Genomic DNA, 72,089 nt, shown 5'->3' with positions numbered 1-72,089 from the left:
GTACATATATCTTCATGAGAGGGAGGGACTGAGAGACCAGTCAGTGTAGATACCTCCCTGAGGAGAGGGGCAGAGATACACCTGTCAGTGTACAGATCTGTACGTGAGGGAGAGGGAATGACAGGGAGCAGTCAGTATACAGGTATCTCCCTGAGGGAGTGGGACTGCAAGATACCAGTGAGTGTACAGATATCTTCCTGAGAGGGAGGGACTGAGAGACACAAGGCAGTGCACTGATATGTCCCTGATGGGCAGGGACTGAGAAACCAGTCAGTGTACAGATATCTCCATGAGGAGAGGGGCAGATAGACACCTGTCAGTGTACATATCTGTACGTGAGGGAGAGGGAATGAGAGGCAGCAGTCAGTGTACATATATGTCCCTGAGGGAGAGGGCCTGAGAGACCAACCAGAATACAGATATTTCCTTGAGAGTCAGAGAGACTGAGAGACATCAGTCAGTGTAAAGCTATCTCCCTGAGGTAGAAGAGACTGAATGACACCTGTCAGTTTACAGATATCTGCGTGAGGGAGAGGGAGTGAGAGACACCAGTCAGTGTACAGATGTCAATCTGACGGCATGGGACTGAGAGACACCATATAGTGTACAGACGTCACCCTGAGATGGAGGTATGAGAGACTCCAGTTTGTGTACAGCTAGCTCCATGAGGGAAAAAGACTGAGAGACCAGTCAGTGTACAGATATCTCCCCGAAGGAGAACGACTGAGACACACCAGTCAGTGTACAGATATGTCCGTGAGGGAGAGAAATGCAAAGACACCAGTCTGTATTCACATATTTTTCCTGAGAGATTGGGGAATTTGAGAAACATGTCAGTATTCAGATATCTCCGTGAGGGCGAGGGATTGAGAGACAGCAGTCAGTGTACAGATATCTCCCTGAGGGAGAGGGACTGCAAGAGACCAGTGAGTGTACATATATCTTGCTGAGAGGGAGGGACTGAGAGTCACCAATGAGTATACAGATATCTGCATGAGGGAGAGGGACTGAGAGACACCAGTCAGTGTCCAGATACCTCCCTGTGGGAGAGGGACTGCAAGACACCAGTCAGTGTGCAGATATAACCCTGCGGGGGAGGGACTGAGAAACACCAGGCAGTGTACAGATATGTCCCTGAGGGAGAGGGACTGAGAGACACCAGGCAGTGTACAGATATGTCCCTGAGGGAGAGGGACTGAGAGACGAGCCGGTGTACAGATATCTCCCTTAGCGAGAGGAAATGAGAGGCATCAGTCAGTGTACAGATATCTCCCTGAGCGAGAGGAATGAGAGACACCAGTCTGTGTGCAGATATCTACCTGAGGGGGAGGGACTGAGACACACCGGTCATTGTACACATATCTCCCTGAGAGACAGAGTGACTGAGAGGCATTAGTCAGAGTACAAATATCTCTTTGAGAGATAGAGAGACTGAGAGATATCTGTCAGTGTACATATATGTATTTGATATATTGGGGACTTCCAGACACCAATCAGTGTACAGATATCTCCCTGAGGGAGAGAGGAATGAATGGCACCGGTAAGTGTACAGATATCTCCGTGAGGGAGAGGGACTGAGAGACACCAGCGAGTGTACAGATAACTTCCTAAGAGGGAGGGACTGAGAGACACCAGTCAGTGAATGGATATGTACCTGAGGGAGAGGGAATGAGAGATACCATTCAGTGTACAGATATGTTCCGGAAAGAGAGGGACTGAGAGAAACAAGTCAGTGTATAGATATCTCTCTGAGAGTGAGGGAATGTGGAGCACCACTCAATGTACAATTATTTGTCTGAGGGTGAGGGACTGAGAGACCAGTCATTGTACAGATATCTCCCTGAGGAGAGGGACTAAGAGACAGCAGTCAGTGTACAGATATGGCACTGAGGGAGAGGGACTGAGACACACCAGTCAGTGTACATATATGTCATTTCGATATTGGGGACTTCGAGACACCAGTCAGTATACAGATATCTACCTGAGAGTCATTTAGACTAAGATACATCAGTCAGTGTACCGATATCTCCCAAAGAGAGAGGGACTGAGAGACGCCAGTCAGTGTACAGATATCACACTGAGGGCGAGGGACTGAGAAACTCCAGTCAGTGTACAGAAATCAACCTGAGAGGGAGATACTGAGAGAGCCCAGTGTGTGGACAGATATCTCACTGAGGGAGAGCGACTGAGAGACAACAGTCAGTACACAGATATGTCGCTGAGGGAGAGGGACGGACAGACACCAGTCAGTGTACAGATATCTGCATGAGGGAGAGGGACTGAGAGACACCAGTCAGTGTACAGATATTTCCCCGAGGGACAATGACTGCAAGACACCAGTCAGTGTACAGATATCACACTGAAGGAGAGGAACTGAGTGATACCAGTCTGAGTTCAGATATGTCCCTGAAAGAGAGGGACTGAGAGACACATGTCAGTATCTCGATATCCCCCTGAAGGAGAGGGATTGAAGACACCAGTCAGTGTACAGATTTCACCATGAGATTGAGGGACGGAGGGGCACCACTTATCTGCTGAGGTAGGGGGACCTAGAGACAACAGTCAGTGTACAGATATGTCCCTGAGCGACAGGAACTGAGAGACCAGTCAGTGTATAGATATTTCCCTGTGGATAGGAATTGAGAGACACCTGTCAATGTATAGATATGTCCCTGAGGGAGAGGGACTGAGAGAGACCAGGTAGTGTACAATTATGAACCTGAGGGAGAGGGACTGAGAGACCAGCCAGTGTACAGATATCACCCTCAGATTCAGAGAGATTGAGAGACATCAATCAGTGTACATATATCTCCCTGAACGAGTGGGAATGAGAGACACCAGTCAGTGTACAGATATAACCCTGAGGGCGAGGGATTGAGAAACACCAGTCAGTGTACAGAAATCAACTTGAGAGGGAGGTACTGAGAGACACCAATCTGTGTGCAGATATCTACCTGAGGGAGAGGGACTGAGACATACTGGTCAGTGTACAGATATCTCCCTGAGAGACAGAGAGACTGTGAGGCATTAGTCAGAGTACATATATCTCTTTGAGAGATAGAGAGACTGAGAGATATCAGTCAGAGTACAGATATTTCGTTGAGGGAGAGGGACTGAGAGACAACAGTCAGTGTACAGATATCTCCCTGAGGGAGAGTCGACTGAGAGACACGAATCAGTGTACATATATGTCATTGAGATATTGGGGACATCGAGACACCAGTCAGTTTACCGATATCTCCCTGAGGGAGAGGGGACTGAATTGCACGGTCAGTGTACCGATATCTCCCTGAGGGAGAGAGACCGAGAGACACCAGTCAGTGTACAGATATCTCCCTGAGAGAGAGAGACTGCAAGTCACCAGCGAGTGTACAGATATCTTCCTCAGAGGGAGGGACTGAGAGACACCAGTCAGTGTACAGATATGTATCTGAGGGAGAAGGAATGAGAGATACCAGTCAGTGTACAGATATGTCCCGGAAAGAGAGGGACTGAGAGACACAAGTCAGTATATTGATATCATCCTGGGAGTGAGGGACTGAGGGGCACCACTCAGTGTACAATTATTTCTCTGAGGGAGAGGGACTGAGAGACAACAGTTTGTGTACAGATATCTCCCTGAGGGAGAGGGACTGAGAGACACCAGTCAGTGTACAGATATGTCTCTGAGAGGGAGATACTGAGAGACTCCAGTAAGTGTACAGATATCTATATGAGGGAGAGGGACTGGGAGACACCAATCAGTGTACAGATATCTCCCTGAGGGAGAGGGACTGCAAGACACCAGTGAGTGTACAGATATCTTCCTCAGAGGGAGGGTCTGAGAGACACCGGTCAGTGTACAGATATCACCCTGAGACAGAGGGACTGAGAGATACCATTCAGTGCACAGATATATCCCTGAAAGAGAGGGACTGAGCGACACAATTCAGTATATAGATATCTCCCTGAGGGAAAGGAATAGAGAGACACCAGTCAGTGTACAAATATCACCGTGAGTATGTGGGACGGAGGGGCACCACTCAGTGTACAGTTATCACGCTGAGGGAGAGGGACTGAGAGACAACAGTCAGTGTTCAGATATGTCCCTGAGGGACAGGGACTGAGAGATCAGTCAGTGTGGAGATATCTCCCTGAGGAGAGGGACTGAGAGACACCTGTCAGTGTACAGATATCTCCCTGAGGGAGAGGGACTGAGAGACACCAGTTAGTGTGCAGATATGTCCGTGATGCAGAGCGACTGAGACACCAGCCAGTGTACAGATATCTCCCTGAGACACAGAGAGATTGAGACACACCGATCAGTGTACAGATATGTCGCTGAGGGAGAGGGACTGAGAGACCAGTCAGTGTACAGATATCTCCGAGGGAGAAGGACTGAAATACACCTATCAGTGTACAGATATGTCCGTGAGGGAGAGGGACTGAGAGCCCATTCAGTGTACAGATATCTCCCTGAGATACAGAGAGAATGAAAGACATCAGTCAGAGTACAGATATCTTATTAAGAGAGAGGGACTGAGGGACACCAGTCAGTGTACAGATATCTCCCTGAGGGAGAGTGGACTGAGGGACACCAGTCAGTGTAAAGATATGTCCCTGAGGGAGAGGGACTGATAAACCGGCCAGTGTGCAGAAATCTCCCTGAGAGACAGAGAGACTGAGAGACATAAGTCAGTGTATAGATTACTCCCTGAAGGAGAGGGACTGCAAGACACCAGTGAGTGTACAGATATCTTCCTCAGAGGGAGGGTCTGAGAGACACCAGTCAGTGTACAGATATCACCCTGAGACAGAGGGACTGAGAGATACCATTCAGTGCACAGATATATCCCTGAAAGAGAGGGACTGAGCGACACAATTCAGTATATAGATATCTCCCTGAGGGAAAGGAATAGAGAGACACCAGTCAGTGTACAAATATCACCGTGAGTATGTGGGACGGAGGGGCACCACTCAGTGTACAGTTATCACGCTGAGGGAGAGGGACTGAGAGACAACAGTCAGTGTTCAGATATGTCCCTGAGGGACAGGGACTGAGAGATCAGTCAGTGTGGAGATATCTCCCTGAGGAGAGGGACTGAGAGACACCTGTCAGTGTACAGATATCTCCCTAAGGGAGAGGAACTGAGGGACACCAGTTAGTGTGCAGATATGTCCGTGATGCAGAGCGACTGAGACACCAGCCAGTGTACAGATATCTCCCTGAGACACAGAGAGACTGAGACACACCGATCAGTGTACAGATATGTCGCTGAGGGAGAGGGACTGAGAGACCAGTCAGTGTACAGATATCTCCGAGGGAGAAGGACTGAAATACACCTATCAGTGTACAGATATGTCCGTGAGGGAGAGGGACTGAGAGCCCATTCAGTGTACAGATACCTCCCTGAGATACAGAGAGAATGAAATACATCAGTCAGAGTACAGATATCTCATTAAGAGAGAGGGACTGAGAGACACCAGTCAGTGTACAGATATCTCCCTGAGGGAGAGTGGACTGAGAGACACCAGTCAGTGTAAAGATATGTCCCTGAGGGAGAGGGACTGATAAACCGGCCAGTGTGCAGATATCTCCCTGAGAGACAGAGAGACTGAGAGACATAAGTCAGTGTATAGATATCTCCCTGAAGGAGAGGGACTGAAATACACCAGTCACTGTTCAGCTATCACCCCGAGGGAGAGGGACTGAGAGACACCAGTCAGTGTACAGATATCTCCCTGAGACGGAGGGACTGAGAGTCACCAGTCAGTCTACAGATAACTCCCTGAGGGAGAGGGACTGAGAGACAACAGTCAGTGTACAGTATCTCCCTTTAAATTCCATCAATAAAATCACTGATTTAATGAAGTAAGATATGTAACCATGGTCGGGAAAATAACCTGTCCTCTTTCATGCTGGGATTCAGATTCACTGTTACTACTGTAATTTTCAAAGAGATCTTGTGTTGGACAGTGTGAACTCAGTACCAGAACTTTGAACGATATGATCCAGATTTGAACCTCTGTAGGCATACGTTCAGCTACGTCTCCCTCCCAGCAATGAACTCGTGTTGTATGGTTTCTGCCATATTCGGATGGATGGAGATTTCCGTAATGATTCTGTAAAGACTGAACATATAAAGAGGAATAGTGAAACCCTGACAGGTTTTGCTTACAATGTGAGAACCTGTTGCTGGATTTTGGAAATTCTGATATTATTAGCAACCCTCTATTCAAAAGTCTGTATTTTCAATTCTGCACAGTGAATTCAATCCCGCAGTCCAACCTCATGGAGTGAGATTAAGATGGATTAGTTTTGTCCATTCAGGGTGGTTAATGATTAAATGATGGGAAGTGATGTATTGATCTGAGCAATATGGAGATCGGAAATATGTTTTATATATATTCCAACATAATATACATTGTAAAGAAGATTGTATGAACCTTTTGACTGCATCTAACTGGAATTACTAACGAGCAGAGACAATTACTTTCCTTGGAAACTATCATTAATTCCAGTCATTGAACAGGGTAAATTAATTCGTCTGGTCCGGCACTTTAGATATGGAACAGAAAGTATGTTATAATCTACATATATTAAGCACAAGTAGAAATTAATAACAAAAAATCACTGGCCCAGCATGACCCAATGATTACTTCACATTCAGACACTGTCCCTGAACCATGAAACAGGTCTGCTCATAAGTAAAATTACCTTGTACACCATGACCTACTGATTATTTTTGCATATATGACGTTTGTAGAAATTGATCTTTGGGAGAATTGGATTGTCCCCATTGCCTCTGCTCGATATTTAAATATATTAAATCCTATAATTATTTCAGCGGGAATAAAGACTAATACAGCTGTGAGCAACTGATTTAGTTCACGGGGTTGGGGGTAATATATTAGAATGATAGGAGATTGGATAACGAACAGCAAACAGTGAGCAGGAATAAATGGCTCATTCTATGGTTTGCAACCAGTAACTAGTGGGATGCCGCAGGGATCAGTGCTGGGACCCCAATTATTTACAATCTATATTCATCACTTGGAATAAGGGACTGAGTGTAAAGTTTGCTGACGATACAAAGATGGGAGGAAAAGCAATGTGTGAGGAGGACACAAAAAATCTGCAAAAGAACATAGATAGGCTAAGTGAGTGGGCAGAAATTTGTCAGATGGAGTATAATGTTGGAAACTGTGAGGTCATGCACTTCGGCAGCAAAAATTGAAGAGCAAGTTATTATTTAAATGGAGACAGATTGTACAGCGGGACCTGGGGGTACTTGTGCATGAAACACAAAAGGTTAGTATGGAGGTACAGCAAGTGATCAAGAAGGCCAATGGTATCTTGGCATTTATTGCAAAAGGGATGGAGTATAAAAGCAGGGAAGTCTTGCTACAGCTATACAGGGTATTGGTGCGGCCACACCTGGAACACTGCGTGCAGTTTTGGTTTCCGTATTTACGAAAGGATATACTTGCTTTGGAGGCAGTTCAGAGAAGATTTACTAGGTTAATTCCGGGGATGAGGGAGATTACTTATCAGAAATCTTTAGTAGGTTGGGCCTCTTTTCATTGGCATTCAGAAGGAGAGGTGATTTCATCGAAATGTTTTAGATTATAAGGGGGCTCGCCAAGGCGGATGCAGAGAGGATGTTTCCACTGATGGGGGAGACTAGAACTAGAGGGCATGATCTTAGAATAATGGGTCGCCCATTTAAAACAGAGAAGAGGAGAAATTTCTTCTCTCAGAGGGTTGCAAATCTGTGGAATTCGCTGCCTCAGAGAGCTGTGGAATCTGGGACATTGAATAAATTTCAGACAGAAATAGACATTTTGTTAAACAATAAGGGGATAAGGTGTTACGGAGAGCGGGCAGCGAAGTGGAGCTGAGTCCATGATCAGATCAGCCATGATCTTATTGAATGGCAGAGCAGGATCGAGGGGCCGTATTGCCTATTCCTGCTCCTTCTTCTTATGTTCTTATGTTCTTGTATTAGCACGGATAGAGGATTGGCTAACAACAGAAGAGAGAGAGTTGCGATAAATGGGTAATTTTCAGGTTGGCAAACAGTAACTAGTGGGGTGCCACACGGAGCAATGCTGGGTATTGAACTTTTTCCAATCTATATTAATGACTGGATGAATGAACCGAGTGTAATCTAGCCAAAATACTGATAATACAAAGATCGGTGGAAAAGCAATTTATGTCGATGGTGCAAAGAATCTGCAAAGGGATAAGATAGGCTAATTCGGTGGGCAAACATTTGGAAGATGGAATACAACGTGCGAAAATGTGAGGTTTTTTGTAGGAAATATAAAAAAAAAATTATTATTTATGTGTGGAGCTAGTACAAAATGCTGTAATACAAAATGATCTGCCGGTTCTTGTGCATCAAATTCAAAACGTTAGTATGCATGTAGAGCAAGTAATCAGGAAGGCAAATGGAACGTTGGCCTTAATTTCAAAGGGGATGGAGCATAAAAGTAGGGAATACCTTATCCAACTGTACTGGGCATTGGTAAGACCACACCTCGAGTACTGCATACAGTTTTTGTCTCCTTAAAGAAGGATATACTTGAATTGGAGGCAGTTCAGAAAAGGTGCACAAGGTTGAATCCTGAGAAGAAGTGTTGTCATACAAAGAAAGATTGAGCTGGTTGTGCTTGTACTCTTTGAAGTTTCGAAGAGTGAGAAGTAATCTTATTGAAACGTCTTAGATTCTGAGGGGGCTTGACACGGGCTAGATGCAGAAAGCATGTTTTCCCTCATGGGGGAATCTAGAACTAGGGTACATAGTTTCAGAATAAGTGGTCGCCCATTGAAAACAGAAATGAGGAGGAATTTACTCTCCCACAGGGTCGTGAATCTTTGGAATGATCTACCCCAGAGAGCTGTGACGGCTGGGTCTTTGAATATATTTGATGTGGTGATAGACTGATTGTTTCAATGATAATGGAGTCAAGGTTTATGGGGAGTAGGTGGAGAAGTGGAGTTGAGGCTCGGATCAGATCAGCCGTGAACTTATTGACGGATGGAACGGGCTCGAGAGGTCAAATGGCTTACCCCTGCTCCTAGCTATTATGCTCTTATGTCCATAGGACAATCTTTCATCCCATCAATTACATTAGCATGCATTATACACTTCCAGAAATCTGAGACAGTCTCAGTCAGAGATACAGCATTAATTCAGTTAGTACAGGTTGATCTGATATGCCAGTCCAAGAATTTCACAGAGAATCAGATTGCAATGTCAATGGAGATCATTCGCTCAGACTGAGCTATACATTATATATCTGTCCAAAAATCTCAGAGATTAACGGTATCATATCAATAAGTAATACAGACTGACCTACACATTATATGCCATTTCAAGAATCTCAGAGAGAGTCTGACTGAGATAGAGTACAAGCAAATAAGTACACAAGAAGTTGGAGCAGCAATAGATCATTCTGACCCTCGAGGCTGCGGCAGTATTCAGTGAGATCAAGGCTGATCTTCTATCTCAACACCAATTTTCTGTCCCGTTCCCATATCCCTTGATTCGCTTAATATCCAAACATACATTGATCTCTGTCTTGATATACTCCAAGACTGAGCCTCCACAGGCCTCTGGGGTAACGAGTTCCAAACATTAACCACCATGTGAATGAAGAAGTTTCTGCTAATCTCTATCCTAAATGGCCGACCCCTTATTCGAAGACTGCGACCCCTAGGGTTAGATTCCACTGCCAGAGGAAGCATCCTCTCTGCATCTACCCTGTCAATCCCTGTAAAAATGTGGCGTGTTTCAATGAGATCACCTCTCATTCTTCCAAAAGTGGAGAAAACATAGTTCTCCTCTACTCAATCTGTCCTCAAAGGACAATCCCCCATCCCATCAATTCCAGTAGTACAGACTGAACTACGTGTGTTATACTATTCCAAGAGTCTCAGAGAGAATCAGAAGGAGATACAATATAAGAATATAAGCACATACGAATAGGGAACAGGAAGAGGCTATTCGGCCCCTCGAGCGTGCTCCGCCATTTAATGAGATCACGTCTGATCATTTACCTCAACTCAACTTTCCTGCACGAGCCCCATATTCCTTGATTCCCTTGATGTCCAAAATTCCACCAAAAAATGTCTTGAATATTCTCAAAGACTGATGGGTCAAAAGTGGGCATGGCTGCTTTTGAGGCGGTGTCAACGCCTGAGTGCTCATTTTAGTTTCACTTGTTAGATGCCGTCTGAAACTGCGAAATTGAGTTTTGACACCCGAAGGTGAGAGAGCAGCACTAAAGGTGACGATAAACGCTCATCGTCAGTCACCGACAGGGCGGGAGTTCAGGAGGCCTACTGCATTTTGTGATAGAAGTTTACCGGCATGCGAGCTGGAAAAGCGGGAAGAAAAACAGAACAAACACTTCTCCGACCTAGACCCACACTTCACCATTGGTACAACTAATAAATCAATGCCGAAAGGAAGAATGAAATTAAAACGTAATTTGCTCTTTGCCGGCGTTAACGGGCGGCGTTATCAAGCAAATTACAAAGATTCTCCACCCTCTGAGCATCTGTTTGATTAGCACAGACATAATAATCTCTGTCTTGATATACCCAAAGACTGAGCCACCACAACACTCTAGGGTAGCGAATTCCAAAACTTCACCACCATCTGAGTGAAAAGGTTTCTTCCCTTCTCTGTCATAAATGACCGACCACTTATTCTGAGACTCTGACCCCAGGATCTAGGCGACTCAGCCAGAAGAAACATCTTCCCTGCATCTACCCTTTCAAGCCGTTTGAGAATTGTCTTTGCAACAATAAGATCACCTCTCATTTTTCTAAAATCAAAGAATATAGGTCGATTTTGCTCAATTTCTTCTCATAGGACAATCCTCCATCTCATCAATTACATTAGAACAGACTGAACCACACATGAGGTATGACCAAAATCGCAGACCCAGACGGAGATCCAATATTAATCCAATTAGTACAGGCTGACCTGCACAATATATACCAGTTGAAGACTTTCATAGAGAATCAGACTGCGATGCCAATGCATTTCAATAGCGCAGATTGAACTGTACATTATATACCAGTCCAAAAATCGCAGAGATAAAAATTGGTACATCGAATAAATAAAGGTTGAAATATATCAAAAAGCAATACTTACCTTGCACTCTGCTGGCGCTAAAATAACGGGTTACCAAGCGAAATTCATTCCTGAGATTTCCAAATCCCTCTGCGTACGGAAGTCCAAATAATCACCTCACACTGGCAGTCTATTCGATCAGAATAGGGAGAACTACATTTTAGGTCCCAGTCGAAAATTCTCAGACAATATCTGACTCAGATACCGTATCAATTCCACGAGCACAGATAGAAGTACACATTATATAGCAGTCTAAAATTGCCAGGAAGTGTCAGATTGGTATACAGTATAAATCCTGTATAAATACAGTATAAATAGCTGAGAACTCAATTTTGAAGTGGAAGCAAGTCTTCCTCGATTTCAAGAGAATGCCTTTGTTGATTTTGATGATGATAAATATTTCAGCACGGACAGAACTGCACATTATATACTAGTCCAAAAACGGCAGGAAATGTCAGACTGGCATGCAGTATAAATAGTGTATAAATGCAGTATAAATATCTGAGAATGCAATTTTAGAGTGAAAGCAATCTTCCTCGATTTCGGGGTACTGCTGATATTGAGGATGATGATAATAAATACTACAGCACAGACAGAACTACAAATTATATACCAGTCTAATTGTGTCAGACTGCGCCAGACTGAGATATCGTATCAATTCCATAAGCAACGATAGAACAACACATTATTTAACAGTACAGAATCATAGCAATTACCAGACTGAGATACAGCATCAAGTCCATCGGCTTTGTGTGAATATATTATATACCAGTCCCAACATCGTATATTTCGACGTCCATCTTGACTCTCGCTTCAGCTCATCCGCTGCTGAAGCAATCCTCCATGCCTTCATTACCTCTACACTTGACTATTAAAATACTCTCCTGTTTGGCCTCCCAAATTTTACCCTTGTCAACCCGAGGTGATGCAAAACTCGGCTACCCCTCTGCCAAGTCGCACAAGTCCCGCTCAACCATCATCCCTTTGCCTGCTGGCCTTTAGTGGCTCCCGCTTAAGCAATGCCTCCATTTCAAAATTCTCAGCCTTTTGTTCAAATATCTACATGGCCTCGCCCCTCATTATCTGTATAATCTCCTCCAACCCCATGATGCGCTCCTATGATCCTGCCCTTATTATCCCTGATAATAATCGCTCAACCATTACTGGCCGTCGCTTCTGTTGCCGAAGCACTCCCAAGATCTGCAACACCCTCGCTAAACATCTCCGCCAGTATACCACTCTTTCCTACTTCAATACGCTTCTTTAAACCTATCTCGTCACCTGCTCTCATTTCTCCATAAGCGGCTCGGTGCTAATTCGTTTTAAATTTCACAAAACAGTGAAGCGCCTGAGGACGTTTCACTAAGTTCAAAGCACTACATAATATAATTTGTTGTTGTTGTTACAAGTTGCAACACTGATTTAAAGGTTAACAGTTGTCTGAATCGCCATATGTCCATCATGGATCAGCGCCAAGCGCACTCGTCTCTGATTTAAAAGTTTCAAGCCTGCCAAGCATTTTATACATTTCAATAAGATCAACGCTCATTCTTTTAACATTGAGAACATCAGCACAATCTACATAAATTCTCTCCTTATTGGAAAGCCTTCATCTCTCAGGAATCAATCAGGCGAACCTTGATTGCATCTCTTTAGAAATAGTGGATGCATTGGTGTAGTTTTCCAAACTGTCTATCGAATCTGGATCAGTTCCTATGGACTGGAGGGTAGCTAATGTAACACCACTTTTTAAGAAAACATGGAGAGAGAAAACGGGTAAGTATAGACGGATTAGCCTGATATCAGTAGTGGGGAAAATGTTAGAATCCATTATTATAGATGAATTAGCAGCACATTTGGAAAGCAGTGATAGGATCGGTCCAAGTCAGCATGGATTTATGAAAGGGAAATCATGCTTGACCAATCTTTTAGAATTTTTTGAGGATGTAATTATTAGAGTAGACAGGCGAGAACTCGTGGATGTGGAGTATTTAGACATTCAAAAGGCTTTTGACAAGGTCCCACACAAGAGATTGATGTGAAAAATTAAAGCATATGTTATTGGGGATAATGTATTGACATGAATAGAGAACTGGTTAGCAGACAGGAAGCAGAGTCGGGATAAATGGGTCCTTTTCACAATGGCACGCAGTGCCTAGTGGGGTGCAGCAGGGCTCAGTGCCTGGACCTTAGCTTTTAACAATATACATCAATGATTTAGATGAAGGAATTGAGTGTAATATCTACACGTTTGCAGATCACCCTAAGCTGCGTGGTGGTGTGAGCTGCGAGGATGATTCTAAGAGGCTGCAGGGTGACTTTGGCAGGTAAGGTGAGTGGGCAAATGCTTGGCGGATGCAGAATAATGTGAATAAATGTGAGGTTATCCATTTTGGTGACAAAAACACGAAGGCAAATATTATCTGAATGGCGGCAGATTAGGAAAAGAGGAGGTGCAACGAAACCTGGGTGCCATGGTACATCAGTCACAAAGTTGGCATGCAGGTTCAGCAGGTGGTGAACTAAGCAAGAGGCATTTTGGCATTCATAGCTCGGCGTTTTGAGTATCGGAGCAGAGAGGTCTTACTGGGCTTGTATACAGAATTGATGAGGCCTCATCTAGAATATTGTGTTCAGTTTTCATCTCCTAATCAGAGGAAGGACGTTCTTGCTATGGAGGGAGCACAGCGAACGTTCACCAGACTGATTCCCTGGATGGCAGGCTGACATATGAGGAAAGAATGGATCGACAAGGCCTGTATTCACAGAAGTTTAGAAGGATTTGAGGGGATCTCATAGAAAATATATAAAATTCTGACGGGACTGGATAGGTTATATGTAGGAAGAATGTTCCCGATGTTGGGGAATTCCAGAACCAGGGGACACAGTCAAAGGATAAGGGGTAGGCCATTTAGGAATGAGTTGTGGAGAAACTTTTTCACTCAGAGTTATTAACGGTTGCAATTCTCTGCCGCAGAGAGTTGTTGATGCCAGTTCATTGGATATATTCAAGAGGGAGTTAGATATGGCCCTTGCGGCTAAAGGGATCAATGGCTATGGATAGAAAGTAGGAAAGGGGTACTAATATGAATGATCAGCCATGATCATATTGAATGATGGTGCAGGCTCGAAGGGCCGAATGTCCTTCTCCTGCAACTATGTTCTATGTTTCTATGTTTCCTCTAAAGTGAGGACGTTTCACAAAGTTCAAAGCGCTACATAATACAATTTGTTGTTGTTGTTTCAAGTTGCACCACTGATTTTCCTTACGTAAGGAAAACAAAACTGTACACGATACAAATTCTCCGTTGTTTTATCGCACCAATGATGAAGCGAGAGATAGCCGAAGTGTCCAGGAGCCGAAGTGAATCCGAGATACGTTTGAAATTGTATTAATTTACATTTTTAGAAGAATGTTGCTGGACAGAGTCCCGTATCAGTGAAAGATTCCCTGAAAATGTTGTCGAATAGCATTTATATCAAAAATCTCTTGAACTATTTGCCTATGAATTCAGAGCGGGGCATCGCCTGTAAAATCAGTCTAAACATGCACAGCACAAAACCGCCAAACAGTTTTTTAAACCCGACGACTCCAAAATTAAAAAAATCATGCTCAACTGAGCCATCCAGACACAAGCCATTATCACAAACCGGACAATTGCAATCACCTGACCCAACGCATGTAAGCTGACCCATCACCTGAAATTGATCAATAGGCAATCACTGAATTTAACACATATAAACTTAGAAACATTGAAACATCGAAATTAGGTGCAGGAGTAGGCGATTCGTCCCTTCGAGCATGCACCACCATTCAATATAATCATGCCTGATCATGGAACTTCGATAACCCATTCCTGGTTTCTATCCATACCCCTTGATCCCTTTAGCCGTAAGGGCCACATCTAACTCACTTTTGAATATATCGAATGGATTGTCCTCAACAATTTTGAGATGGAGAATTCCAAAGTTTCACAATTCTCTGAGTGAAGAATGTTCTCCTCATCTCGGTCCTAAATGGCTTACCCCTTATCAATAGACTGTGACCCCTGGTTCTGGACTTCGCCTACATCGGGAACATTCTTCCTGCATCTAACCTGTCCAATCCCGTCAGAATTTTATATATTTCTATGAGGTCCATCTCATTCTTCTAAATTACAGGGAATATAAGCCTAGTCGATCCAATCTTTCTTCCTATGTCAGTCCTGCCTTCTCGGGTATCAGTCTGGTGAACGTTCACTGCACTCCCTCAATAGCAAGAATGTCCTTCCTCAGATTAGGATACCAAAACTGTACACAATATTCAAGGAGTGGCATCACCAAAGCTCTATGCATCTGCAGCAAGACTTCCCTTCTCATACACTCAAATCCTGTCGTTATGAAGGCCAACATACCATTTGCCTTCTTCACCGCCTGCTATACTTGCATGTCAACTTCCAATGACTGATGTACCATGACACCCAGGTCTCGTTGCACCTCCCCTTTTCCTAATCTGTCACCTTTTCAGTTAACATTCTGCCTCCCTGTTTTTGCCTCCAAAGTGGATAATCTGACATTTATACACATTGTTCTGCATCTGCCATGAATTTGCCTACTCACCTAACCTGTCGAAGTCACCCTGCAGCTTCTTAGCATCCTCATCACAGCTCGCAGTGCCACCCAGCTTTTTGTCATCTGCAAACTTGGAGATGTTACATTCAATTCCATCGTCCAAATCATTAATGTATATTATAAATAGCTGGGGTCGCAGCACTGAACTTTGCATTACACCACGAGTCACTGCCTGCCATTCTGAAAAGGCCCCGTTTATTACTGCTCTCTGCTTCCTGTCTGCCAGCCAGTCATCTACCCACGTCAATACATTACCCCCGATACTATGTGCTTTAATTTTGCACAGTAATCTCTTGTGTGGGACCTTGTCAAAAGCTTTTTGAAAGTCCAAATACACAAAATCAACTGGTTCTCCCTTGTCCACTCTACAAGTTACATCCACAAAAAAATCCAGAAGATTTGTCAAGCATGATTTCCCTTTCATAAATCCATGCTGACTTGAACCAATCCTGTCACTGCTTTCCAAATGCGCTGCTATTACGCCTTTAATAATTGATTCCAACATTTTCCCCACTACCGATGTCAGGCTAACCGGTCTATAATTCCCTATTTTACCTCTCCCTTCTTTTATAAAAAGTGGGATTACATTAGCTGCCCTCCAATCCATAGCAACTGACCCACACTCTATAGAATGTTGGAAAATGATCACCAATGCAGCCACTATTTCTAGGGTCACTTCCTTATGTACTCTGGCATGCAGACTATCATGCTCTGGGGATTTACCGGCCTTCAATCCCATCAAATTCCCAAACACAATTTCCTGACTAATAATGATTTGCTTAATCCTCCTTTTCGCTAGACCATCGGTCCTCTGTTATTTCTGGAAGATTATTTATGTCTTCCTTAGTGAACACAGAACCTAAGTATTTGTTCAATTGGTCTGCCATTACTTTGTTCCCCATTATAAATTCGCCCGATTCTGACTGCAAGGTATTTGTCTTCATGAATCGTTTTCACTTCGAATATCTATAGAAGCTTTTGCAGTCAATTTTTATGTTCCCTGCAAGCTTACTCTCACACTATATTCCCCAACTAGACCCCCTCTTAATTAAAGCCTTTGTCCTCTTCTGCTGCTTTCTAAATTTCTCCCAGTCCTCAGACTTGCTGTTTTTTCTGGCCATTTTATATGCCTCTTCCTTGGATTTGACATTATTCCTAATTTCCCTTGTTAGCCACGGTTGAGCCACTTTCCCCTTTTTATTTTTACGCCAGACAGGGATGTACAAATGTCTACAATTGCCTATCCACTGCCAAGCCTTTAAGTATCATTCTCCAGTCTATCCTAGCCAATTCACGTCTCATAACATCGACGGTGCCTTTCTTTAAGTTCAGTACCCTAGTCTTTGAATTAACTGTGTTACTCTCCATCTAAATGAAGCATTCTACCACATTATGCTCGCTCTTCTCCAAGGGGCCTTTCACAACAAAATTACTAATTTATCCTCTCTCGTTACACAAAGCCAGTCTTGGATGGCCTGCTCTCCAGTTGGTTCCTCGACATATTGGTCTAGAAAACCATCCTTTATACACTCCAGGAAATCCTCCTCCACCGTGTTGCTACCAGTTTGCTTAGCCCAAACTATATGCAGATTAAAGTCACCCATGATAACCGCTGTACCTTTAATGCATGCATCGCTAATTTCCTATTTGAAGCCATCCCCAAACTCATTGCCGCTGTTTCTTGGTCTGGACATCAATCCCACTAGCGTTTTCTGCTCTTTGGTGTTCCGTAGCTCTACCCACACAGATTCCACATCATCCATGCTAATATCCTAGTTTGCTGTTGCTTTAAGATCCTCTTCAACCAACTACGCGACCGCACCTCCTTTTCCTTTCTGCCTATCCTTCCTGAATGTTGAATAACCCTGGATGTTGAGTTCCCAGCTTTTATCATCTTGGAGCCATGTCTCCATTATCCCAATTACGTCATATCCGTTAACTATTTCTGCACAGTTAATTCCTCCACCTTTTTACGAAAGCTCTTCACGTTGAGACACGGAGCCTTCAGGCTTGTCCTTTAACAGTCTTTGTCCTTTTAGAATTATGTTGTAATGTGGCCCTTTTTGATTTTTGCCTTTGATTTTTCAGACTTCCACCTTTCCTTTTCTCCTTTCTACCTTTTGCTTCTGCCCCCATTTTACTTCCATCTATCTCCCTCCATAGATTCGCATCCCTCTGCCATAATAGTTTAATCTCTCCCCAAAACATTAGCAAACAGTCAGTTTAGGACATTGGTTCCGGTCCTGCCAATGTGCAGACCGTCCGGTTTGTACTGGTCCCACCTCCCCCAGAACAGGTTCCAATATCCCAGGAATTTGAAAAGCTCCTGCTTGCACCATTCCTCAAGCCACGTATTCATCTTAACTCTCCTTTTTTTTTACTCTGCCTGGCACGTGGCACTGGTAGAAATCCTGAGATTACTAATTTTGAGGTCCTCCTTTTTAATTCAACTCCTAGCTCGCTAAATTCAACTTGTAGGACCTCATCCTGTTTTTTTTTTTTACCTATATCGTTGTTACCTATATGCACCACGACAACTGGCTGTTCAACCTGCCCCTCCAAAATCTCGTGCAGCCGCTCTGAAATATCCTTGACACTTGCAGCAGGGAGACAACATACCACCCTGGAGTCTCGAATGCGGCCGCAGAAACGCCTATCTTTTCCCCTTACAATAGAATCCCCTACCAATATAGCTCTCCCACTCATTGTCCTGCCCTCCTGTGCAGCAGAGCCACCCATGGTGCCATGAACATGGCTGCTACTGCCTTCCACTGATGACTCATCCCCCTCAACAGTACTCAAAGCGGTGTATCTGTTTTGTATGGAGATGAACCCATGGTCCTCCGGCACTATCTTCCTTCTACTGCTCTGGCTCAAAATCACCAATTCCCTATATGCCTGAGTAACCTTTAGCTGTGCTGTGACCCACTCACTAAACGTGCCATTCACGACATCATCAGCATCGCGGATGCTCCAATGTGAGTCCATGTGCAGCTCCAGTGCTGCAAGTGGTCTGTCAGGAGCTGCAACTGGGCACACTTCCTGCATACATAGCAGTGACCCAGCAGCCAAAAACTGAGCAAGACATAGTTATCGAAACCAAAACATGTAAACTGACTGATGACCCAGAAATTCCTCCAGTACCAATTAACTGAACAAAGAACAGTAAATTTACACATCACCCTAAAATGATGTCAACGCACGGTCTAATTCAGTGATCAATAAGTGCTGGCAGTTTTCATTGACAGTTACATTAAGGAAATCTAAAATTCAAAGCATATTAGAGTCTGAATAAAGCGATTGCATGGAATACACAGTTACAGGTAAGGGATAATGGGGTTGAATGCTCAAACAGTTGGGAGAGAAGCGATCATATCATGAGATACCAGTTGATACCATTAGGGACTGTCCTGAAACATCACTGACCAGAGGGTTGAAGGCAAAATGTAGAAACCAACGTTAGTCCTAATATCGTAAAAATCTGGCTGAATGTTCTGTGAGAACTGATGATTTCTGTTGTTCATGGAGAGGCTGCTGATCACTTGACCGGATGCCTGATTCTCACACAAAGGAAACCTGCACTGAGACACTCAGGTTACATTATCCGAATAGTGATAGTCAGCTGGGCTCAGAAGTGTGATAGATTATTACAACTCATGGTTACAATAGAATAGAATATATTTAACCAGAGGTATTGAAGATGAACACCCAAAGCAACGGAATAATTGAAACATTGTCTTTCAATCATCAAATTGCCTGTCTGGAGAACCTAAATAGATTTGGTAATGTGACCTGTTAAATTACGAAAGTCAAACTCAGTAACGAAGATACTAATGCAGCAGATGTTGGTTAGAAGTGCTAATTCAACAAAGAAAATATAAAATTGACTGTTCAAGAAGGCGTGCTGCGAATCTTGACCAAATTCCCCAAGTGTGATTCATGCTGCTTGGAAACGTACAGATAAGGAGGCGGCGAGAGGCTGAGGGGAACCGCTGTCAACACCACTTTCTATCTGGTAGCGTCAGTCTGTGCAACCCGTGGGAGAGAAAATTCAAAGTCACTGGAAAGCTGATTTTAATCAACAGGAATGTTATCACAGCAGACAGACTAAAGTGAAGAAGGGAACACTCTCCAGCAAACAGTCCAGCAGACAGACAATTTGAAGGAGAGCTTGAAGACGGTCAAGATAAACAACAACGAGGAAACTAATGAGTATTGAGCCTCCCTGTCTCCCGAAGAAGATTTGCCAATTTTGAGGTGCGAGTTCCGCCACTAATATAAAGTTTGGTTGAGTCGCTATCTCTCTCCTTGGCTCAGCTTGGAGCGCACTCACCTCTGAGGTTGAAGGTCCAAGCCCCCTATGAATTCCATAATTTACAATCAGGTTGCCTCTCATTCTTTTCAACACGAGAGTATACAGGTCCATTTAACCCGATGTCTCCTTCTCGGACTGCCCTCACATCCAAGAAATCAATCTGATGAAACTTGAGTCACGTCCTCTAAAGAAAGTTTTAAGTTTCCTGACGTATGGAGACCAAAACTGTAAACAGTACAATTTTTTCGTTATTTTCTCCCACCGATTGGTGCTGAATGAATCCACAGCCCGAAGTCCCAGTGAGCCGAACTGACCCCGAGCTGCGGTTGAAATTGTATTAATTTACATCTTTAACATCAAGATGCGGGAGAAAGTCCGGAATCTGTGAGAGATTCCCTGAAACTGTTGTCGAATGTCATTTATATCAAACATCCCTTGAACTACCTGCTATGTATTCCGAGCAGGGATCACCTTTGAAATCAGTCTAAACCTGCAAAGCACAAAACCGCCAAACGGGCGTTTAAACCCCACGACTCTGAAAGTAAGAGAATCATGCTCGACCGAGCCAGACAGGCCCATGCCATGATCACAATCTGACCGATTTCCAAAGTGACCCAGCACACAGAGACTGAACAAGTGACCATTATATAAACCAACATGTAAACTGACCAGTCATCCAGAAATTGGTCCAGGACCAATTAACTTAACCAGAAACCTTAAAGTTATCCATTCCCCTAAAATGGTCCAATCATTAAGTGTTGGGTCGACAGATTAACCTAGTTGCATTACTGATGTCGGAAATTCAAAGTATATTCGGCTCTGAATAAAGCGTTTACATGGAATAAACAGTAAAAGTTGGGCAACAACGGGGCTGAATACTCAATCAGGCGTGCGAGAATCGATCTTAACTGGAGGTACATATTTATGCAATTTGGTACTGCTCAGAAGAAACACTGACCAGACAGTCTGATGGCGAAACTTAGCTACCAAAGTATGTCCTAATATCGATCAAATCTGGCTACATTTTACGTGTGAAGTGGTGTTTTCTGTCCTTCTTGGAGAGGCTGCTGATCACTAGACTGGGTGCCTGATTCTCACACAAAGGAAACCTGCCTTTAGATACTCAAGTTAACTTATCGCATTTGTGCCAGTCAGCTGGGCACAGCAGTATGAGAGTTTAATCTCACCCATGCTTACAATAGAATATCATATGTTTAAACAGAGATATCGAGGATGAACACTCAGAGCAATACATTGAATCAACAATGTCCCATCAATCTTCAAACTCCCTGTCTGGAATACCATTGTTTCCCTATTGGATTTATGAGCAACTATATTGTATTTATGGCTCCCTAGTTTTGGTTTCTCCCACAAATTTAAATATGTTCTTCACATCGACCCTGCTCACCACATTCATAATTTCCCAGCCCTCTTTCAGCTCTCCTCTTAATAACCTGAGCTCCTCCCAGCAGCACCCAATATCCTCAGCTCCTCCACACACCACCCAATATCCTCAGCCCCTCCGCACACCACCCAATATTCTCAGACCCACCCCACCCAATATCCTCAGACCCTCCCCTCCCCACCCAATATCCTCAGACCCTCCCCACCACACCCAATATCCTCAGACCCACCCCACCCCACCCAATATCCTCAGCTGCTCCCCACCCAATATCCTCAGCTCCTCCCCACCCCAATAAATATCCTAAGCTCCTCCACACACCACCCAATATCCTCAGGCACTCCTCACCCCATCCAATATCCTCAGCTTCTCGCTACACCACCCAATATCCTCAGCCCCTCCGCACACCAACGAATATCCTCAGACCCACCCCACCCAATATCCTCAGACCCTCCCCTCCCCACCCAATATCCTCAGACCCTCCCCACCACACCCAATATCCTCAGACCTTCCTCACCCCACCCAATCTCCTCAGCTCCTCCCCACCCCATTAAATATCCTCAGCTCCTCCCTACACCACCCAATATCCTCAGACCCTCCTCACCCCACCCAATATCCTCAGACCCTCCCCACCCCACCTAATATCCTCAGACCCTTCCATCCCCACCCAATATCCTCAGACCCTCCCCACCACACCCAATATCCTCAGACCTTCCTCACACCACCAATATCCTCAGCTCCTCCCCACCCCAATAAATATCCTCAGCTCCTCCCTACACCACCCAATATCCTCACACCCTCCTCACCCCACCCAATATCCTCAGACCCTCCCCACCCCACCCAATATCCTCAGACCCTTCCCTCCCCACCAATATCCTCAGACCCTCCCCACCACACCCAATATCCTCAGACCTTCCTCACCCCACCCAATATCCTCAGACCTTCCTCATCCCAGCCAATATCCTCAGACCCTCCCCACCACACCCAATATCCTCAGACCATCCTCACCCCACCAATATCCTCAGCTCCTCCCCACCCCAATAAATATCCTCAGCTCCTCCCTACACCACGCAATATCCTCACACCCTCCTCACCCCACCCAATATCCTCAGACCCTCCCCACCCCACCCAATATCCTCAGACCCTTCCCTCCCCACCCAGTATCCTCAGACCCTCCCCACCACACCCAATATCCTCAGACCTTCCTCACCCCACCAATATCCTCAGCTCCTCCCCACCCCAATAAATATCCTCAGCTCCTCCCTACACCACCCAATATCCTCACACCCTCCTCACCCCACCCAATATCCTCAGACCCTCCCCACCCCACCCAATATCCTCAGACCCTTCCCTCCCCACCAATATCCTCAGACCCTCCCCACCACACCCAATATCCTCAGACCTTCCTCACCCCACCCAATATCCTCAGACCTTCCTCATCCCACCCAATATCCTCAGACCCTCCCCACCACACTCAATATCCTCAGCCCCTCCCCAGCCCATCCAATATCCTCATCTCCTCCCTACACCACACAATATCCTCAGACCCTCCTCACCCCACCCAATATCCTTAGCTCCTCCATACACCACCAAATATCCTCAGACCCTCCACACCCCACCCAATATCCTCAGCTCCTCCCCACCCCACCCAATATCGTCAGACCCTCCACACCCCAACCAATATCCTCACAACCTCCCCACCCCACCCAATATCCTCAGACCCTCCTCACTCCACCCAATATCTTCAGATCCTCCCCACCCCAACCAATATCCTCAGATCCTCCCCACCCCACCCAATATCCTCAGATCCTCCCCACCCCACCCACTATCCTCAGACCCTCCCCACCCCACCCAATATCCTCAGACCCTCCCCACCCAATATCCTCAGCCCCTCCCCACCCCACTCAATATCAACAAACTCTCCCCACCCAATATCCTCAGCCTCTCCCCACCCCACCCAATATCCTCAGACCCCCCCTACACCACCCAATATCCTCAGACCCTCGCCACCCCACCCAATATCCTCAGACCCTCCCCACCCCACCCAATATCCTCAGACCCTCCCTACACCACTCAATATCCTCAGACCCTCCCCACCCCACCCAATATCCTCAGACCCTCCCCACCCACCCAATATCCTCAGACCCTCCCTACACCACTCAATATCCTCAGACCCTCCCCACACCACCCAATATCCTCAGACCCTCCACACCCCACATATAATCTTCAGCTGCTTTCCACCCAACATAATATATTGAGCTGCTCTCCACGCCACATTATTTCCTCAGCTCCTCCCCACCAAAACATAGTATCGTCCGTGACTCCCACCCAATCTAATATCCTCAGACACTCCCCAGCCCACATATAATCTTCAGCTGCTTTCCACCCAACATAATATATTTAGCTGCTCTCCACGCCACATCATATCCTCAGCTCCTCCCCACCAAAACAAAGTATCGTCCGTGACTCCCATCCCAATCTAATACCTCAGCTCCAACTAACCAATTTTACCTCTGTCCTTTTTTACTGAATGGGTCAGGAACTCATTTTAGCGCGACATTTCACAAGTGGGCAAAGTTTCAAACAACAATATTTACAACAGCTTTTACAACAACGACAGCAGCAGCAAGCACTGAAAAGCAGATATAGAGATATGATATATTGGCACCTCACCAGCGCAAACCGTGAGACAATCATACAAGGTTCGATACAAGTTTAAAATAATGTCCCTGCTTTTGAATTATAATCCTCTGGAACTGAACTACAGTGCGTTCTTTGCACATCGATGTCCTTATTAACCTCTGTTGCTACTTTTAGCGATGTGTTTAACTGTACCCCAAAATCCCTTTGTAAATCTACCCCATTTATTTCACAGTTTCCCAAGTGTAAGTAGAGTCCTTATCCCTCGTGCCAAAATGCACCACCTCACACTTATCTATATTGAATTGTTTTTGTTATTTACATGCCTATTATGCAAGTGTTTTTATGGTAGAAGTAATTAACAGCTTTTACTTCGTCATATAAAGACTATGTTTGTTTAAAAATGTCAATAATGAGAGGTATACAAAGGGGCTGCATAATAATGCATTAATATTTCAGAAACGTGACTCACACATTTGTGCATCGACAAACAATCCAACAGATCAAGGTGAGCGGAAAGGGGCTTATCTATTCGTACAATTTGTATTAATTGTAAAGTGGTCAATTATTAGCCCATCCCCCATGTCATCATAGCAATGGCTGCACAAACATCCCCCTTGCAATAAAGGCCAACATTCCATTTGCCTTCCTGATTACTTACTGCACCTGCATACTAACTTTTTGTGTTTCCTGCACAAAGACTCCTAATATGTTTAAATCAGTTTGCCTCTCATTGTTCTAAACACCAGAAGAAACAGATCCAATTAACTCAATCTCTCCTCAAAGGACAGCCCTCATATCCAAGGAATCAATCTGGTTACCTTGATTGCACCCAATCTAAAGTAAGTTTGAAGTTTCATCAGCTAAGGAAACCAAAAATGTACACAGTACAAATGAGTCGTTGATTTCTCGTACCGATATGTGGTGAGTGGAACACTGCCCGAGGTCCCAGTGAGCTTAAGTGACCGCGAGCTGCGGATGTAATTAAATAAAATGCAATCATTAGCAGCAAGACTCTGGAGTTAATCTCGAATCAGGGAGTAATACCCTGAGACTGTTGCCGAATAGCATTTATATCAAACATCCCTTGACCTATTTGGCCATGAATTCGGAGCTTGGGATTCGCCTGTGAAACAGCCCAAAACAGCATAGCATAAAACCGTCAAACGGGGGTTTTAAAAATTACAAGAATCGCGCTCGACTGAACTAGGCAGGCCCACGCCATTATCACAAACTGAACAATTGCCTATTACCTAACACAACACATGTAAACTGACCCAGCAACCTCAAACTGACCAACGCATCATTATATAAACCAACACATGTAAACTGACTGTGACCCAGAAATTGCTCCAGTACCAATTAACTAACCGAGAAACCTGAAAGTTAACCATCGCCCTAAAATGATGCCAGCACTCGGTCTAATTCAGAGGTAATTAAGTGTTGGCTGGAAATATTAACCTGTTCACATTACCGATGTTGGTAATTCAAAGAATATTCGAGTCTGAATAAAGCGATTGCATGGAATAAAGAGTAAAAGGTAAATAGCAATGGGGCTGAATGCTCAACAGGTATGAGAGAAGCGATCTTACCGTGATATACATGTTGACACAATGAGGGAAAGCCCAGAAGCATCAATGACCAGACAGCTTGATAGCGAAAGGTCGAACCCAACGTTAGTGCGAATATCGATGAAATCTGGATGCATTTTATGTGAGAAGTGGAGAATTCTGTTCTTCTTGAAGTGGCTGCCGATCACTTGACTGATGCCTGATTCGCACACGAAGGGAAACCTGCACTTAGACGCTCAGGTTACTTTATCCCATTAGTGCCAGTCAGGTAGGCATTGCAGTGAGAGAGTTCATTCTCACTCATGTTACAGTGGAACAGAAAATATTTAAATAGAGCTATTACGGAGAAACTCTCAGAGCAAACTAATAAATAAAACAACATCCCTTCAATAGACAAACTCCCTGACTGGATAACACTAGTAGATGCAGATCAGACTACAATAGGTAAACTAAAATGTTTAACTGCGGGAGTCAGGCTCATCAACGAAGATTCGATTGTCTGTATTGGTGGAAAAGTTATCAGAAACTTTTCATCAATAGTAATGTTGAAAAGATGAGGTCAAAGTTTTGCCATGGTCTAAATGAATAGCGGCGCTTGCTCGATTGAATATGTGACGTATTCCGGCTCATAATTCTTATGTCTTTATGTTGTTAATGTCTCAGGGAATAAGATTTTTACCCAAACTCTGTCTTTATTGAGCTGAAAAATTGATGAAGATTTAAACCCATGAGCAAGAGCTGCAGGGAGAGCCCTCTCTGCTGGAACATTGCCAGTAAAGTGTTAGCTACATTTAGAATAGGGTTATAGATTCTCATCTGTGTACCTGTGGCTTAAAGAGGTACCACAAATCGCTGAAGTGGAAATTGCATCGCAACACGTGTGAATAAAAAGCAATGTGAAATTGCAACTGTGCTCAACATGTTATATAAGCTTAATATATCGGATTGTTTGACTATTTTACTGATCGCTGCGATTCTTTTCTATGTGTTAATTTGCAGCAAATTGAACATCACGGATGCAGTGCAATTTTCATTGAGGAGATTTAGCACACAGTGCAGGGTGGGAGATTTATGAATTTAAAATGTTGTGCAGTGCCATTGTTTATCTGCGCTGGTTTTTGAATCCTGCTCGCAGCGGACCTGCTCAGTGTTGGAAACAATGCCTGCAATAGTCTGTATTCTTAAATCCGTGGAAGGATTTTGGATATTTCTATACCGCTTTTCAAGAGACTAATGCATCGGCTGGAAGCCTGGATTGCTGATCTACTAATGGAGAAAACTTTGCTTTCAAGTGTTATTTCAACGAAGGAAAAGTTAAACTGACTGTTCAAGTAGGCGTGCTGGAAATGTTGGCCAAACTCCGAAGTGTGATTTAGGCTGTCTGTAAAGCTACAGAGAAGGAGGCATCGAGACACGGTGGGGAAACGCTGTCAACACGAGTGGCTATCTGGTAGCTTCAGTCTGTGTAACCATGGGGGAGAGCAAATTGAAGTCAATGGATAGTCGGTTCCAGGCAGCCCGATTGGTCTCACAGCAGCCGGTCCAAAGTGACGAAGGGAACACTCTCCAGCAAACAGTCCAGGAGACAGACAAACTGAAGGGGAGCTTGAAGAGAGTCAAGAAAAACATCAAGTAGGACACCAACGAATACTGAGCCTTTCCTTCTCCCGAATCAGAAGAATTGGCAATGCTGAGGTGTGAGTTGCAGCACTCACTTAAAGGTTGGCTGAATCGTCATCTGTCTTCCGTGGCTTAGCTTGCAGCGCACGCACCTCTGAGTTTGAAGCTCCAAGCCCTCTAGGAAATCCATACATAAGAACATAAGAAATAGGAGCAGGAGTCGGCCATTTGGCCCCGCAAGTCCTGCTCTGCCATTCAATAAGATCATGGCTGATCTGCTCATGCGCTCAGCTCTACTTCCCTGACCGCTCCCCATTACACTTTAGACACTTATCGCTCAAAAATAACTCTATCTCCGCCTTAGGTATATTCAATGACCCAGCCTTCACATCTCTCTCGGGCAAGGAATTCCACAGTTTTACAACCATCTAAGAGAATGATTTCTCCTCATCTAGATATTAAATAGGTTGCCCCTTATGTTAAGACTATGTGCCCTATTTTAGCTTTCCCCTATCAGTTGAAATATCTTCTCGGCATCTACCTTGTCGATCTCCACCTTATCTCATAAGTTTCAATCATATCAACTTTAATTCTTCTGAAATTCAATGTGTATAGGCCCAAACTACTCAGCCATCCGCATAAGTCAAACCCCTCATCACTGGAACCAACCTAGTGAACGTTCTTTGAACAGCCTCCAATGCAGATATATCCCTCCATAAACATTGAGATCAAAAGTGTACGCAGTACTCCAGGTGAGGCCTCACCAATACACTGTTACAGATGTAGCAGGAGTTCATTGCATTGATGCTCCATTCCCCTTGCAATTAAGGCCAACATTCCATTTGCCTTCCTGATTAATTGCTGTATCTGCATGTTAACTTGTTGTGCTAAATGCACAAGGACCCCAATATGTTTCAATCAGTTTGGCTCTCATTGTGCTACACATCTGAGTATGCAGATCGAATTAACTCAAACTCTCCACGTAGGACAGCACTAATCTCCAAGGAATCAAGCTGGTGAACCTTGATTGCACCCCGTCAAAAGCAAGTTTTACGTTTCCTGAGCTAAGGAGACGAAAACTGTACACAGTACAAATTGTTCATTGTTTTCTCGCACCGATGGGTCGTGAATGGAAACACAGCCCGAAGTCCCAATGAGCCGAACTGACACCGAGCTGCAGGTGAACTTAAATAAAATTCAATCATTAGCAGCAAGAATCTGGAGAGAAAATCGAATCGGGGAGCAATACCCGGAAACTGTTGTCGAATAGCATTCATATCAAACATCGCTTGAACTATTTGTCCATGAATTCAGAGTTCCAGGTCACCTGTGAAATCAGCCTAAAACTGCAAAGCACAAACCCACCAAATGGGGGTTTAAAATCCACAAATCAAAAATTAAGAGAATCATTCTCGACACAGCCACACAGGCCCAACTCATTATCAAATACTGACCAATTGCCCATCACCTAACCCAACACATGTAAGCTGAGCTATCACCCAGAAACTGACCAATTGACCATAACCGAAACTAACACATCCAAAGTTACCCAGCAGCCAGAAACTGAACAAGTGATCATTATATAACCCAACACTTGTAAACTGACCGATCACACAGAAATTGGTCCAGGACCAATTAACTGAACCAGAAAACTTTAGGCAACCCATTCCCCTAAAATGATGCCTGCGCTCAGTCCAATCATTAAGCGTTTGCTGGAAAAATTATGCTGCAAACCTTCAAACTTTACTGGTCTAAGCAATTCAAGGAATATTCGAGTCTGAATAAAGCAATTACATGGAATAAACAGTAAAAGGTTGAGAACAATGGGGCTGAAACCTCAAACAGGCATGAGAGTATCGAACATAACTGGAGATACATATTTACGCAATTCGGGACTGTCCAAAAAAATCACTGACCAGACAGTTTGATGGCGAAAGGTATGTGCTAACATAGATCAAAGCTGGATGCATTTTTTGTGAGAAGGTGAATTTTGTTCTTCTTGGAAAGACAGCTGATCACTTGACTGGATGCCTGATTCTCACACAAAAGGAAACCAGCACTTAAATGCTAAGGTTACGTTATTGCATTAGTGCCAGTCAGGTGGGCATAGCAGTGTGAGAGTTAATTCTCACTCATGTTACAATAGAACAGAATATATTTAAATGGAGCTATTAAGGAAGAACACTCAGAGCAATCCAATCCATAAAACAACATCCCTTCAATCGTCAAACTCCCTCCCTCGATAGCGCTAGTAGATGCAGATCAGACGATGGCAGGTAAACTGACGTGTTTAGCTGCGTGAGTCAGTATATCCCTGCTTAAATACGCAGACCAAACTATACGCAGTACTCCAGATGTTGCCTCACCAATACCCTATACAGTTACAGCAGGTCTTCCCTGCTTTTATACTCCATTCTTCTTGCAATTAAGGCCAACATTCCATTTGCCTTCTTGATTACTTGCTGTATTTGCATACTAACTGTTTGTGTTTAATACACAAGGACCACCATATATTTCAATCAGTTTGCCTCTCATTGTTCTAAACACCTGAGTATACAGGTCCAATTAACTCAATTTCTCCAGATAGGAGATCCCTCATCTCCAAGGAATCAAGCTGGTGAACCTTGATGGCACCCCCTCTAGAGCAACTTTTAAGTTGACTGAGCAATGGAGATGAAAACTGGAGGCAGTACAAATTCTTCATTATTTTCTCCCAACTATTGGTGCTGAATGGAGACACAGCTAGAAGTCCCAGTGAGCTGAACTGATGACGAGCTGCGGTTGACATTGTATTCATTTACATCATTAGCACCAAGATGCTGGAGAAAGTCGGAATCGGTGAGAGATTCTCTGAAAGTGTGTCGAATAGCATTGAGATCAAACATCCATTGAACTATTTGCCCAATAATTGAGAGCGTGGATCACCTTTGAAATCAGTCTAAACCTGCAAGACACAAAACCGCCAAATGTGCGTTTAAATCCCACGACTCTGAAAGTGAGAGAATCATGCTCGACCGAGCCAGACAGGCCCAAGCCATGAACAGAAACTGACCAATTGCCCATCACCTAATCCAACACATGTAAGCTGACCTATCACCCAGAAACTGACCAATTGACCATAACCGAAACTATCACATCCAAAGTGACCCAACTGCCATAAACTGAACAAGTGATCATTACATAAACCAACATGTAAACTGACCGATCATCCAGAAATTGGTCCAGGACCAATTAGCTGAATCAGAAACCTTAAAGTTACTCATCCCCCTAAAATGATGCCAGCACTCGGTTCAATCATTACGTGTTGGCTGGAAACATTAACCTGGAAACCTTGAAACATTACTGGTGTAAGCAAATCAAAGTATATTCGAGTCTGAATTACGCGATCACATGGAATAAACAGTAAAAGGTGGACAACAATGGGGCTGAATACCCAAACACGTGGGAGAGAAGCGATCATAAATGGAGATATATATTTAGGCAACGTATTACTGTCCAGAAACATCACTGATCAAACATTCTGATAGAGAAAGTTGGAAACCAACGTTATTCCAAAAAGCGATCAAATCTGGATGCAGTTTATGTGAGAACTGCTGATGTTGTCCTTCTTGGAGAGGCTGCTGATCACTAGACTGGATACATGATTCTCACACAAAGGAAACCTGCCTTTAGATGCTCAGGTTACCTTATCCCTGTAGTGCCAGTCAGCTGGGCACAGCAGTATGAGAGTTTCTTCCCAATCATGCTTACAATAGTATATCATATATTTAAACAGAGATATTGAGGATGAACACTCAGAGCAATACATTAATTCAACAATGTCCCGTCAATCATCAAACTCCCTGTCTGTAATATCCGAAGAGATTCGATAAATTGACCTGTTTAATTGCGAGAATCAGGCTTAGTAACGAAGATCCGGTTGTCTATATTGGTGGAAAAGTTCTAAAAACTGTTTATCACCAGTAAAGTTTAGGACTCCAAGTAAATTAAGAACTCGGGCCGTGGGTGGAAATGTGGCGTTCATGTCAAAGATCAGCAATGATCTTAATGAATAGCGAGCAGGCTCGATGGGACATTTATACTACTCTGACTTCTCATTTTTGATTCTTTATGTCCTTAATGTCTCCGGGCATAAGATTCTAACCAAACCCAGTCTTTATTGAGCTGAAAAATTGATGAAGATTAAAAACCACGAGGAAGAGCTGCAGGGAGAGCGGTTTCTGCTGGAACAGTGCCAGCTCAGTACCAGTTACATTCATAATCGGGGAATAGATTATGATCTGAGTACCTGTGGCTTTAATAGGCATCATAAATCGATGTACGGGTAATCGCATCGCAACAAATAAGAATAAAATGCAATGTGGGATTCCAACTGTTATCAACATCTGATATAACCGTAATATATCCGAGGATTTGATATTCCACTGATCGATATGATCGCTTATGATTTGATGAATTTGCAGCAAATTGAACAGCACGGATGTAGCGCAAGAGTCATTGTGGAGATTTAACACACAGTGCAGGGTGGGAGATTTGAGAATTTAAAATGTTGTGCACTGCCATTGTTTACCCACGCTGGTTTGAACCCTACTCGCAGCGGATCTTTTCCGTGTTGGACACAATGCCTGCAATAATCTGTATTATTTAATCCGCTTCCCCGATAAGGATTTTGGAAATTTCTATACCGCTTTTCAAGTCACTAAAGGGTTGGTTAGAAAGCTGTATTACTGGCCCGCGAATGGAGCAAACCTTTGTTAAAGGTGTTATTTCAACAAAGGACAAGTTAAACTGACTGTTCAAGAAGGTGTGCTGGAAATGTTGGCCAAACTCCAAAGTATGATTTAGGCTGTCTGCAAAGCAACAGAGAACGAGGCATCGAGAGACGGTGGGGAAACGCTGTCAACACGAGTGGCTGTCTGTTATCGTCAGTCTGTGTAACCTTGGGGCAGAGCAAAAGAAAGTCAATGAATAGCTGGTTCTCGGCAGCCGGATTGGTCTCACAGCAGCCGGTCCAAAGTGATGAAGGAAACACTCTCCAGCAAACAGTCCAGGAGACAGACAAACTGAAGGCGAGCTTGAAGAGAGTCAAATAAAAAAATCAAGGAGGACACGAACGAATACTAAGCCGTTCCTTCTCCTGAATCAGAAGAGTTGGCAATTCTGACTCACTTAAAGGTTGGCTGAATCGCCATCTGCCTTCCGTGGGTGAGCTTGAAGTGACATCACCTCTGAGTTTGAAGCTTCAAGCCCTTCAATGAAATCCATACATAAGAAAAAACAACGTAAGAAATGGGAGCAGGAGTCGGCCATTTGGTGCCGCCATTCAATTAGATCTTGGCTGATCCTTCACCTCAGTACCCCTTTCTGCCTTCTCTCCATACCCCTTGATCCCTTTAGCCGTAAGGGCCATATCTAACTCCCTCTTGAATATATCCAATGAACTGGCATCAACAACTCTCTGCGGCAGGGAATTCCACAGGTTACCAACTCTCTGAGTGAAGAAGTTTCTCATCATCTCAGTCCTAAATGGCCTACCCCTTATACTAAGACTTTGTCCCCTGGTTCTGGACTTCCCCAACATGGGGAACATTCTTTCCGCATCTAATCTGCCCAGTCCCGTCAGAATCTTATACGTTTCTATGAGTTCCACTCTCATCCTTCTGAACTCCAGTGTATAAAGGCCCAGTTGATCCAGTCTCTCTTCCTATGTCAGTCCAGCAATACCTGGAATCAGTCTGGTGAACCTTTATTGCTCTCCCTCAATAGCAAGAACGTCCTTCCTCAGGTTAGCAGACCAAAACTGAACACAATATTCCAGGTGAGATCTCACCAATGCCCTGAACAATTGCAGTAAGGCCTCCCTGCTCCTTTACTCAAATTCGCTAGCTATGAAGGCCAACATGCCATTTATCTTCTTTACCGCCTCCTCTACCTGCATGCCAACTTTCAATGACTGATGAACCATGACATCCAGGTCTCATTACACCTCCCCTTTTCCTAATCTGATGCCATACAGATAATGTTCTGCCTTTGCTTTTTTGCCACCAACGTGGCTAACCTCACATTTATCCACATTATACTGCATCTGCCATGCATTTGCCCACTCACCAAACCTGTCCAAGTCACCCTGCAGCCTTTTAGCATCCTCCTCACAGCTCACACCGCCACCCAGTTTAGTGTCATCTGCAAACGTGGATATATTACACTCAATTCCTTCATCCAAATCATTGATGTATATTGTAAAGAGTTGGGATCCCAGCACTGAGCCCTGCGGCACTCCACTAGTCACTGCGTTCCATTCGGAAAATGAACTATTTATCCCGACTCTCTGCTTCTTGTCTGCCAACCAGTTCTCTAACCACGCCAGTACATTACCCCAATACCATGTGCTTTGATTTTACACACCAATCTCTTATGTGGGACCTTGTCAAACGCCTTTTTAAAGTCCAAATACAACACATCTACTGTATGTCCCTTGTCTAATCGACTAGTTACATCCTCAAAATATTTCAGAAGGTTTGACAAGCATGATTTCCCTTTCTTAAATCCATGCTGACTTGGACCGATCCTGTCACTGCTTTCTAAATGCTCTGCTGTTTCATCCTTAATAATTGATTCCAAAAATGTTCCCACTACTGATGTCAGGCTAACCGATCTATAATTAGCCGTTTTCTCTCTCCCTCCTTTTTAAAGTGGCGGTGTTGCTTTAGCTACCCTCCAGTCCATAGCAACTGATCCAGATTCGATAGACTGTTGGAAAATGATCACCGATGCATCCGCTATTTCTTGGGCGACTTCCTTAAGCACTCTGAGATGCAGACAATCAGGCCCCGGGGATTTATCGGCCTTTAATCCCATCAATTTCATCAACACAATTTCCCACCTAATTAGGATATCCTTTAATTACTCCTTCTCACTATACCATCGGTCCCCTAGTACATGCGGAAGGTTACTTGTGTCATCCTTCGTGAAGACAGAACCAAAATATTTGTTTATTTGGTCTGCCATTTCTTTGTTCCCCATTATAAATTCACCCAAGTCTGAATGCAAGGGACCTACGTTTTCTTCACTAATCTTTTTATAGTCACATATCTATAGAAGCTTTTGCAGTCAGTTTTTATGTTCCCGGCAAGCATCCTCTCGTACTCTATTTTCCCTCTCCTAATTAACTCCTTTATCCTCCTCTGCTGAATTCTAAATTTCTCCTAATCCTCTGGTTTGCTGCATTTTGTGGCCAATTTATATGGGTCACCCTTGGATTAAACACTATCTTTAATTTCCCTTGTTAGCCACGGCTGAGCCACATTCCCTGTTTTATTTTTACTCCAGACAGGGATGTACAATTGCTGAAGTTCATCCATGTGATCTATAAATGTTTGCCTTTGCCTATCCACCGTTAACCCTTTAAGTATCACTCGCCAGTCTATTCTAGCCAATTCACGCCTCATGCTGTCGATGTTAGCTTTCCTTAATTTCAGGACCCTAGTTTCTGATTTAGCTGTGTCACTCTCCATCATAATAAAGAATTCTACCATATTATGATCATCCTTCCACAAGGCGCCTCGCACAACAAGATTAGTCCCTTCTCATTACACATCACCCAGTCGAGGATGGCCAGTTCTCTAGTGGGTTCCTCGACATATTGGTCAAGAAAACCATCCCTCATACACTCCAGGAAATCCCCCTCCACCGCATTGCTACCAGTGCGGTTAGTCCAATCTATATGTAAATTAAAAAAGCCCATGATAACTGCTGTACCTTTATTGCACACATCCCCTATTTCTTGTTTGATGCTGTCCGCAACCTCACTATTACTGTTTGGTAGCCTGTATACAACTTCCACCAGCGTTTTCTCCTCTTTGGTATTCCGTAGCTCCAACCATACTGATTCCACATCATCCAAGCCAATGTCCTTCCTTACTGTTGCATTAATTTCCTCTTAAACCAGCAACGCCACCCCGCCTCCTTTTCCTTTCTGTCTATCCTTCCTAAATGTTTAATACCCCTGGATGTTGAGTTCCCAGCCTGGGTCACCCTGGAGCCATGACTCCGTGATGCCAACTACATCATTTCCATTAACTTCGATCTGCACAGTTAATTCGACCACCTTATTTCGAATACTCCTCGCCTTGAGGCACAGGACCTTCAGCCTTGTCATTTTAACACACTTTTCCCCTTTAGAATTTTGCTAAAGTGTGGCCCTTTTGGTTTTTTGCCTTGAGTTTCTCTGCCCTCGACTTTTACTATTCATCTTTCTACTTTTTGCCTCGGTCTACCTTTTATTTTCCTCTGCCTCCCTGCATAGGTTACCATCCCCCTGCCATGTTAGTTTAAATCCTCCGCAACAGCACGAGCAAACACTCCCCCTAGGAATTTGGTTCCGGTCCTGCCCAGGTGTAGACCGTCCAGTTTGTACTGGTCCCACCTCCTCCAGAACCGGTTCTAATGTCCTAGTAATTTGAATACCTTCCTGTTGCACCACTGCTCAAGCCCCGTATTCATCTGGGCCATCCTGCCATTCCTACTCTGACTCACACGTGGCACAGGTAGCCATCCTGAGATTACTACTTTCGAGGTCCTACTTTTGAATTTAGCTCCGAGCTCCCTAAATTCGTCTTGTAGGAGCTCATCCTGTTTTTTACCTTTATCTTTTGTACCTATATGCACCACGACAAATGGCTGTTCGCCCTCCCATTTCAGAATGTCCTGCACCCACTCCGAAACATCCTTGACCCTTGCACCAGGGATGCAACATACCATCCTGCAGTCTCGGTTGCGGCCGCTGAAACGCCTATCTATTCCCCTTAAAATTGAATCCCCTTTCACTATCGCTCTCACACTCTTTTTCCTGCCCTTCTGTGCAGCAGAGCCACCCATGGTGCCATGAACTTGGCTGCTGCTGCCTTCCCCTGATGAGTGATCCCCCTCAACAGTACGCAAAGCGGTTCATGTTTTTTGTAGGGGGATGACCGCAGGGGACCCCTACCCTACCTTGCTTGCTATACTCTTCCTGCTGGTCACCCATTTACTATCTGGCTGTGTACTCTTTACCTGCGGTGTGACTAACTCACTAAACGTGGTACTCACGTCATTCTCAGCATCGTGGATGCCCAGAGTGAATCCAACCGCAGCTCCAGTGCCACAATGCGGTCTGTCAGGAGCTGCAGGTGGATGCACTTCCCGCACACGTAGTCGTCAGGGACACCGGAAGCATCCCTGAGTTCCCAAATAGTACAGGAGGAGCATAACAAGTGTCCGAACTCTCGTGCCATGACTTAACACTTAGATTAACCTAATTGGGCAATTACAATGTTAAAAGATTAGGAAAAAAGAAATAGAAAAAGAACAACTACTTACCAATCACCCGCCAATCACTTACCCCTTGGCTGTGAGGTCACCTTTCGATTTCTTTCTACTTCTTCTTTGCCTTCTCTCCCTGCTGCAGCGTCACAAGCTGGGCCTCTCGACCTCCCGCTGGGCCTTTTTGTTGGCCTCAGCGACACAGCTCCCGAGTCTCTCCACGCACCTGGAACTCCCGAGCCTCCCCCGGTGCATTTTATACTCTATCCCCCTTGCAATAAAGGACAACATTCCACTTGCCTTCCTGCTTACTTGCTGTGCCTGCATACTAATTTTTTTGTTTATTTCACAAGGGCCACCTTACGATTCAATCAGTTGGACACTCATTGCTCTAAACACCTGAGTATACAGGTCCAATTAACTCAATCTCTCCACATAGGACAGTCCGCACCTCCAAGGAATCAAGCTGGTGAACCTTGATTGCACCCCCCCCCCTCTAAAGCAAGTTTTTAGTTCACTGAGCCAAGCAGACCAGAATTGCACACAGTACAAATTATTCATTGTTTTCTCGCACTGATGGCTCGTGAATTGAGACACAGCCCGAAGTCCCAGTGAGGTGATCTGACCCCGAGCTGGGGGAGAAATTAAACACTATCCAATCATTAGCAGCAATACTCTGGAGTTAATCTCTAATCAAGGAATACTACCCTGAAACAGTTGTCGAATAGCATTTATATCAAACATCCTTTGAACTGTTTTTTCATGAATTCAGAGCTCGGGATTGCCTGTGAAATCAGCCTAAAACTGCAAAGCACATAACCGCCAAACGGGCTTTCAAAGCCCACAACTCTAAAATTAAGTTAATCATACTCGAACGAGCCAGCCAGGCCTAAGCCATTATCTGAAACCGATCAATTGCCTATCACCTGCCACAAGACATGTAAACTGACCAAGCAGCCAGGAACTGACCAATTGCCCTTCACAAAATACAACACATGAAACATTATACAGCAGCCAGAAACTCCCCAAGGGATCATAAAACAAACCAACACACGAAAATTGACTGCTCACCCAGAAATTGCACCAGTAGCAATTAACTAAACCAGAAACCATAAAGTTAACCATCGCACTAAAATTATGCTAGCTCTCGCTGTAATTCAGAGATAATTAAGCGTTGGCTGGAAACATTAACCTGGTCACATTATCGATGTCAGAAGTGAGAAGAATATTCGAGTCTGAATAAAGCGATTACGTAGAATAAACAGTAAAAGTTAAATAGTAATGTGGCTGAATTATCAACAGGCGAGAGAAGCCATCAAACGGTACGATTCATGTTGACACAATTAGCGACTGTCCAGAAACAACACTCACCAGACAGCCTCGTGGCGAACCATAGAAACCAACGTTAGTGTTAATATCGATCAAATTTGGATGCATTTTCTATGAGAAGTGAAGAATTGTGTTCTTTTGCAGAGACTGCTGATCAGTTGACTGGATGCCTGATTCTCACACAAAGGGAAACCAGCAATTGGACGCTCAGGTTACTTAATCCCATTAGTGCCAGTCAGCTAGATATAGCAATGTGTGACTTCATTCTCATTCATGTTACAATAGAACAGAATATATTAAAATAATGCTATTAAGGACGAACTCTCAGAGCAATCTAATAAATAAAACAACGTTGCTTCAATCGTCAAACTCCCTGCCTCGATAACCCGAGTAGATATAGATCAGACTACGATTGCTAAACTGACATGTTAACTGCGAGAGTCAGGATCAGTAACGAAGGTTCGATTGTCTGTATTGGTGGAAAAGTTTTCAAAACCTCTTCATCAAATCAAATGTTTTGGAATCTAAAGAATGAAGGACAAGCGGTTCGGATTGAAAAGTGGAGTTGAGGTCAAAGTTCAGCCATGGCCTTAATGAACAGTGGAGCTGGCTCGATGGAACATGTGGCGTTCTGCAGATCATAATTATTATATCTTTATGTTCTTATTGTCGCAGGGAATAAGATTTTTTTCCCAAACTCATTGAGCTGAAAAATTGATGAAGGTTTAAACCCATGAGTAAGGGCTGCAGGGAGAATCCTCTCTGCTGGAACACTGCCAGGTATATTCCGAATTGGGGAATAGATTCTCATCATTCTACCTGTTGCTGAAAGATTTAGCACAAATCGCTGTGCTGGAAATCGCACCGCAACAAGTTCGAATAAAATGCAAATTGTGATATCAACAGTTCTGACCATGTTGTACATATATCGTTAAATATGGGAAGGGTTCAATTATTTTACTGATCGCTGAGATTCATTTCAATTTGATGAATTTGTAGCAAATTGAACATCGCGAAAGCAGCGCAATAGTCAATGAGGAAATTAAACCCACCGTGCAGGGTGGGAAATTTGAGAAAGTAAAATAGTTGGGCACTGCCATTGTATCCCCGCGCAGGTTTGAACCTTGCTCGCAGCGGGACTGCTCAGTGTTGCATTCAATGCCTGCAACCGTTTGCATTCTTTAATGTACTTCCACTTGCAGGATTTGCGACATTTCAAAACCGCTTCTCAAGGCACCAAGTTTGGGCTAGAAACTGGGATTACTGAACTGCTGATGGAGCTAACTTAAGTTAAAGGTGTTCATTCTAAAAAGGAATTGTTAAACTGAGAGTCCAAAAAGTTCTGCTGGGAATCTTGACAAAATTCCCAACTGTGATTCAATCTGCCTGGAAGTCGGTGAGAGGCTGGAGCAGTGGGGTGAGGCCTATAAAGACCCAGCGGGTGTTCCACAGGCAATCGGTGAGAGGCGGGAGGAGTGGGGTGAGGCCAATAAAGGCCCAGCGGGTGTTCCACAGTCGGTGAGAGGCGGGAGCAGTGTGGTGAGATCTATAAAGGCCCAGCGGGTGTTCCACAGGCAGTCGGTGAGAGGCGGGAGCGGTGGGGTAAGGCCTATAAAGGACAATGGGTGTTCCACAGTCGGTGAGAGGCGGGAGCAGTGGAGTGAGGCCTATAAAGGCCCAGCGGGTGTTCCACAGGCAGTCGGTGAGAGGCGGGAGCAGTGGGGTGAGGCCTATAAAGGTCAATGGGTGTTCCACAGTCGGTGAGAGGCGTGAGCAGTGGCGTGAGGCCTATAAAGGCCTAGTGGGTGTTCCACAGTCGGTGAGAGGCGGGAGCAGTGAGGTGAGGCCTATAAAGGCCCAGTGGGTGTTCCACAGTCGGTGAGAGGCGGGGGCAGTGAGGTGAGGCCTATAAAGGCCCAGCGGGTGTTCCACAAGCAGTCGGTGAGAGGCAGGAGCAGTGGGGTGAGGCCTATAACGGCCCAGCGGGTGTTCCACAGTCGGTGAGAGGCAGGACCAGTGGGGTGAGGCCTATAAAGGCCCAGTGGGTGCTCCACAGTCAGTGAGAGGCAGGAGCAGTGGGGTGAGGCCTATAAAGGCACAGCGGGTATTCCACAGGCAGTCGGTGAGAGGCGTGAGCAGTGGGGTGAGGCCTATAACGGCCCAGCGGGTGTTCCACAGTAGGTGAGAGCCGGGAGCAGTGGGGTGTGGCCTATAAAGGCCCAGTGGATGTTCCAGAGGCAGTCGGTGAGAGGCTGGAGCAGTGGGGTGCGGCCTATAATGGCCCAGTGGGTGTTCCACTGTCGGTGAGAGGCAGGAGCAATGGGATAAGGCCTATAAAGCCCCAGTGGGTGTTCCACAGTCGTTGAGAGGCGGGAGCTGTGGGGTGAGGACAAAAAGGCCTAGCCGGTGTTCCACAGGCAGTCGGTGAGAGGCGGGAGCAGCGAGTTGAGGCCTATAAAGGCCCAGCGGGTGTTGCACAGGCAGTCCGTGAGAATCGGGAGCAGTGGAGTGAGGCCTATGAACGCCCAGCCGGTGTTCCACAGTCGGTGAGAGGCGGGAGCAGTGGGGTGAGGCCTATAAATGCCCAGCGGGTGTTCCACAGGCAGTCGGCTAGAGGCGGGAGCAGTGGGGTGAGGCCTATAAAGGGCCATCCGGTGTTCAACAGTCGGTGAGAGGCGGGAGCAGTGGGGTGAGGCCTGTAAAGGCCGGGCTTGTGCAGCTCCAGCTGGGAGAAAAAGCAGATAAGAAGTAGAAATGAAATAAAAGGTGACGTCACAGCCAAAGTGCAAGTGATTGGCTGGTGATTGGTGAGAAGTTTTTCTTTTTCTTTTTTATATCAGTAAGTAACCTGTTAACAGTGTTGTCACCAATTTAAGTGTATCTAAGTGTTAAATCATGGCCGGAGAGCTCGGTCACGTGATATGCTCCTACTGTACCATGTGGGAACTCAGGGACACTTCCAGTGTCCCTAACGACTACATCTGCGGGAAGTGTGTCCGCCTCCAGCTCCTGACGGACCGCGTTGCATAATTGGAGCTGAGGGTGGATTCAAACTGGAGCATCCACGATTCTGAGAATGACATGAGTAGCACGTGTAGTGAGTTGGTCTTACCGCAGGAGAAGGGTCCACAGCCAGCTAGGGAATGGAAGACAAGCAGGAAGAGTAGTGCAAGGAAGGTAGTGCAGGGCTCCCCTGCGGTCATCCCCCTGCAAAACAGATACATTTCTTTGAGTACTATTGCGGAGGATGACTCATTAATGGAGGGCAGCAGCAGCCAAGTTCATGGCACCGTGGCTGGCTCTGTTGCACAGGAGGGCAGGAAAAAGTGTGGGAGAGCTATAGTTATAGGGGATAGAATTTTGTGGGAATGGATAGGATTTTCTGCGACCGAGACTCCAGGATGCTATGTTGCCTCCCTAGTGCAAGGGTCAAGGATGTCTCGGAGCGGGTGCAGGACATTCTGAAAAGGGAAGGTGAACAGCCAGTTGTCGTGGTGCTCATTGGTACCAACGACAAAGGTAAAAAAAGGGATGAGGTCCTACGAAACGAATTTAAGGAGCTAGGAGCTAAATTTAAAAGTAGGACCTCAAAAGTAGTAATCTCGGGATTGCTACCAGTGCCACGTACTATTCAGAGTAGAAATCACAGGATGGCGCAGATGAATACATGGCTTGAGCAGTAGTGCAGCAGGGAGGGATTCAAAATTCCTGGGGCATTGGAACCGGTTCTGGGGGAGGTGGGACCAGTACAAACTGGATCGTCTGCATCTGGGCAGGACCGGAACCGATGTCCAAGGGGGAGTGTTTGCTCGTGCTGTTGGGGCGGAGTTAAACTAATATGGCAGGGGGATGGGAACCAATAAAAGGAGACAGAGGGAAAAAAAAGGAGACAAAAGCAAAAGACAGAAAGGAGAAGAGGAAAAGTTGAGAAACACAAGGCAAAGAACAAAAAGGTCCACTGTACAGCAAAATTCTAAAAGAACAAAGGGTGTTAAAAAAACAAGCCTGAAGGCTTTGTGTCTTAATGCAAGGAGTATCCGTAATAAAGTGGATGAAATAACTGTGCAAATAGATGTTAACAAACATTATGTGATTGGGATTACAGAGACGTGGCTCCAGGATGATCAGGGTTGGGAACTCAACATCCAGGGGTATTCAACAGTCAGGATGGATAGAATAAAAGGAACAGGAGTTGGTGTAGTATTGCTGGTTAAAGAGGAGATTAATGCAATAGTTAGGAAGTTCATTAGCTTGGAAGATGTGGAATCTATATTCATAGAGCTGCAGAACACCAAAGGGCAAAAAACGTTAGTGGAAGTTTTGAGGAGACCAAAAACAGTAGTAGTGAGTTTGGGGAGGGCATCAAAGAGGAAATTAGGGGTGCATGCAATAAAGGTGCAGCAGTTATAATGGGTGACTTTAATATGCACACAAATTTTGCTTACCAAACTGGAAGCAATACGGTGGAGGAGGATTTCCTGGAGTGCATAACGGATGGTTTCCGAGACCAATATGTCGAGGAACCAACCAGGGGGGAGGCAATCTTAGACTGGGTGTTGTGAAATGAGAGAGGATTCATTAGCAATCTCGTTCTGCGAGGCCCCTTGGAGAAGAATGACCATAATATGGTGGAATTGTGCATTAGGATGGAAAATAGATACAGAGAAACATAGAAAATAGGTGCAGGAGTAGGCCATTCGGCCCTTCTAGCATGCACCGCCATTCAATGAGTTCATGGCTGAACATTCAAATTCAGTACCCCATTCCTGCTTTCTCGCCATACCCCTTGATCCCCCTAGTAGTAAGGACCTCATCTAACTCCTTTTTGAATATATTTAGTGAATTGGCCTCAACAACTTTATGTGGTAGAGAATTCCACAGGTTCACCACTCTCTGGGTGAAGAAGTTCCTCCGCATCTCGGTCCTAAATGGCTTACCCCTTATCCTTAGACTGTGACCTCTGGTTCTGGACTACCCCAACATTGGGAACATTCTTCCTGCATCTAACCTGTCTAACCCCGTCAGAATTTTAAATGTTTCTATGAGATCCCCTCTCATTCTTCTGAACTCCAGTGAATACAAGCCCAGTTGATCCAGTCTTTCTTGATAGGTCAGTCCCGCCATCCCTGGAATCAGTCTGGTGAACCTTCGCTGCACTCCCTCAATAGCAAGACTGTCCTTCCTCAGGTTAGGAGACCAAAACTGTACACAATACTCCAGGTGTGGCCTCACCAATGCCCTGTACAACTGTAGCAACACCTCCCTGCGCCTGTACTCAAATCCCCTTGCTCTGAAGGCCAACATGCCATTTGCTTTCTTAACCGCCTGCTGCACCTGCATGCCAACCTTCAATGACTGATGGACCATGACACCCAGGTCTCTTTGCCCCTCCCCTTTTCCTAATCTGTCACCATTCAGATAATAGTCTGTCTCTCTGTTTTTAACACCAAATTGGATAACCTCACATTTATCCACATTATACTTCATCTGCCATGCATTTGCCCACTCATCGAACCTATCCAAGTCGCTCTGCAGCCTCACAGCATCCTCCTCGCAGCTCACACTGCCACCCAACTTAGTGTCATCCGCAAATTTGGAGATACTACATTTAATTCCCTCGTCTAAATCATTAATGTACAGTGTAAACAGCTGGGGCCCCAGCACAGAACCTTGCGGTCCACCACTAGTCACTGCCTGCCATTCTGAAAAGTACCCATTTACTCCTACTCTTTGCTTCCTGTCTGACAACCAGTTCTCAATCCATGTCAGTACACTACCCCCAAACCCATGTGCTCTAACTTTGCACATCAATCTCTTGTGTGGGACCTTGTCGAACGCCTTCTGAAAGTCCAAATATACCACATCAACTGGTTCTCCCTTATCCACTCTACTGGAAACATCCTCATAAAATTCCAAAAGATTTGTCAAGCATGATTTTCCTTTCACAAATCCATGCTGACTTGGACCTATCATGTCACCTCTTTCCAAATGCACTGCGATGACATCCTTAATAATTGATTTCATCATTTTACCCACTACCGATGTCAGGCTGACCGGTCTATAATTCCATGTTTTCTCTCTCCCTCCTTTTTTAAAAAGTGGGGTTTCATTGGCTACCCTCCACTCCAAAGGAACTGATCCAGAGTCAATGGAATGTTGGAAAATGACTGTCAACTCATCCACTATTTCCAAGGCCACCTCCTTAAGTACTCTCGGATGCAGTCCATCAGGCCCTGGGTATTTATCGGCCTTCAATCCCATCAATTTCCCCAACACAATTTCCCGGCTAATAAGGATTTCCCGCAGTTCCTCCTCCTTACTAGACCCCCCGATCCCTTTTATAACCGGAATGTTGTTCGTGTCCTCCTTCGTGAATACCGAACCAAAGTACTTGTTCAATTGGTCGGTCATTTCTTTGTTCCCCGTTATGACTTCCCCTGATTCTGACTGCAGGGGACCTACGTTTGTCTTTACTAACCTTTTTCTCTTTACATATCTATATAAACGTTTGCAATCCGTTTCATTCAGAGACCATGGTCCAGAACTTAAAGAAGGGTAACTTTAAAGGTATGAGGCGTGAATTGGCTCGGATTGATTGGCGAATGATATTTAAGGGGTTGACAGTTGATTGGCAATGGCAGACATTTAGAGACCGCATGGATGAACTGCAACAATTTTACATTCCTGTCTGGCGTAAAAATAAATAGGGGAAGGTGGCTCAACCGTGGCTATCAAGGGAAATCAGGGATATTATTCAAGCCAAGGAAGAGGCATGCATATTGACCAGAAATAGCAGCCAACCCAGGGACTGGAAGAAATTTAGAACTCAGCAGAGAAGGACAAAGGGGTATGGAGGGCAGGGAAAATGGAGTACGAGAAGAAGCTTGCAGGGAACATTAAGACGGATTGCACAAATTTCTACAGACATGTAAAGAGAAAAAGGTTAGTAAAGACAAACGTAGGTCCCCTGCAGTCAGAATCAGGGGAAGTCATTACGGGGAACAAAGAAATGGCAGACCAATTGAACAAGTACTTTGGTTCGGTATTCACTAAGAAGGACACAAACAACCTTCCGGATATAAAAGGGGTCAGAGGGTCTCGTAAGGAGGAGGAACTGAGGGAAATCCTTATTAGTCGGGAAATTGTGTTGGGGAAATTGATGGTGTTGATGGCCGATAAATCCCCTGAGCCTGATGGACTGCATCCCTGAGTACTTAAGGAGGTGGCCTTGGAAATAGCGGATGCATTAACAGTCATTTTCCAACATTCCATTGACTCAGGATCAGTTCCTATTGAGTGGAGGGTAGCCAATGTAACCCCACTTTAAAAAAAAAGGAGGGAGAGAGAAAACAGGGAATTATAGACCGGTCAGCCTGACCTCAGTAGTGGGTAAAATGATGGAATCAATTATTAAGGATATCATAGCAGCGCATTTGGAAAGAGGTGACATGATAGGTCCATGTCAGCATGGATTTGTGAAAGGTATATCTTGCTTAACAAATCTTCTGGAATTTTTTGAGGATGTTTCCAGTAGAGTGGACAAGGGAGAACCAGTTGATGTGGTATATTTGGAATTTCAGAAGGCTTTAGACAAGGTCCCACACAAGAGATTAATGTGCAATGTTAAAGCACATGGGACTGGGGGTCGTGTATTGACATGGATTGAGAAGTGGTTGTCAGACAGGAAGCAAAGAGTAGAAGTAACTGCGTACTTTTCAGAATGGCAGGCAGTGAATAGTGTGGTACCGCAATGTTCTGTGCTGGGGCCCCAACTGTTTACCTTGTACATTAATGATTTAGACGAGGGGATTAAATGTAGTATCTCCAAATTTGCGGATGACACTAAGTTGGGTGGCGGTATGAGCTGCGAGGAGGATGCTATGAGGCTGCAGAGTGATTGGGATAGGTTAGGTGTGTGGGCAAATGCATGGCAGTGAAGTATAATGTGGATAAATGTGAGGTTATGCACTTTGGTGGTAAAAATAGAGAGAGAGCCTATTATCTGAATGGTGACAGATTGTGAAAAGGGGAGTTGCAACGAGACCTGGGTGTCATGGTACATCAGTCATTGAAGGATAGCATGCAGGTACAGCAGGCAGTTAAGAAAGCAAATGGCATGTTGGCCTTCATAGCGAGGGGATTGTGTACAGGGGCAGGGAGATGTTGCTATAGTTGTACAGGGCCTTGGTGAGGCCACACCTGGAGTATTGTGTACAGTTTTGGTCTCCTAACTTGAGGAAGAACATTCTTGCTATTGAGGGAGTGCAGCGAAGGATCAGCGGACTGATTCCCGGCATGGCTGGACTGACCTATCAAGAAAGACAGGATCAACTGGGCTTGTATTCACTGGAGATCAGAAGAATGAGAGGGGACCTCATAGAAACGTTTAAAATTCTGATTGGTTCAGACAGGTTAGATGCAGGAAGAATGTTCCCAATTTGGGGAAGTCCAGAACCAGGGGTCACAGTCTAAGGATAAGGGGAAAGCCATTTATGACCGAGATGAGGAGAAACATCTTCACCCAGAGAGTGGTGAACCAGTGGAATTCTCTACCACAGAAAGTTGTTGAGGCTAATTCACTAAATATATTCAAAAAGGAGTCAGATGAATTCCTTACTACGAGGGGGATCAAGGGGTATGGCGAGAAAACAGGGATGGGGTATTGGAGTTGCATGTTCAGCCGTTTACTCATTGAATGGAGGTGCAGTCTAGAAGGGCCGAATGGCCTACTCCTGCACTTATTTTCTATGTTTCTATGTTTCTATGTTACAAACTGTCTGATCTCACTGGGCCCATTCTCCCCGGGTTACACACTGTCTGATCTCACTGGCCCCCGGGTTTCACACTGTCCGATCTCGATGGATCCTCGGATTGCACACTGTCTGATCTCACTGGGCACCTGGCTTACACACTCCCTGATCTCACTGGGGACCCTGGTTGCACTCTGTCTGGTCTCACTGGATCCCCGTGTTACATAATGTCTTACCTCACTGGGTCCCCGGGTTACACACCGTCTGATCTCACTGGGCGCATGGGTTCCACACTGTCTGATCTCACTGGGTTCATTGGATACACACTGTCGGATCTCACTGAGTCCCCGTGTTACACACTGTCTGATCTCACTGCATCCCCGGGTTATACACTGTCTGATCTCACTGTGCTCGCGGGTTACACACTGTCTGATTTCACTGGGCCCCCGGGTTACTCACTGTCAAATCTCACTGGGCCCCCGGGTTACACACTGTCTGATCTCACTGGGCTCCCGGATTACATACTGTCTGATTTCGCTTGACCAATCTTCCACGGTTTAATACAGTATCTGATTTCACTGGGCCCATTCTTCCAGGGTAAAACACTGTCTCATGTCACTGGGCCACGGGTTACATTCTGTCCGATCTTACTGGACTCTCGGGTTACATACTTTCTAATCTCACTGGGCCACCCTGTTAAGCACTGTCTGATCTCACAGGCCCCCGGGAAACACACTGTTGAACTCACTGGGCCCCCAGATTAAATACTGTCTGATCTCACTGCTCCCCCGGTTTACACACTGCCTGATCTTACTGGGCCCCCGTCTTACACACTGACCGATCTCACTGAGCCCCCGGGTTAACACTGTCTGATCTCACTTGGCCCACCTCCGGTTACACAATTGTCAGATCACACAGGCCCCCGGGTTGCACACTGTCTGATCTTACTTAGCCCGTTCTCCCCGAGTTACAGTATGTCTAATCTCACTGGGCCTACGGGTTACACACTGTCTGATCTCACTCGGCTCCCTGGTTACACATTGCCTGATCACTCTGGGCCCCGGGATTACACACTGTCGGATCTCTCTGCGCCCCCGGGTAACACACTGTCTGATCGCACTGGGCCCCCGCGTTACACATTGTCTGATCTACCTGGGCCCCGGGGTTACACACTGCCTGTCCTCACTGGGCCCCCGAGTTACACACTGTCTGATCTCACTGGGCCGCCGGGTTACACACTGTCTGATCTCACTGGACCCCGCGTTACAAACTGTCTGATCTCACTGGGCCCCCAGGTTACACACCGTCAGATCTCACTGGGCCCTAGGTTTACACACTGACTGATCTCACTGGGCACCCGGGTTACACACCGTCTGATCTCACTGGGCTCCCTGGTTACACACAGTCTGATCCCTCTGGGCCCCGGGGTTACACACTGTCTGATCCCTCTGGGTCCCGGGGTTACACACTGTCTGATCTCACTGGGCCCCAGGGTTACACTATGTCTGATCTCACAGGTCCCATCCCATCTGGGGAACACACTGTCTGATGCCAATGAGTCCCCGGGTTACACACTGTCTGATCTCACTGGGGTCACGTTTTACACATTGTCTGATCTCAGCGGACCCCAGGGTTTCACACTGACTGATCTCAATTGACCACCGGGTTACTCACTGTCCGATCTCACTGCCCACCCGGTTACACACTGTCAGATCTCATTGGTCCCGGGTTACACACTGTCTGATCTCACTGGGTCGCCGGGTTACACACTGTCTGGTCTCACTGGGCTCCCGGGTTACACACTGTCTGATCTAATTTGGCACATCCCACCCGGGTTACACACTGTCTGATCTCACTGACCCCGGTTTACACACTCTCTAATCTCACTGGCCCCGCGGGATACATACTGTCTGATCTCACTCGGCCCCCGGTTTAGACAATGTCTGATCTCACTGGGCCCCCGGGTTACACACTGTCTGATCGTACTGGGTACCCGGGTTACAGACTGTCTGGTCTCACTGGGCCCACCCCCGAGTTACACATTGGCTAGTCTCAGTAGACCCCCGGGTTACACACTATCTGATCTCACTGGGCCCACCCAATGGTTAGACACTGTCTGATCTCTCTGGGCCCCCGGGTTAGACACTGTCTGATCTCACTGGGCCCCCGGGTTACACATTGTCTGATCTCACTGTGCCTCCGGGTTACATACTGTCTGTTCTCAATGGGTCCCCTGGTTACACACTGTCTGATCTCAATGAGCCCCCGGGTGACACACTGCCTGATCTCAATGTGCTCACTGGTTACACACTGTCTGATCTCCGTGCGTCCCCTGGTTACACGCTGTCTGACCTCACTGGCCCGCGGTTTGCACACTCTCTGAACTCTTTGGGCCCCTGGGTTACACACTGTTTGATCTCACTGGGCCCCCGGGTTACACACTGTCTGATCTCACTTGGCACTCGGGTTACACACTGTCTGATCTTACTGGGCCCATGGCATACACACTGTCAAATCTCACTGGGCCCCCGAGTTATACACTGTCTGATCTTACTGGGCCCCTGGGTTACACACTGTCAAATCTTACTGGGCCCCCGAGTTACACACTTTCTGATCGCGCTGGGCCCCCGGGTTGCAAACTGTCTGTTCTCACTGGGCCCATCTCGGGTTAAACATTCTGATCTCACTGGGCTCCCAGGTTACACACTTTCTGATCTCACTGGGCTCCCTTGTTACAAACTTTCTGATCTCAATGGTTCACCCAGGTTACACACTGTCCGGTCTCACTGGGCCCCCGGGTTACACACTGTCTCATCTCACTGGGCAGCTGGTTAACACACAGTCCGATCTCACTGGCCCCCGGGTAACACATAGTCTGATTGCACTGGGCCCCTGGATTACTCACGGACTGATCTCACTGGGCTATCGGGTTACACCTTGTCTGATCTCACTGGGACGCCGGGTTACACACTGTCTGATCTCATTGTGCCCCAGGTTACACACTGTCTGCTCTCATTTACTTGCGGATTACAAACGGTCTGAACTCAGTGAGCCCTTGGCTTACACACAGTCCGATCTCACTGGGCCCCCGCATAACACACTGTCTGAACGCACTGGGCCCCAGTGTTACTCACGGTCTGTTCTCACTGGGCCCCCGGGTTACACACTGTCTGATCTCACTGTGCCCCGGGATTACACACTGTCTGATCTCACTGGGCCAACCTCCGGGTTACAAACTGTCTGATCTCACTGGGCACGCAGGTTCCGCACTGTCTGATCTCACTGGGCTCCCGGGTTACACTCTGACTTATCCCACTGGGCCCCCGGTTTTGACAATGTCTGATCTCATTGGGCCCCCGGTTAACACACAGTCCGATCTCACTGGGCCCCCGGGTTACACAATCTGATCTCACTGGGACGCCGTGTTACACACTGTCTGATCTCATTGTGCTCCAGGTTACATACTGTCTGATCTCATTTACTTGCGGGTTACATACGGCCTGAACTCAGTGGGCCCCCGGCTTACACACAGTCTGTTCTCACTGGGTCCCCGAGTTACACACTGTCTGATCTCACTGGGCCCCAGGTTTTGATACTGTCTGATCTCATTGAGCCCCCGGTTTACACACAATACGATATCACTGGGCCACTGGGTAACACACTGTCTGATCTCACTGGGCCCCCGGGTTACTCATGGTCTGATCTCACTGGGCCAACGGGGAACACACTGTCTGATTACACTGGGCCCGGGGTGACACACTGACAGACCTCACTGGACCCCCGGTTTACACACTGTCTGATCTCACTGGGCCCCTGGGTTACAAACTGTCTGATCTCATTGGGTCCCCGGGTTACACACTGCTTGATCTCACTGCGAACCACTGTGACACACTTTCTGATCTCACTGGGCTCCCGGGTTCCGCACTGACAAATCTCAGTGGGCCCGCGGGTTAGACACTTTCTGATCTCACTGGGCCCCCGGGTTACACATTGTCTGATCTCACTGGGCCCCCGCTTTACAGACAGTCTGATCTCACTGGGCCCCCGGGTTACACACTGTCTCATCTCACTGGGCCCCCGGGTTACACACTGTCTCATCTCACTGGTCCCATCCTCCGCGGGTTACACACTGTTTGATCTCACTCGGCCCACCGGGTTACACACTGTCTAATCTCAATGAGCCCCCGGGTGACACACTGCCTGATCACAATGTGCTCACTGGTTACACACTGTCTGATCTCGGCGCGTCCCCTGGTTACACACTGTCTGATCTCACTCCGCACCCGGGTTACACACTGTCTGATCTCACTGGGCACCCGGGCTACACACTGTCTGACCTCACTGGCCCCTGGTTTACACACTGTTTGATCTCACTGGGCCCCCGGGTTACACACTGTCTGATCTCACTGGTTTCCGGGTTGCACACTGTCTGATCTCACTGGGCCCCCGGGTTACACACTGTCTGATCTTACTGGGCTCATGGCTTACACACTTTCAAATCTCACTGGGCTCCAGAGTTACACACTGTCTGATCGTACTGGGATCCTGGTTTACACACTGTCAATTCTTACTGGGCGCCCGAGTTACGCACTTTCTGATCGCGCTGGACTCCGGGTTGCACACTGTCTGTTCTCACTGGGCCCATCCCGGGTTAAACTGTCTGATCACACTGGGCTCCCAGGTTACACACTTTCTGATCTCACTGGGCTCCCAGGTTGCAAACATTCTTATCTCAATGGCTCACCCAGGTTACACACTGTCCAGTCTCACTGAGCCCCCGGGTTACACACTGGCTGAGCACACTGGGCCCCCGGGTTACTCACTGTCTGATCTCACTGGGCCCCCGGTTTACACACTGTCTGATCTCACTGGGCCGCCGGGTTACACACTGTCTGATCTCAATGGGCCCACCCCCGGGTTACACACTGTCTGATCTCACTGGCACCATGGTTCCGCACTGTCTGATCTCACTGGACTCCCGGAATACAAACTGACTTATCTCACTGGGCCCCCGATTTTGACACTGTCTGATTTCATTGGGCCCCCGGTTAACACACAGTCCGATCTCACTGGCCCCAGGCTAACACACAGTCTGATCGCACTGGGCCCCTGGTTTACTCACGGTCTGATCTCACTGGGCCCCCGGGTTACACACTGTCTGATCTCACTGGGACGCCGGGTTACACACTGTCTGATCTCATTGTGCCCCAGGTTGCACACTGTCTGATCTCATTTACTTGCGGATTACATACGGTCTGAAATCAGTGTGCCCCCGGCTTACACACAGTCCTATCTCACTGGGCCCCTGGGTAAAACACTGTCTGATTGCACTGGGCCCCCGGGATACTCACGGTCTGATCTCACTGGGCCCCCGGGTTACACAGTGTGATCTCACTCGGACGCCGGGTTACACACTGTCTGATCTCATTGTGCCCCAGGTTACATACTGTCTGATCTCATTTACGTGCGGCTTACATACGGTCTGAACTAAGTTGGCCCCCGGCTTACACACAGTCTGATCTCACTCGGCCCCCGTGTTACACAATGTCTGATCTCACTGGGCCCCCGGTTTACACACTGTTTGCTCTAATTGGGCCCCCGGTTTGCACTCAGTCTGATCTCACTGGGTCCCCGAGTTACACACTGTCTGATCTCACTGGGTCCCAGGTTTTGACACTGTCTGATCTTATTGGGCACCCGGTTTACACACAGTCCGATCTCACTGGGCCACTGGGTAACACACTGTCTGATCTCACTGGGCCCCCGGGTTACTCACGGTCTGATCTCACTGGGCACCCGGGTAACACACAGTCTGATCTCACTGGGCCCCTGCGATAAACACAGTCAAATCCCACTGGGCCCCATGGCTACACACTGTCTGATGTCACTGGGCGCCCGGTTTACACACTTTTGAGATGTCACTGGGCCCCCGGGTGACAAACTGTCTGATGTCACTGTGTCCCCAGGTGACACACTGTCTGATATCACTTGTTCCCCCGGTTGACACACCGTCCGATCTTACTGGGCCCTTGGGCTACACACTGTCAAATCTCACTGGGCCCACGAGTTACACACTTTATGTTCGCGCTGGGCCCTACCTGACCGGGGTACACACAGACTAATTTCACTGTGGCACTGGGTTACACACTGTCTGATCTCACTGGGCCCCCGGGTTACACACTGACAGACCTCACTGACCCCCGTGTTACACACTGTCTGATCTCACTGGGCCCCTGCGACACACAAAGTCTAATCTCACTGGGCCCCATGGCTACACACTGTCTGATGTCACTGGGCGCCCGGTTTACACACTTTTGAGATGTCACTGGGCCCCCGGGTGACAAACTGTCTGATGTCACTGGGCCCCCAGGTGACACACTGTCTGATATCACTTGTTCCCCCGGTTGACACACCGTCCGATCTTACTGGGCCCCTGGGCTACACACTGTCAAATCTCACTGGGCCCACGAGTTACACACTTTATGTTCCCGCTGGGCCCATCCTGACCGGGGTACACACAGACTAATTTCACTGTGGCACCGGGTTACACACTGTCTGATCTCACTGGGCCCCCGGGTTACACACTTTCCGATGTCACTGGGCCCCCGGGTGACACACTGTCTGATCTCACTGGTTCCCCCGGTTGACACACAGTCCGATCTCACTGGGCCCCCGGGTTACACACTGCCTGATCTTACTGAGCCCCTGGGATACACACTGTCAAATGTCACTTGGCCCCCGAGTTACCAACTTTCTGATCGGGCTGGGCCCATCCTGCTCGGGTTACACACTGCTTGATCTCACTGCGACCCACTGTTACACACTTTCTGATCTCACTGGGCTCCCGGGATCCGCACTGACAAATCTCACTGGGCCCCCGGGTTAGACACTGTCTGATCTCACTGGGCCCCCGGGTTACACATTGTCTGATCTCACTGGGCCCCCGCGTTACAGACAGTCTGATCTCACTTTGCCCCCGGGTTACACACTCTCTGATCTCACTGGGCCTGCGGGTTGCACACTGTCTCATCTCACAGGGCCCATCCTCCGCGGGTTACACACTGTTTGATCTCACTCGGCCCACCGGGTTACACAATGTCTGATCTCAATGAGCCTCTGGGTTACACACTGTTTGTTCTCAATGGATCCCCTGGTTACACACTGTCTGATCTCGGTGCGTCCCCTGGTTACACACTGTCTAATCTCATGGGCACGCGGGTTACACACTGTCTGATCTCACTGGGCACACGGGTTACACACTGCCTGACCTCACTGGCCCGCGGTTTGCATACTGTCTGAACTCGTTGGGGCCCTATGTCTGATCTCACTTGTATCCCAGGTTACACACTTTCTGATCTCACTGGGCTCCAGGTTAAGAATTTTCTGATCTCAATGGTTCACCCAGGTTACACACTGTCCGGTCTCACTGGGCCCCCGGGTTACACACTGTCTGATCTCACTGGGCACCCGGTTTACACACTGTATGATCTCACTGGGCCCACCCCCGGGTTACACACTGTCTGATCTCACTGGGCCCCCAGGTTACACACTCTCTGATCTAAATGTGCCCCCGGGTTACACACTGTCTGATCTCACTGGGCCCACCCCCGGGTTACACACTGTCTGATCTCACTGAGCTCCCGGGTTACACACTGTCTGATCTCACTGGGCCCAACCCCGGGTTACACGCTGTCTGATCTCACTGGGCACCCGGGTTCCGCACTGTCTGATCTCACTGGGCTCCCGGGTTACACACTGTCTTATCTCACTGGGCCCCCGGTTTTAACACTGTCTGATCTCATTGGGCCCCCGGTTAACACACAGTCCGATCTCACTGGCCCCCGGGTAACACACAGTCTGATCCCACTGGGCCCCTGGGTTGCTCACGGTCTGATCTCACTGGGCCCACCGTTACACACTGTCTGATCTCACTGGGCCCACCCCCGGGTTAAAACTGTCTGATCTCATTGTGGCCCAGGTTACAAACTGTCTTATCTCATTTACTTGCGGATTACATACGATCTGAACTCAGTGGACCCCCGGCTTACACACAGTCCGATCTCAGTGGGCCCCCGGGTTACAAACTGTCTGATCTCACTGGGCTCCCGGGTTAAACACTGACTTATCTCACTGGGCCCCCGGTTTTGAAACTGTCTGATCACATTGGGCCCCTGGTTAACACACAGTCCGATCTCACTGGCCCCCGTATAACACACAGTCTGATCGCACTGGGCACCTGGGTTACTCACGGTCTGATCTCACTGGACCCCCGGGTTACACACTGTCTGATCTCACTGGGCCCACCCCCGGGTTACACACTGTCTGATCTCACTGGGCACCAGGGATCCGCAATGTCTGATCTCACTGGGCTCCCGGAATACACACTGACTTATCTCACTGGGCCCGCGATTTTGACACTGTCTGATCTCATTGGGCACCCGGTTAACACACAGTCCGATCTCACTGGCCCCAGTCTAACACGCAGTCTGATCGCACTGGGCCCCTGGTTTACTCACGGTCTGATCTCACTGGGCCCCCGGGTTACACACTGTCTGATCTCACTGGGACGCCGGGTTACACACTGTCTAATCTCATTGTGCCCCAGGTTACACACTGTCTGATCACATTTACTTGCGGATTACATACGGTCTGAAATCAGTGGGCCCCCGGCTTACACACATTCCTATCTCACTGGGCCCCTTGGTAACACACTGTCTGATTGCACTGGGCCCCCGGGTTACTCACGGTCTGATCTCACTGGGACCCCGGGTTACACAGTGTGATCTCACTCGGACGCCGGGTTACACACTGTCTGATCTCATTGTGCCCCAGGTTACATACTGTCTGATCTCATTTACGTGCGGTTTACATACGGTCTGAACTAAGTTGGCCCCCGGCTTACACACAGTCTGATCTCACTCGGCCCCCGTGTTGCACAATGTCTGATCTCACTGGGCCCCCGGTTCACACACTGTTTGCTCTAATTGGGCCCCCGGTTTGCACTCAGTCTGATCTCACTGGGTCCCCGAGTTACACACTGTCTGATCTCACTGGGCCCCAGGTTTTGACACTGTCTGATCTTATTGGGCCCCCGGTTTACACACAGTCCGATCTCACTGGGCCACTGGGTAACACACTGTCTGATCTCACTGGGCCCCCGGGTTACACACGGTTTGATCTCACTGGGCCCCCGGGTAACACACAGTCTGATCTCACTGGGCCCAGGGTTACACACTGACAGACCTCACTGGCCCCCGTGTTACACACTGTCTGATCTCACTGGGCCCCCGGGTTACACATTCTCTGATCTCACTGGGCCCCCGCGTTACAGACAGTCTGATCTCACTTTGCCCCCGGGTTACACACTCTCTGATCTCACTGGGCCTGCGGGTTGCACACTGTCTCATCTCACAGGGCCCATCCTCCGCGGGTTACACATTGTTTGATCTCACTCGGCCCACCGGGTTACACAATGTCTGATCTCAATGAGCCTCTGGGTTACACACTGTTTGTTCTCAATGGATCCCCTGGTTACACACTGTCTGATCTCGGTGCGTCCCCTGGTTACACACTGTCTGATCTCATGGGCACCCGGGTTACACACTGTCTGATCTCACTGGGCACACGGGTTACACACTGTCTGACCTCACTGGCCCGCGGTTTGCATACTGTCTGAACTCGTTGGGGCCCTATGTCTGATCTCACTTGTATCCCAGGTTACACACTTTCTGATCTCACTGGGCTCCAGGTTAAGAATTTTCTGATCTCAATGGTTCACCCAGGTTACACACTGTCCGGTCTCACTGGGCCCCCGGGTTACACACTGTCTGATCTCACTGGGCACCCGGTTTACACACTGTATGATCTCACTGGGTCCCCGGGTTACACACAATCTCATCTCACTGGGCCCCTGAGTTACACAATGACTGATTTCACTGAACCCCATGTTACACACTGTCTGATCTCACTGGGCCCCCAGGTTACACACTCTCTGATCTAAATGTGCCCCCGGGTTACACACTGTCTGATCTCACTGGGCCCACCCCCGGGTTACACACTGTCTGATCTCACTGAGCTCCCGGGTTACACACTGTCTGATCTCACTGGGCCCACCCCCGGGTTACACGCTGTCTGATCTCACTGGGCACCCGGGTTCCGCACTGTCTGATCTCACTGGGCTCCCGGGTTACACACTGTCTTATCTCACTGGGCCCCCGGTTTTAACACTGTCTGATCTCATTGGGCCCCCGGTTAACACACAGTCCGATCTCACTGGCCCCCGGGTAACACACAGTCTGATCCCACTGGGCCCCTGGGTTGCTCACGGTCTGATCTCACTGGGCCCACCGTTACACACTGTCTGATCTCACTGGGCCCACCCCCGGGTTAAAACTGTCTGATCTCTTTGTGGCCCAGGTTACAAACTGTCTTATCTCATTTACTTGCGGATTACATACGATCTGAACTCAGTGGACCCCCGGCTTACACACAGTCCGATCTCAGTGGGCCCCCGGGTTACAAACTGTCTGATCTCACTGGGCTCCCGGGTTAAACACTGACTTATCTCACTGGGCCCCCGGTTTTGAAACTGTCTGATCACATTGGGCCCCTGGTTAACACACAGTCCGATCTCACTGGCCCCCGTGTAACACACTGTCTGATCGCACTGGGCACCTGGGTTACTCACGGTCTGATCTCACTGGACCCCCGGGTTACACACTGTCTGATCTCACTGGGCCCACCCCCGGGTTACACACTGTCTGATCTCACTGGGCACCAGGGTTCCGCAATGTCTGATCTCACTGGGCTCCCGGAATACACACTGACTTATCTCACTGGGCCCCCGATTTTGACACTGTCTGATCTCATTGGGCACCCGGTTAACACACAGTCCGATCTCACTGGCCCCAGTCTAACACACAGTCTGATCGCACTGGGCCCCTGGTTTACTCACGGTCTGATCTCACTGGGCCCCCGGGTTACACACTGTCTGATCTCACTGGGACGCCGGGTTACACACTGGCTGATCTCATTGTGCCCCAGGTTACACACTGTCTGATCACATTTACTTGCGGATTACATACGGTCTGAAATCAGTGGGCCCCCGGCTTACACACATTCCTATCTCACTGGGCCCCTTGGTAACACACTGTCTGATTGCACTGGGCCCCCGGGTTACTCACGGTCTGATCTCACTGGGCCCCCGGGTTACACAGTGTGATCTCACTCGGACGCCGGGTTACACACTGTCTGATCTCATTGTGCCCCAGGTTACATACTGTCTGATCTCAATGGGTCCCCTGGTTACACACTGTCTGATCTCGGTGCGTCCCCTGGTTACACACTGTCTGATTTCACTGGGCACCCGGGTTACACACTGTCTGATCTCACTGGGCACCCGGGTTACACACTGTCTGACCTCACTGGCCCGCGGTTTGCATACTGTCTGAACTCGTTGGGGCCCTATGTCTGATCTCACTTGTATCCCAGGTTACACACTTTCTGATCTCACTGGGCTCCCAGGTTAAGAATTTTCTGATCTCAATGGTTCACCCAGGTTACACACTGTCCGGTCTCACTGGGCCCCCGGGTTACACACTGTCTGATCTCACTGGGCACCCGGTTTACACACTGTATGATCTCACTGGGTCCCCGGGTTACACACTGTCTCATCTCACTGGGCCCCTGAGTTACACACTGTCTGATATCACTGACACCCATGTTACAGACTGTCTGATCTCACTGGGCCCCCAGGTTACACACTCTCTGATCTCAATGGGCCCCCGGGTTACACACTGTCTGATCTCACTGGGCCCACCCCCGGTTTACACACTCTCTGATCTCACTGGGCACCCGGGTTCCGCACTGTCTGATCTCATTGTGCCCCAGTTTACACACTGTCTGATCTCATTTACTTGCGGATTACATACGGTCTGAAATCAGTGGGCCCCCGGCTTACACACAGTCCTATCTCACTGGGCCCCTGGGTAACACACTGTCTGATCGCACTGGGCCCCCGGGTTACTCACGGTCTGATCTCACTGGGCCCCCGGGTTACACAGTCTGATCTCACTCGGACGCCGGGCTACACACTGTCTGATCTCATTGTGCCCCAGGTTACATGCTGTCTGATCTCATTTACTTGCGGGTTACATACGGTCTGAACTAAGTTGGCCCCCTGCTTACACACAGTCTGATCTCACTGGAACCCCCGTCTTACACAATGTCTGATCTCACTAGGCCCCCGGTTCACACACTGTTTGCTCTAATTGGGCCCCCGGTTTGCACTCAGTCTAATCTCACTGGGTCCCCGAGTTACACACTGTCTGATCTCACTGGGACCCAGGTTTTGACACTGTCTGATCTCAATGGGCCCCCGGGTTACTCACGGTCTGATCTCACTGTGCCCCCGGGTAACACACTGACAGACATCACTGGCCCCCGTGTTACACACTGTCTGATCTCACTGGGCCCCTGCGATACACATAGTCAAATCTCACTGGGCCCCCGGGCTACACACTGTCTGATGTCACTGGGCGCCAGGTTTACACACTTTCCAGATGTCACTGGGCCCCCGGGTGACAAACTTTCTGATGTCACTAGGCCCCCAGGTGAAACACTGCCTGATATTACTTGTTCCCCCGGTTGACACACAGTCCAATCTCACTGGGCCCCCGGGTTACACACTGTCTGATCTTACTGGGCCCCTGGGCTACACACTGTCAAATCTCACTGGGCCCACGAGTTACACACTTTCTGTTCGCGCTGGGCCCATCCTGCCCGGGTTACACACAGACTAATTTCACTGTGGCTCCGGGTTACACACTGTCTGATCTCACTGGGCCCCCGGGTTACACACTTTCTGATGTCACTGGGCCCCCGGGTGACACACTGTCTGATCTCACTGGTTCCCCCAATTGAAACACAGTCCGATCTCACTGGGCCCCCGGGTTACACACTGCCTGATCTTACTTTGCCCCTGGGATACACACTGTCAAATGTCACTGGGCCCCCGAGTTACACACTTTCTGATCGCGCTGGGCCCATCCTGCTCGGGTTACACACTGCTTGATCTCACTGCGACCCACTGTTACACACTTTCTGATCTCACTGGGCTCCCGGGATCCGCACTGATAAATCTCACTGGGCCCCCGGGTTAGACACTGTCTGATCTCATTGGGCCCCCGGGTTACACATTGTCTGATCTCACTGGGCCCGCGCTTTACAGACAGTTTGATCTCACTTTGCCCCCGGGTTACACACTGTCTGATCTCACTGGGCCCCCGGGTTACACACTGTCTCATCTCACTGGGCCCATCCTCCGCGGGTTACACACTGTTTGATCTCACGCATCCCACCGGGTTACACAATGTCTGATCTCAATGAGCCTCCGGGTTACACACTGTCTGTTCTCAATGGGTCCCCTGGTTACACACTGTCTGATCTCGGTGCGTCCCCTGTTTACACACTGTCTGATCTCACTGGGCACCCGGGTTACACACTGTCTGATCTCACTGGGCACCCGGGTTACACACTGTCTGACCTTACTGGCCCGCGGTTTGCATACTGTCTGAAGTCTTTGGGCCCCTATGTCTGATCTCACTGGTCTCCCAGGTTACACACTTTCTTATCTCACTGGGCACCCAGGTTATGAATTTTCTGATCTCAATGGTTCACCCAGGTTACACACTGTCCGGTCTCACTGGGCCCCCGGGTTACACACTGTCTGATCTCACTGGGCACCCGGTTTACGCACTGTATGATCTCACTGGGTCCCCGGGTTACACACTGTCTCATCTCACTGGGCCCGTGGGTTACACACTGTCTGATCTCACTGACCCCCGGGTTACACACTGTCTGATCTCACCGGGCCCCCAGGTTACATACTCTCTGATCTCACTGGGCCCCAGGGATACACACTGTCTGATCTCACTAGGCCCACCCCCGGGTTACACACTGTCTGATCTCACTAGGCACCCGGGTTCCGCACTGTCTGATCTCACTGGGCTCCCGTGTTACACACTGTCTGATCTCACTGGGCCCACCCCCGGGTTACACACTGTCTGATCTCACTGGGCACCCGGGTTCAGCACTGTCTGATCTCACTGGGCTCCCGGGTTACACACTGTCTGATCTCACTGGGCCCACCCCCGGGTTACACACTGTCTGATCTTACTGGGCACCCGGTTTCAGCACTGTCTGATCTCACTGGGCTCCCGGGTTACACACTGACTTATCTCACTGGGCCCCCGGTTTTAACACTGTCTGATCTCATTGGGCCACCGGTTAACACACAGTCCGATCTCACTGGCCCCCGGGTAACACACAGTCTGATCGCACTGGGCCCCTGGGTTGCTCACGGTATGATCTCACTGGGCCCCCGGGTTACACACTGCCTGATCTCATTGTGCCCCAGGTTACACACTGTCTTATCTCATTTACTTGCGGATTACATACGATCTGAACTCAGTGGGCCCCCGGCTTACACACAGTCCGATCTCAGTGGGCCCCCGGGTTACAAACTGTCTGATCTCACTGGGCACCCAAGTTCCGCACTATCTGATCTCACTGGGCTCCCGTGTTACACACTGACTTAGCTCACTGGGCCCCCGGTTTTGAAACTGTCTGATCACATTGGGCCCCCGGTTAACACACAGACCGATCTCAATGTCCCCCGTGTAACACACAGTCTGATCGCATTGGGCCCCTGGGTTACTCACGGTCTGATCTCACTGGGCCCCTGGGTTACACACTGTCTGATCTCACTGGGAAGCAGCCTTACACACTGTCTGATCTCATTGTGCCCCATGTTACATACTGTCTGATCTCATTTACTTGCGGGTTACATACGGTCTGAACTCAGTGGGCCCCAGGTTCACACACTGTCTGATCTAATTGGGCCACCGGTTTACACTCAGTCTTATCTCACTGGGTCACCGAGTTAGACACTGTCTGATCTCACTGGGCCCCAGGTTTTGACACAGTCTGATCTCATTGGGCCCCCGGTTTACACACAGTCCGATCTCACTGGGCCACTCCGTAACACACTGTCTGATCTCACTGGGACCCCGGGTTACTCACGGTCTGATCTCACTGGGCCACCGGGTAACACACTGTCCGATCTCAATGGTACCCGGGTTACAGACTGACAGACCTCACTGCCCCCCGTGTTACACACTGTCTGATCTCACTGGGCCCCTGGGATACACACTGTCAAATTTCACTGGACCGCCGGGCTACACACAGTCTGATGTCACTGGGCGCCCGGTTTACACACATTCAGAACTCACTGGACCCCCGGCTGACAAACTGTCTGATGCCACTGGTTCCCCCGGGAAACACACTGTCAGATCTCACTGGGCACCCGGGTTACACACTGTCTGATGTCATTGGGCACCCGGGTGACACACTGTCTGATCTCACAGATTCCCCCAGTTTGCACACAGTCCGATCTCACTGGGCCCCCGGGTTACACACTGCATGATCTTACTGGGCCCCTGGGATACACACTGTAAAATATCACTGGGCCCCCGAGTTACACACGTTCTGATCGCGCTTGGCCCATTCTGCCCGGGTTACACACAGACTAATTTCATTGTGCCCCCGCGTAATACACTGTCTCATCTCACTGGACCCCCGGTTTACACACTGTCTGATCTCACTGGGCCCCCGGGTTACAAACTGTCTGATCTCATTGAGTCCCCGGGTTACACTCTGACTTATCTCACTGTGCCCCCGGTTTTGACACTGTCTGATCTCATTGGGCCCCCGGTTAACACACAGTCCGATCTCACTGGGCCCCCGGGTTACACAATCTGATCTCACTGGGACGCCGGGTTACACACTGTCTGATCTCATTGTGCCCCAGGTTAGACACTTTCTGATCGCGCTGGGCCCATCCTGCACGGGTTACACACTGTCTGATATCACTGTGCCCCCGGGTAATACATTTACTGTTCTCACTGGGCCCCCGGGTTACACACTGTCTGATCTCACTGGGCCCACGGGTTACACACTGTCTGATCTCATTGGGCCCCCGGTTTACACACTGTCTGATCTCACTGGGCCCCCGGGTTACACACTGTCTGATTTCACTGGGCCTCCGGGTTACACACTGTCGGCTCTCACTGGGACCCCGGTTTACACACTGTCTGATCTCAGTGGCCCTCGAGTTACTCACGGCCTAATCTCACTGGGCCCCCGGGTTACTCACGGTCTGGTCTCATTGGGCCCCCGTGTTACACACTGTCTGATCTCACTGGTCCCCTGGGTTACACACTGTCTCATCTCACTGGGCCCCCGGGTTACACACTGTCTGATCTCACTGGGCCCCCGAGTTACTCACGGTCTGATCTTACTGGGCCCCCGGGTTACATACTGTCTGATCTCACTGGGCCCAAGGATTACACACTGTCTGATCTTTCTGGGCCCCCGGGTGACACACTGTCTGATCTCACTGGGCCCCCGGGTTACTCACGGTATGATCTCACTCGGTCTCGGCGTTACACATTTTCTGATCTCACTGGGACCCCGTGTTAAAAACTGTCTGATCTCACTGGGCCCCCGGGTGACACACTCTCTGATCTCACTGGGCCGCTGGTTTACTTCCGGTCTGAAGTCACTGGCCCCCCGGGTTACACAATCTCTGATCTCATTGGGACCCGGTTTACACACAGTCTGATCTCACTGGGCCCTCGAGTTACTCACGGTCTGATTCACTGGGCCCCGGGTTACACACTGTCTAATCTCACTGGGCCCCCGTGTTACACAATTTCTGAACTCACTGGGCCCCAGGATTACTCACGGTCTGATTCACTGGGCCCCGGGTTACACACTGACTGATCTCACTTGGCCCCCGGGTTACTCACGGTCTGATCTCACTGGGCCCCTTGGTTACACCCTGTCTGATCTCACTGGTCCGCTGGGTTACACAGTGTTTCATCTCAATGGGCCCCCCGGTTACACACTGTCTGATCTCACTGGGCCCCCGGTTTACACACTGTCTGATCGCACTCGGCTCCGTGGTTACTCATTTTCTGATCTCAAGGGCCCCCGGGTTACTCACGGTCTGATTCACTGGGCCCCAGGTTACACACTGTCTGATCTCACTGGGACCTCGGCTTAAAAATTGTCTGAACTCACTGGGCCCCGTGTTACACACTGCCTGATCTCACTGGGTCCCCGGGTTAGTCACTGTCTGATCTCACTGCGCTGATGGGTGACACACTGTCTGATCTCACTGGGCCGCTGGTTAAAAAGTGTCTGATCTCACTGGTCCTCGTGTTACACACTGTCTGATCTCACTGGGCCCTCGAGTTACTCACGGTCTGATCTCACTTGGCCCCCGGGTAACTCACGGTCTGATCTCACTGGTCCCCGGATTACACACTGTCTGATCTCACTGGTCCCCTGGGTGACACACTGTCTGATCTCACTGGGCCCCTAGTTTACAAACTTTCTGAGATCACTGGTCCCCCAGATTACAGACTGTCTGATTTCACTGGGCCCCAGGGTTACACACTGTCTGATCTCACTGGGCCCCCGGGTGACACACTGTCTGATCTCACTGGGCCCCCGGGTTACACACGATCTCATCACACTCGGCCCCGGGGTTACACATTTTCTGATCTCATTGGGCCCCTGGGTTACTCACGGTCTGATTCACTGGGCCCCGGGTTACACACTGTCTGATCTCACTGGGACCTCGGCTTAAAAACTATCTGATCTCACTGGGCTCCCGTGTTACACACTGTCTGATCTCACTGGGTCCCCGGGTTAGTCACTGTCTGATCTCACTGCGCTTATGGGTGACACACTGTCTGATCTCACTGGGCCGCTGGTTTACATCCGATCTGAACTCACTGGCCCCTGGGTTACACACTCTCTGATCTCATTGGGTCCCCGGTTTACACACTGTCTGATCTCAGTGGACCCTCGAGTTACTCACGGCCTGATCTCACTGGGCCCCCGGGTTACTCACGGTCTGATCTCATTGGGCCCCCGTGTTACACACTGTCTGATCTCACTGGTCCCCTGGGTTACACACTGTCTCATCTCACTGGGCCCCCGGGTTACACACTGTCTGATCTCACTGGGCCCCCGAGTTACTCACGGTCTGATCTTACTGGGTCCCCGTATTACATACTGTCTGATCTCACTGGGCCCAAGGATTACACACTGTCTGATCTCTCTGGGCCCACGGGTGACACAATGTCTGATCTCACTGGGCCCCCGGATTACTCACGGTATGATCTCACTCGGCCTCGGCGTTACAAATTTTCTGACCTCACTGGGACCCCGGGTTAAAAACTGTCTGATCTCACTCGGCCCCCGTGTTACACAGTCTCTAATCTCACTGGGCCGCTGGTTTACTTCCGGTCTAAAGACACTGGCCCCCCGGGTTACACACTCTCTGATCTCATTGGGACCCCGGTTTACACACTGTATGATCTCACTGGGCCCTCGAGTTACTCACGGTCTGATTCACTGGGCCCCGGGTTACACACTGTCTGATCTCACTGGGCCTCCTGGTTACACACTGTCTAATCTCACTGGGCCCCCGGGTTACACAATTTCTGAACTCACTGGGCCCCAGGATTACTCAAGGTCTGATTCACTGGGCCCCGGGTTACACACTGACTGATCTCACTGGGCCCCCGGGTTAAAAACTGTCTGATCTCAGTGGACCCCCGTGTTGCACACTGTCTAATCTCACTGGGCCACCGGGTTACACAATGTCTGAACTCACTGGGCCCCAGGATTACTCACGGTCTGATCTCACTTGGCCCCCGGGTTACTCACGGTCTGATCTTACTGGGCCCCGGGGTTACACACTGTCTGATCTCACTGGTCCACTGGGTGACACACTGTCTGATCTCACTGGGCCCCCGGTTTACACACTTTCTGATCTCACTGGGCCCAAGGATTACACACTGTCTGATCTCTATGGGCCCCCGGGTTACTCACGGTATGATCTCACTCGGCCTCGGCGTTACACATTTTCTGATCTCACTGGGACCCCGGGTTTAAAACTGTCTGATCTCACTGGGCCCCCGTGTTACACACTGTCTGATCTCATTGGGCCCCCCGGTTTACACTCTGTCTGCTCTCACTGGGCCCCCGGGTTACACACTGTCTGATCTTTCTGGTCCCCTGGGATACACACTGTCAAATCTCATTGGGACCCGAGTTACTCAGTTTTTGATCGCGCTGGGCCCATTCTGCCCGGGTTACACACTATCTGATCTCACTGGGCCCCCGGTTTACACACTTTCGTATCTCACTGGGCCCCCGGCCGACACACTGTCTGATCTCACTGGGCCCCCGGGTTACTCACGGTCTGATTCACTGGGCCCCGGGTTACACACTGTCTGATCTCACTTGGACCCCGGCTTAAAAACTGTCTGATCTCACTGGGCCCCCGTGTTACACACTGTCTGAACTCACTGGGCCCCCGGGTTAGTCACTGTCTGATCTCACTGCGCTTATGGTTGACAGACTGTCTGATCTCACTGGGCCGCTGGTTTACATCCGGTCTGAAGTCACTGGCCCCCCGGTTTACTCACTCTCTGATCTCATTGAGACCCCAGTTTACACACTGTCTGATCTCACTTGGCCATCGCGTTACTCACGGTCTGATTCACTGGGCCCCGGGTTACACACTGTCTGATCTCACTGGGCCTCCGGGTTACACACTGTCTAATCTCTCTGGGCCCCCGGGTTACACAATGTCTGAACTCACTGGGCCCCAGGATTATTCACGGTCTGATTCACTGGGCACCGGGTTACACACTGTCTGATCTCACTGGGCCCCCGGGTTACACAATGTCTGAACTCACTGGGCCCCAGGATTATTCACGGTCTGATTCACTGGGCACCGGGTTACACACTGTCTGATCTCACTGGGCCCCCGGGTTAAAAACTGTCTGATCTCATTGGACCCCCGTGTTTCACACTGTCTGATCTCACTGGTCCCCCAGGTTCGTCACTGTCTGATCTTACTGCGATTATGGGTTACACACTCTCTGATCTCTCTGGGCTCCCGGGTTACACACAATCTGACCTCACTCGGCCCATCCTCCCCGGGTTTCACACTGTCTGATCAAACTGGACCCATCCTCCCTTGGTTACACACTGTCTGATCTCACTGAACCAATCCTCCCCGGGATACACTGTGTCTGATCTCACTGGGCCCATTCTCCCTGGGCTAAGACACTGTCTGATCTCACTGGACTCATTCTCCCCGGGTTAAGACAATGTCAGATCTCCCTGTCCCACCGGGTTACACACTGTCTGATCATTCTGGGCCCCGGGGTTACACCCTGTCTGATCTCTCTTCCTTCCTAGGGTTACACACTGTCTGTCCTCAGTGGGCCCCCGGGTTACACACTCTCTGATCTCACTGACACCGCAGTGTTGCACACTGTCTGCTCTCACTGGGCCCCAGGTTTAAACAGTCTCGAATCTCACTGGGCCCCCAGCTGACACACTGTCTGATCTCACTGGGCCCCCGGGTTACTCACTGTCTGATCTCACTGGGCCCCCGGTTTACACAGTCTCGAATTTCACTGGGCCGCCGTGTTACACACTGTCTGATCTCACTGGGCCCCAGGTTTAGTCACTGTCTGATCTCACTGGGCCCTCGAGTTACTCACGGTCTGATCTCACTGGGCCCCTTGGTTACACACTGCCTGATCTCACTGGTCCGCTGGGTTACACAGTGTTTCATCTCAATGGGCCCCCCGGTTACACACTGTCTGATTTCACTGGGCCCCCGGTTTACACACTGTCTGATCTCACTCGGCCCCGGGGTTACTCAATTTCTGATCTCATTGGGCCCCCGGGTTACTCACGGTCTGATTTACTGGGACCTCGGCTTAAAAACTGTCTGATCTCACTGGGCCCCCGTGTTACACACTGCCTGATCTCACTGGTCGGCTGGGTTACACAGTGTTTCATCTCAATGGGCCCCCCGGTTAAACACTGTCTGATCTCACTGGGACCTCGGCTTAAAAACTGTCTGATCTCACTGGGCCCCCGTGTTACACACTGCCTAATCTCACTGGGTCCCCGGGTTAGTCACTGTCTGATCTCACTGCGCTGATGGGTGACACACTGTCTGATCTCACTGGGCCGCTGGTTAAAAAGTGTCTGATCTCACTGGTCCCCGTGTTACACACTGTCTGATCTCACTGGGCCCCAGGTTTAGTCACTGTCTGATCTCGCTGCGCTTATGGGTGACACACTGTCTGATCTCACTGGGCCGCTGGTTTACATCCGGTCTGAACTCACTGGCCCCCTGGGTTACACACTGCCTGATCTCACTGGTCCGCTGGGTTACACAGTGTTTCATCTCAATGGGCCCCCCGGTTACACATGTCTGATTTCACTGGGCCCCCGGTTTACACACTGTCTGATCTCACTCGGCCCCGTGGTTACTCATTTTCTGATCTCATTGGGCCCCCGGGTTACTCACGGTCTGATTCACTGGGACCTCGGCTTAAAAACTGTCTGATCTCACTGGGCCCCCGTGTTACACACTGCCTGATCTCACTGGTCGGCTGGGTTACACAGTGTTTCATCTCAATGGTCCCCCCGGTTACACACTGTCTGATCTCACTGGGACCTCGGCTTAAAAACTGTCTGATCTCACTGGGCCCCCGTGTTACACACTGCCTGATCTCACAGGGTCCCCGGGTTAGTCACTGTCTGATCTCACTGCGCTGATGGGTGACACACTGTCTGATCTCACTGGGCCGCTGGTTAAAAAGTGTCTGATCTCACTGGTCCCCGTTTTACACACTGTCTGATCTCACTGGGCCCCAGGTTTAGTCACTGTCTGATCTCGCTGCGCTTATGGGTGACACACTGTCTGATCTCACTGGGCCGCTGGTTTACATCCGGTCTGAACTCACTGGCCCCCTGGGTTACACACTCTCTGATCTCATTGGGCCCCCGGTTTACACACTGTCTGATCTCACTTGGCCCTCGGGTAACTCACGGTCTGATCTCACTGGGCCCCGGGTTACACATTGTCTGATCACACTGGTCCCCTGGATGACACACTGTCTGATCTCACTGGGCCCCTAGTTTACACACTTTCTGATCTCACTGGGCCCCCAGATTACAGACTGTCGGATCTCACTGGGCCCCAGGGTTACACACTGTCTGATCTCATTGGACCCCCGGGTGACACACTGTCTGATCTCACTGGGCCCCCGGGTTACTCACGGTCTGATTCACTGGGCCCCGTGTTACACACTGTCTGATCTCACTGGGCCCCAGGTTTAGTCACTGTCTGATCACACTGCGCTTTTGGGTGACACACTGTCTGATCTCACTGGGCCGCTGGTTTACATCCGATCTGATCTCACTGGCCCCTGGGTTACACACTCTCTGATCTCAATGGGACCCCGGTTTACATACTGTCAGATCTTAGTGGGCCCTCGAGTTACTCACGGCCTGATCTCACTGGGCCCCCGGGTTACTCACGGTCTGATCTCATTGGGCCCCCGAGTTATTCACGGTCTGATCTCACTGGGCCCCCGGGTTGCACACTGTCTGATCTCACTGGGCACACGGATTACACACTGTCTGATCTCTCTGGTCCCCCGAGTGACACACTGTCTGATCTCACTGGTTCCCTGGGTTACACACTGTCTCATCTCACTGGGCCCCCGGGTTACACACTGTCTGATCTCACTGGGTCCCCGAGTTATTCACGGGCTGATATCACTGGGCCCCCGGGTTGCACACTGTCTGATCTCACTGGGCCCAAGGATTACACACTGGCTGATCTCTCTGGTCCCCCGAGTGACGCACTGTCTGATCTCACTGTGCCCCCGGGTTACTCACGGTATGATCTCACTCGGCCTGGGCGTTACACATTTTCTGATCTCACTGGGACCCCGGGTTAAAATCTGTCTTATCTCACTGGGCCCCCGGATTACACACTGTCTGATCTTTCTGGTCCCCTGGGATACACACTGTCAAATCTCATTGGGACCCGAGTTACACAGTTTCTGATCGCGCTGGGCCCATTCTGCCCGGGTTACACACTATCTGATCTCACTGGGCCCCCGGTTTACACACACTCGAATCTCACTGGGCCCCCGGCCTACACCCTGTCTGATCTCACTGGGCCCCCGGGTTACTCACGGTCTGATTCACTGGGCCCCGGTTTACACACTGTCTGATCTCACTGGGACCCCGGCTTAAAAACTGTCTGATCTCTCTGGGCCCCCGTGTTAGTGACTGTCTGATCTCACTGCGCTTATGGTTGACACACTGTCTGATCTCACTGGGCCGCTGGTTTACATCCGGTCTGAAGTCACTGGCCCCCCGGGTTACACATTCTCTGATCTCATTGGGACCCCGGTTTACACACTGTCTGATCTCACTGGGCCCTCGAGTTACTCACGGTCTGATTCACTGGGCCCCGGGTTACACACTGTCTAATCTCACTGGGCCACAGGATTACTCACGGTCTGATTCACTGGGCACCCGGTTACACACTGTCTGATCTCACTGGGCCCCCGGGTTAAAAACTGTCTGATCTCATTGGACCCCCGTGTTTCATACTGTCTGATCTCAGTGGTCACCCGGCTTAGTCACTGTCTGATCTCCATGCCATTATGCGTTACACACTGTCTGATCTCTCTGGGCTCCCGGGTTACACAAAATCTGACCTCACTCGGCCCATCCTCCCCGGGTTTCACACTGTCTGATCTCACTGGACCAATCCTCCCCGGGATACACTGTGTCTGATCTCACTGGGCCCATTCGCCCTAGGTTAAGACACTGTCTGATCTCACCGGGCCCCCGGGTTACTCACTGTCTGATCTCACTGGGCTCCCGGTTTACACAGTCTCGAATCTCACACGGCCCCCGGCCTACACACTGTCTGATCTCACTGGGCCCCAGGTTTAGTCACTGTCTGATCTCACTGTGCCATCGAGTTATTCACGGTCTGATCTCACTTGGCCCCCAGGTTACTCACGGTCTGATCTCACTGGGCCCCTTGGTTGCACACTGTCTGATCTCACTGTTCCGCTGGGTTACACACTGTCTCATCCCAATGGGCCCCCCGGTTACACACTGTCTGATCTCAATGAGCCCCCGGTTTACATACTGTCTGATCTCACTCGGACCCGGGGTTACACATTTTCTGATCTCATTGGGCCCCCGGGTTACTCACGGTCTGATTCACTGGGCCCCGGGTTACACACTGTCTGATCTAACTGGGACCTCGGCTTAAAAACTGTCAGATCTCACTGGGGCCCCGTGTTACACACTGCCTGATCTCACTGGGTCCCCGGGTTAGTCACTGTCTGATCTCACTGCGCTTATGGGTGACACACTGTCTGATCTCACTGGGCCGCTGGTTAAAAAGTGTCTGTTCTCACTGGTCCCCGTGTTGCACACTGTCCGATCTCACTGTGCCCCAGGTTTAGTCACTGTCTGATCTCGCTGCGCTTATGGGTGACACACTGTCTGATCTCACTGGGCCGCTGGTTTACATCCGGTCTGACGTCACTGGCCCCCTGGGTTACACACTCTCTGATATCATTGGGCCCCCGGTTTACACCCTGTCTGATCTCATTGGGCCCTCGAGTTACTCACGGTCTGATCTCACTTGACCCCCGGGTTACTCACGGTCTGATCTCACTGGGCCCCCGGGTTACACACTGTCTGATCTCACTGGTCCCCTGGGTGACACACTGTCTGATCTCACTGGCCCCCGGTTTACACACTTTCTGATCTCACTGGGCCCCCAGATTACAGACTGTCGGATCTCACTGGGCCCCAGGGATACACTGTCTGATCTCACTGTGCCCTCGAGTTACTCACGGTCTGATCTCACTCGGACCCGGGGTTACACATTTTCTGATCTCATTGGGTCCCCGGGTTACTCACGGTCTGATTCACTGGGCCCCGGGTTACACACTGTCTGATCTCACTGGGTCCCCGGGTTAGTCACTGTCTGATCTCACTGCGCTTATGGGTGACACACTGTCTGATCTCACTGGGCCGCTGGTTAAAAAGTGTCTGATCTCACTGGGCCCCGTGTTACACACTGTCTGATCTCACTGGGCCCCAGGTTTAGGCACTGTCTGATCTCACTGCGCTTTAGGGTGACATACTGCCTGATCTCACTGGGCCGCTGGTTAAAAAGTGTCTGATCTCACTGGGCCCCGTGTTACACACTGTCTGTTCTCATTGGGACCCCGGTTTATACACTGTCTGATCTCACTGGGCCCTCGAGTTACTCACTGTCTGATATCACTTGGCCCCCGGGTTACTCACGGTCTGATCTCACTGGGCCCCTTGGTTACACACTGTCTGATCTCACTGGTCCGCTGGGTTACACACTATCTCATCTCAATGGGGCCCCCGGTTACACACTGTCTGATCTCACTCGGC

This window comes from Pristiophorus japonicus, unplaced genomic scaffold (genome assembly GCF_044704955.1).
Source record: "Pristiophorus japonicus isolate sPriJap1 unplaced genomic scaffold, sPriJap1.hap1 HAP1_SCAFFOLD_29, whole genome shotgun sequence".
NCBI lineage: Eukaryota > Metazoa > Chordata > Chondrichthyes > Pristiophoridae > Pristiophorus > Pristiophorus japonicus.
The sequence above is the reverse complement of the archived record's forward strand: the minus strand, read 5'-3'. Positions refer to the sequence as shown.